Here is a 72,089-nt window from a genome sequence, read left to right on the forward strand (position 1 = left end):
TTCCGATGCAATTTCTGCTTTTCATCGTCAATAAGAAAGTCCACCGGATACAGTAAACCTGAAGTGAAGCATCGGAATCTTAAACCGGTCTCACAGGAAAGGTTCATACCATAGACAGTAAGAAGAGCCAGTCTTCTTGTATTTGTTCGGCGTTGTGCGTTTTGTATTTAATTCCGATGCAATTTCTGTGTTTCATTGTCAATAAGATTGTCAGCGGGATTCAGTAAACCTGAAGTGAAGAATCGGAATCTATAACTAGTGTCACAGGAATGGTTCAAAACATAGACAGTAAGAAGAGTCAGTCTTCTTGTACTTAAGTCGGCATTGTGCCTTTTGTATTTCATTCCGATGCAATTTCTGTGTTTCATCGTCAATAACAGGGTCAGAGGGATACAGTAAGCTCGAAGGGAAGGATCGGAATCTATAACTAGTGTCACAGGAATGATTCACAACGAAGACAGTAAGAAAAGTATGTTTTCTTGTACTTAAGTCGGCATTGTTCCTTTTGTATTTAATTCCGATGCAATTTCTGTGTTTCATCGTCATTAAGAAAGTCCGAGGGATACAGTAATCCTGAAGTGAAGCATCGGAATCTATAACTAGTGTCACAAGAATGGTTCAAAACGTAGACAGCTAGAAGAGTCAGTTTTCCTGTACTTATGACGACATTGTGCCTTTTGTATTTAATATCCGATGCAATTTCTACGTTTCATCGTCAATAAGAAGGTCAGACGGATACAGTAAATCTTAATTGAAGCATCAGAATCTATAACTAGTGTCACAGGAATGGTTTAAAACATAGACAGTAAGAAGAGCCATTCATCTTGTACTTGAGTCGGCATTGTGCTTTTGTATTTAGTTCCGATGCAATTTCTGTGTTTCATCGTCAATAAGAAGGTCAGATGGATGCAGTATACCAGAAGTGCAGCATCTGAATCTATAACGAGTGTCACAGGAATGGTTCAAACCATAGACAGTAAGAAAAGTCAGTCTTCTTGTACTTAAGTCAGCTTTGTGCCTTTTGTATTTAATTAAGATGCAATTTCTACGTTTCATCGTCAATAAGAAGGTCAGAGGGATTTAGTAAACCTGAAGAGAAGCATCGGAATCTATAACCAGTGTCATAGGAATGGTTCAAATCATAGACAGTAAGAAGAGTCAATTTTCTTCTAATTAAGTCGCCATTGTGCCTATTCTATTTAATTCCGATGCTATTTCTGTGTTTCATCGTCAATAAGAAGGTCAGAGGGATACAGTAAACCTGATGTAAAGCATCGGAATCTATAACTAGTGTCATAGAAATGATTCAAAACATAGAAGGTAAGAAGAGTCAGTTTTCTTGTACTTAAGTGGGCAATGTGCCTTTTGTATTTAATTACGATGCAATTTCTGTGTTTCATCGTCAATAAGGAGCTCAGAGGGATACAGTAAAACTGAAGTGAAGCATCGGAATCTATAACTAGTGTCACAGGAATGGTTCAGAACATAGACAGTGAGAAGAGCCAGTCTTTTTGTACTTGAGTTGGCATTGTGCCTTTTGCATTTAGTTCCGATGCAATTTCTGTGTTTCATCGTCAATAAGAAGGTCAGCTGGATGCAGTATACCAGAAGTGCAGCATCTGAATCTATAACTAGTGTCACAGGAATCGTTCAAACCATAGACAGTAAGAAAAGTCAGTCTTCTTGTACTTAAGTCAGCTTTGTGCCTTTTGTATTTAATTAAGATGCAATTTCTATATTTCATCGTCAATAAGAAGGTCAGAGGGATTCAGCAAACATGAAGTGAAGCATCGGAATCTATAACTAGTGTCACAGGAATGGTTCAAAACATAGACAGTAAGAAGAGTCAGTCTTCTTGTACTTATATCGGCATTGTGCCTTTTTTTAGAATTCCGATGCAATTTCTGTGTTTCATCGTCTATAAGAAAGTCAGAGGGATACAGTAAACCTGAAATGAAGCTTGGAATCTATAGCTAGTGTCACAGGAATGGTTCAAAGCATAGACAGTAAGAAGAGTCCGTCTTCTTGTACTAATGTTGGCACTGTGCCTTTTGTATTTAACTCCGATGCAATTTCTGTGCTTCATCATCAATAAGAAGGTCAGCTGGATACAGTATACCTGAAGTGCAGCATCTGAATCTATAACTAGTGTCACAGGAATGGTTCAAACCATAGACAGTAAGAGGAGTCAGTCTTCTTTACTTAAGTCGGCATTTTGCCTTTTGTATTTAATTAAGATGCAATTTCTGTGTCTCATCGTCAATAAGAAGGGCAGAGGGATACAGTAAACCTGAAGTTAAGCATCGGAATCTATAACTAGTGTCACAGGAGTGGTTCAAATCATAGACAGTAGGAAGTGTCTGTTTTCTTGTACTTAAGTCGGTATTGTGATTTTTGTATTTAATTCCGATGCAATTTCTGTGTTTCGTCGTAAATAAGAAGGTCCATGGGATGCAGTAATCCTGAAGTGCAGCAACGGAATCTAAAACCTGTCTCACAGGAATGGTTCAAAGCATAGACAGTAAGAAGAGCCAGTCTTTTTGTACTTGAGTCGGCATTGTGCGTTTTGTATTTAATTCCGATGAGATTTCTGTGTTTCATCGTCAATAACAAGGTGAGAGGGATACAGAAAACCTGAAGTGAAGCATCGGAATCTATAACTAGTGTCACAGGAATGCTTCAAAACATAGACAGTAAGAAGATTCCGTTTTCTTGTACTTAAGTCGGCATTGTGCATTTGTAGTTTAATTCCGATGCACTTTCTGTGTTTCATTGTCAGTAAGAAGGTCAGAGGGATACAGTAAACCTGAAGTGAAGCATCGGATTCTATAACTAGTGTCACAGGAATGGTTCAAAACATAGACAATAAGAAGAGTACGTTTTCTTGTACTTAATTCAGCATTGTGCCTTTTGTATTTAATTCCGATGCAATTTCTGTGTTTCATTGTCAATAAGGAGGTCAGAGGGATACAGTAAACCTGAAGTGAAGCATCGGAATCTATAACTAGTGTCACAGGAATGGTTCAAACATAGACAGTAAAAAGAGTCAGTTTTCTTGTACTTAAGGCGGCATTGTGCCTTTTGTATTTAATTCCGATGCAATTTCTGCGTTTCGTCGTCAATAAGAAAGTCCACCGGATACAGTAAACCTGAAGTGAAGCATCGGAGTCTATAACCGGTCTCACAGGAAAGGTTCAAAACATAGACAGTAAGAAGAGCCAGTCTTCTTATACTTGAGTGTTCATTGTGACTTTTGTATTTATTTCCGATGCAATATCTGTGTTTCATCGACAATAAGAAGGTCAGAGGGATACAGTAAACCTGAAGTGATGCCTCGGAATCTATAACTAGTGTCACAGGAATGGTTCAAAACATAGACTTTAAGAAGAGCCAGTCTTCTTGTACTTGAGTCGGCATTGTGCCTTTTGTATTTAATTCCGATGCAAATTCTGTGTTTCATCGTCAATAAGAAGGTCAGAGGGATACAGTAAACCTGAAGTGAAGCATCGGAATCTATAACTAGTGTCACACAAATGGTTCAAAACATAGACAGTAAGAAGAGTCCGTTTTCTTGTACTTAAGTCGGCATTGTGCCTTTTGAGTTTAATTCCTATGCACTTTGTGTTTCATCGTCAATAAGAAGGTCAGAGGGATACAGTAAACCTGAAGTGAAGCGTCGTTATCTCTAACTAGTGTCACAGGAAAGGTTCAAAACATAGACGGTAAGAAGAGTCCGTTTTCTTGTACTTAAGTCGGCATTGTGCCTTTTGTATTTTATCCGGATGCAATTTCTATGTCTCATCGTCATTAAGAGGGTCAGAGGGATACAGTAAACCTGAAGTGAAGCATCGGAATCTAAAACCGGTCTCACAGGAAAGGTTCAAAACATAGACAGTAAGAAGAGCCAGTCTTCTTGTACTTGAGTCGGCATTGTGCCTTTTGTATGAAATTCCGTTGCAATTTCTGTGCTTTATCATCAATAAGAAGGTCAGCTGGATACATTATACCTGAAGTGCAGCATCTGAATCTATAACTAGTGTCACAGGAATGGTTCAAACATAGACAGTAAGAAGAGTCAGTTTTGTTGTGGTTAAGAGGTCATTGTGCCTATTGTATTTAATTCCGATGCTATTTCTGTGTTTCGTTGACAATAAGAATGTCCAAGGGATACAGTAAACCTGAAGTGAAGCATCGGAATCTAAAACCGCTCTCACAGAAAACGTTCAAAACGTAGACAGTTAGAAGAGCCAGTCTTCTTGTACTTGAGTCGGCATTGTGCTTTTTGTATATAATTCCGATGCAATTTCTGTGTTTCATCGTCAATAAGAAGGTCAGAGGCAATACAGTAAACCTGAAATGAAGCAACGGAATCTATAACTAGTGTCACAGGAATGGTTCAAACCATAAACAGTAAGAAGAGTAAGTATTCTTGTACTTAAGCCGGCATTGAGCCTTTTGTATTTAATTCCGATGCAATTTCTGCGTTTTGTCGTCAATAAGAAGGTCCACCATACACAGTAAACCTGAAGTGAAGCATCGGAATCTAAATCCGGTCTTACAGGAAAGGTTCAAAACATAGACAGTAAGAAGAGCCAGTCTTCTTGTACTTGAGTCGGCATTGTGCCTTTTGTATTTAATTCCGATGCAATTTCTGTGTTTCATCGTCAGTAAGAAGGTCAGAGGGATACAGTAAACCTGAAGTGAAGCATCGGAATCTATAACTAGTGACACAGGAATGGTTCAAAACATAGACAGTAAGAAGAGTCAGTCTTCTTGTACTTAAGTCGGCATTGTGCCTTTTGTATTTAATTCCGATGCAAATTCTGTGTTTCATCGTCAATAAGAAGGTCAGAGGGATACAGTAAACCTGAAGTGAAGCATCGGAATCTATAACTAGTGTCACACAAATGGTTCAAAACATAGACAGTAAGAAGAGTCCGTTTTCTTGTACTTAAGTCGGCATTGTGCCTTTTGAGTTTAATTCCTATGCACTTTGTGTTTCATCGTCAATAAGAAGGTCAGAGGGATACAGTAAACCTGAAGTGAAGCGTCGTTATCTCTAACTAGTGTCACAGGAAAGGTTCAAAACATAGACGGTAAGAAGAGTCCGTTTTCTTGTACTTAAGTCGGCATTGTGCCTTTTGTATTTTATCCGGATGCAATTTCTATGTCTCATCGTCATTAAGAGGGTCAGAGGGATACAGTAAACCTGAAGTGAAGCATCGGAATCTAAAACCGGTCTCACAGGAAAGGTTCAAAACATAGACAGTAAGAAGAGCCAGTCTTCTTGTACTTGAGTGTTCATTGTGACTTTTGTATTTATTTCCGATGCAATATCTGTGTTTCATCGACAATAAGAAGGTCAGAGGGATACAGTAAACCTGAAGTGATGCCTCGGAATCTATAACTAGTGTCACAGGAATGGTTCAAAACATAGACTTTAAGAAGAGACAGTCTTCTTGTACTTGAGTCGGCATTGTGCCTTTTGTATTTAATTCCGATGCAAATTCTGTGTTTCATCGTCAATAAGAAGGTCAGAGGGATACAGTAAACCTGAAGTGAAGCATCGGAATCTATAACTAGTGTCACACAAATGGTTCAAAACATAGACAGTAAGAAGAGTCCGTTTTCTTGTACTTAAGTCGGCATTGTGCCTTTTGTGTTTAATTCCTATGCACTTTGTGTTTCATCGTCAATAAGAAGGTCAGAGGGATACAGTAAACCTGAAGTGAAGCGTCGTTATCTCTAACTAGTGTCACAGGAAAGGTTCAAAACATAGACGGTAAGAAGAGTCCGTTTTCTTGTACTTAAGTCGGCATTGTGCCTTTTGTATTTTATCCGGATGCAATTTCTATGTCTCATCGTCATTAAGAGGGTCAGAGGGATACAGTAAACCTGAAGTGAAGCATCGGAATCTAAAACCGGTCTCACACTAAAGGTTCAAAACATAGACAGTAAGAAGAGCCAGTCTTCTTGTACTTGAGTCGGCATTGTGCCTTTTGTATGAAATTCCGTTGCAATTTCTGTGCTTTATCATCAATAAGAAGGTCAGCTGGATACATTATACCTGAAGTGCAGCATCTGAATCTATAACTAGTGTCACAGGAATGGTTCAAACATAGACAGTAAGAAGAGTCAGTTTTGTTGTGGTTAAGAGGTCATTGTGCCTATCGTATTTAATTCCGATGCTATTTCTGTGTTTCGTTGACAATAAGAATGTCCAAGGGATACAGTAAACCTGAAGTGAAGCATCGGAATCTAAAACCGCTCTCACAGAAAACGTTCAAAACGTAGACAGTTAGAAGAGCCAGTCTTCTTGTACTTGAGTCGGCATTGTGCTTTTTGTATATAATTCCGATGCAATTTCTGTGTTTCATCGTCAATAAGAAGGTCAGAGGGAATACAGTAAACCTGAAATGAAGCAACAGAATCTATAACTAGTGTCACAGGAATGGTTCAAACCATAAACAGTAAGAAGAGTAAGTATTCTTGTACTTAAGCCGGCATTGAGCCTTTTGTATTTAATTCCGATGCAATTTCTGCGTTTTGTCGTCAATAAGAAGGTCCACCGGACACAGTAAACCTGAAGTGAAGCATCGGAATCTAAATCCGGTCTTACAGGAAAGGTTCAAAACATAGACAGTAAGAAGAGCCAGTCTTCTTGTACTTGAGTCGGCATTGTGCCTTTTGTATTTAATTCCGATGCAATTTCTGTGTTTCATCGTCAGTAAGAAGGCCAGAGGGATACAGTAAACCTGAAGTGAAGCATCGGAATCTATAACTAGTGACACAGGAATGGTTCAAAACATAGACAGTAAGAAGAGTCAGTCTTCTTGTACTTAAGTCGGCATTGTGCCTTTTGTATTTAATTCCGATGCAATTTCTGTGTTTCATCGTCATTAAGAAGGTCAGAGGGACACAGTAAGCTGGAAGTGAAGCATCGGAATATATAACTAGTGTCACAGGATTGGTTCAAAACATAGACAGTAAGGAGAGTCAGTTACCTTGTACTTATGTCGGCGTTGTGCCTTTTGTGTTTAATTCCGATGCAATTTCTGTGTTTCATCGTCAATAAGAAGATCAGAGGGATACAGTAAACCTGAAGTGAAGCATCGGAAACTGTAACTAGTGTCACAGGAATGGTTAAAACCATAGGCAGTAAGAAGAGTCAGTTTTCTTATACTTAAGTCGGCATTGTGCCTTTTGTATATAATTCCGATGCAATTTCTGTGTTTCATCGTCAATACGAAGGTCAGAGTGATACAGTAAACCTGAAGTGAAGCATTGGAATCCATAACTAGCGTCACAGGAATGGTTCAAAGCATAGACAGTAAGAAGAGTCAGTTTCCTTGTACTTAAGTCGGCATTGTGGCTTTTGTATTTAATTCCGATGCAATTTCTGTGTTTCATCGTCAATTAGAAGGTCAGAGGGATACAGTAAACCTGAAGTGAAGCATCGGAATCTATAACTAGTTTCACAGGAATGGTTCAAACATAGACAGTAAGAAGAGTCAGTTTTCTTGTACTTGAGGCAGCATTGTGCATTTTGTATTTAATTCCGATGCAATTTCTGTGTTTCATCGACAATAAGAAGGTCAGAGGGATACAGTAAACCTGAAGTGGAGCATCGGAATCTATAACTAGTGTTACAGGATTGGTTCAAAACACAGTCAGTAAGAAGAGACAGTTTTCTACTACTTAGGTCGGCATTGTGCCTTTTTTATTTAATTCCGATGCAATTTCTGTGTTTCATCATCAATAAGAATGTCAGAGGGATACAGTAAACCTGAAGTGAAGCATCGAAATCTATAACTAGTGTCACAGGAGTGGTTCAAAACATAGACAGTAGGAAGTGTCTGTTTTCTTGTACTTAAGTCGGTATTGTGCCTTTTGTATTTAATTCCGATGCAATTTCTGTGTTTCGTCGTAAATAAGAAGGTCCATGGGTTGCAGTAATCCTGAAGTGCAGCAACGGAATCTAAAACCTGTCTCACAGGAATGGTTCAAAGCATAGACAGTAAGAAGAGCCAGTCTTCTTGTACTTGAGTCGGCATTGTGCCTTTTGTATTTAATTTCGATGCAATTTCTGTGTTTCATCGTCAATAACAAGGTCAGAGGGATACAGAAAACCTGAAGTGAAGCTTCGGAATCAATAACTAGTGTCACAGGAATGGTTCAAAACATAGACAGTAAGAAGATTCCGTTATCTTGTACTTAAGACGGCATTGTGCATTTGTAGTTTAATTCCGATGCACTTTCTGTGTTTCATTGTCAATAAGAAGGTCAGAGGGATACAGTAAACCTGAAGTGAAGCATCGGAATCTATAACCGGTCTCACAGGAAAGGTTCAAAACATAGACAGTAAGAAGAGCCAGTCTTCTTATACTTGAGTCTTCATTGTGCCTTTTGTATTTAAATCCGATGCAATTTCTGTGTTTCATCGACAATAAGAATGTCAGAGGGATACAGTAAACCTGAAGTGAAGCTTCGGAATCTATAACTAGTGTCACAGGAATGGTTCAAAACATAGACAGTAAGAAGAGTCAGTCTTCTTGTACTTAAGTCGGCATTGTGCCTTTTGTATTTAATTCCGATGCAATTTCTGTCTTTCATCGTCAATAAGAAGGTCAGAGGGATACAGTAAACCTGAAGTGAAGCATCGGAATCTATAACTAGTGTCACAGGAATGGTTCAAAACATAGACAGTAAGAAGAGTCAGTTTTCTTGTACTTAAGTCGGCATTGTGCCTTTTGTATTTCATTCCGATGCAATTTCTGTGTTTCATCGTCAATAAGGAGGTCAGAGGGATACAGTAAACCCGAAGTGATGCATCGTAATCTATAAATAGTGTCACAGGAATCTTCAGACGTAGCCAGTAAGAAGAGACAGACTTCTTGTACTTAAGTTGGCATTGTGCCTTTTGTATATAATTCCGATGCAATATCTGTGTTTCTTCGTCAATAAGAAGGTCAGAGGGATATAGTAAACCTGAACTGAAGCATCGGAATCTATAACTAGTGTCACAGAAGTGGTTCAAAATATAGACAGTAAGAAGAGCCAGTCTTCTTGTACTTGAGTCGGCATTGTGCCTTTTGTATTTAATTCCGATGCAATTTCTGTGTTTCATCGTCAATAAGAAGGTCAGACGGATACAGTAAACCTGAAGTGAAGCATGGGAATGTATAACTAGTGTCACAGGAATGGCTCAAAACATAGACAGTAAGAAGAGTCAGTCTTCTTGTACTTAAGTCGGCATTGTGCCTTTTGTATTTAATTCCGACGCAAATTCTGTATTTCATCATCAATACGACGGTCAGAGGGATACAGTAAACCTGAAGTGAAGCTTCGGAATCTATAACTAGTGTCACAGGAATGGTTCAAAACATAGACAGTAAGAAGAGTCAGTCTTCTTGTACTTGAGTCATCATTGTGCCCTTTGTATTTAACTCCGATGCAATTTCTGTGTTTCATCGTCAATAAGAAGGTCAGAGGGATACAGTAAAACTGAAGTGAAGCATCGGAATCTATAACTAGTGTCACAGGAATGGTTCAAAACATAGAAAGTAAGAAGAGCCAGTCTTCTTGTACTTGAGTCGGCATTGTGCCTTTTGTATTTAATTCCGATGCAGATTCTCTGTTTCATCGTCAATACGAAGGTCAGAGAGATACAGTAAACTTGAAGTGAAGCATCGGAATCTATAACTTGTGTCACAGGAATGGTTCAAAACATAGACAGTAAGAAGAGTCAGTTTTCTTGTACTTAAGTCGGCATTGTTTCTTTTCTATGTAATTCCGATGCAATTTCTGTGTTTCATCGTCAATAAGGAGGTCAGATGGATACAGTAAACCTCAAGTGAAGCATCGGAATCGATCACTAGTGTCACAGGAATGGTTCAAAACATAGACAGTAAGAAGTGCTAGTCTTCTTGTACTTGATTCGGCATTGTGCCTTTTGTATTTAATTCCGATGCAATTTCTGTGTTTGATCGTCAATAAGAAGGTCAAAGGGATACAGTAAAATTGAAGTGAAGCATCGGAATCTGTAACTAGTGTCACAGAAATTGGTTTAAATCATAGAAAGTCGGAAGAGTCAGTCTTCTTGTATTTAAGTCGGCATTGTGCCTTTTGTATTTTATTCCGATGCAATTTCTGTGTTTCATCGTCAATAAGACGGTCAGAGTGATACAGTAAAACTGAAGTGAAGCTTCGGAATCTATATCTAGTGTCACAGGAATGGTTCAAAACATAGACAGTAAGAAGAGCCTGACTTCTTGAACCTGAGCCGGCATTGTGCCTTCTGTATTTAATTCCGACGCAATTTCTGTGTTTCATCGTCAATAAGACGGTCAGAGGGATACAGTAAACCTGAAGTGAACCATCGGAAACTATAACTAGTGTCACAAGAATGGTTCCAAACATAGACAGTAGGAAGAGTCAGTCTTCTTGTACTTGAGTCGGCATTGTGCCTTTTGTATTTAATTCCGATGCAAATTCTGTGTTTCATCGTCAATAAGAAGGTCAAAGGGAAACAGTAAACCTGAAGTGAAGCATCGGAATCTATAACTAGTTTCACAGGAATTGTTCAAAAATAGACAGTAAGAAGAGTCGGTTTTCTTGTACTTGAGTCAGCATTGTGCATTTTGTATTTAATTCCGATGCAATTTCTGTGTTTCATCGACAATAAGAAGGTCAGAGGGATACAGTAAACCTGAAGTGGAGCATCGGAATCTATAACTAGTGTTACAGGAAATGTTCAAAACACAGTCAATAAGAAGAGTCAGTTTTCTAGTACTTAGGTCGGCATTGTGCCTTTTTTATTTAATTCCGATGCAATTTCTGTGTTTCATCGTCAATAAGAATGTCAGAGGGATACAGTAAACCTGAAGTGAAGCATCGAAATCTATAACTAGTGTCACAGGAATGGTTCAAAACGTAGTCAGTAGGAAGTGTCAGTTTTCTAGTACTTAAGTCGGCATTGTGCCTTTTGTATTATATTTCGATACAATATCTGTGTTTCATCGTCAATAAGAAGGTCAGAGGGATACAGTAAACCTGAAGCTAAGCATCGGAATCTATATCTAGTGTCACAGGAATGGTTCAAAACATAGACAGTAAGAAGTGGTAGTCTTCTTGTACTTGAGTCGGCATTGTGCCTTTTGTATTTAATTCCGATGCAATTTCTGTGTTTCATCGAGAATAAGGAGGTCAGAGGGATACAGTAAACCTGAAGTGAAGCATCGGAATCTATAACCAGTGTCACAGGAATGGTTCAAAACATAGACAGTAAGAAGAGTCAGTCTTCTTGTACTTAAGTCGGCATTGTGCCTTTTGTATTTAATTCCGATGCAATTTCTGTCTTTCATCGTCAATAAGAAGGTCAGAGGGATACAGTAAACCTGAAGTGAAGCATCGGAATCTATAACTAGTGTCACAGGAATGGTTCAAAACATAGACAGTAAGAAGAGTCAGTTTTCTTGTACTTAAGTCGGCATTGTGCCTTTTGTATTTAATTCCGATGCAATTTCTGTGTTTCATCGTCAATAAGGAGGTCAGAGGGATACAGTAAACCCGAAGTGATGCATCGTAATCTATAAATAGTGTCACAGGAATCTTCAAACATAGCCAGTAAGAAGAGACAGTCTTCTTGTACTTAAGTTGGCATTGTGCTTTTTGTATATAATTCCGATGCAATATCTGTGTTTCATCGTCAATATGAAGGTCAGAGGGATACAGTAAACCTGAAGTGAAGCATCGGAATCTATAACTAGCGTCACAGAAATGGTTCAAAATATAGACAGTAAGAAGAGCCAGTCTTCTTGTACTTGAGTCGGCATTGTGCCTTTTGTATTTAATTCCGATGCAATTTCTGTGTTTCATCGTCAATAAGAAGGTCAGACGGATACAGTAAACCTGAAGTGAAGCATCGGAATGTATAACTAGTGTCACAGGAATGGCTCAAAGCATAGACAGTAAGAAGAGTCAGTCATCTTGTACTTAAGTCGGCATTGTGCCTTTTGTATTTAATTCCGACGCAAATTCTGTATTTCATCATCAATACGACGGTCAGAGGGATACAGTAAACCTGAAGTGAAGCTTCGGAATCTATAACTAGTGTCACAGGAATGGTTCAAAACACAGACAGTAAGAAGAGTCAGTCTTCTTGTACTTGTGTCATCATTGTGCCCTTTGTATTTAATTCCGATGCAATTTCTGTGTTTCATCGTCAATAAGAAGGTCAGAGGGATACAGTAAAACTGAAGTGAAGCATCGGAATCTATAACTAGTGTCACAGGAATGGTTCAAAACATAGAAAGTAAGAAGAGCCAGTCTTCTTGTACTTGAGTCGGCATTGTGCCTTTTGTATTTAATTCCGATGCAGATTCTCTGTTTCATCGTCAATACGAAGGTCAGAGAGATACAGTAAACTTGAAGTGAAGCATCGGAATCTATAACTTGTGTCACAGGAATGGTTCAAAACATAGACAGTAAGAAGAGTCAGTTTTCTTGTACTTAAGTCGGCATTGTTTCTTTTCTATGTAATTCCGATGCAATTTCTGTGTTTCATCGTCAAGAAGGAGGTCAGATGGATACAGTAAACCTCAAGTGAAGCATCGGAATCTATCACTAGTGTCACAGGAATGGTTCAAAACATAGACAGTAAGAAGTGCTAGTCTTCTTGTACTTAAGTCGGCATTGTGCCTTTTGTATTTAATTCCGACGCAAATTCTGTATTTCATCATCAATACGACTTTCAGAGGGATACAGTAAACCTGAAGTGAAGCTTCGGAATCTATAACTAGTGTCACAGGAATGGTTCAAAACATAGACAGTAAGAAGAGTCAGTCTTCTTGTACTTGAGTCATCATTGTGCTTTTGTATTTAATTCCGATGTAATTTCTGTGTTTCATCGTCAATAAGAAGGTCAGACGGATACAGTAAACCTCAAGTGAAGCATCGGAATCTATCACTAGTGTCAAAGGAATGGTTCAAAACATAGACAGTAAGAAGAGTCTGTTTTCTTGTACTTAAGTCGGCATTGTGACTTTTGTATTTAATTCCGATGCAATTTCTGTGTTTCATCGTCAATAAGGAGGTCAGAGGGATTCAGTAAACCCGAAGTGAAGCATCGGAATCTATAGTTAGTGTCACAGGAATGGTTCAAACATAGCCAGTAAGAGGAGTCAGATTTCATGTACTTAAGTCGGCATTGTGCTTTTGTATTTAATTCCGATGCATTTTCTGTGTTTGATCGTCAATAAGAAGGTCAAAGGGATACAGTAAAATTGAAGTGAAGCATCGGAATCTGTAACTAGTGTCACAGGAACGGTTCAAAACATAGACAATAGGAAGAGTAAGTCTTCTTGTACTTAAGTCGGCATTGTGCCTTTGTTACTTAAATCAGATGCAATTTCTGTGTTTCATTGTCAATAAGACGGTCAGAGGGATACAGTAAACCTGACGTGAAGCATCGGAATCTATAACTAGTGTCACAGAAATTGGTTCAAATCATAGAAAGTCGGAAGAGTCAGTCTTCTTGTACTTGTCGGCATTGTGCCTTTTGTATTTAATTCCGATGCAATTTCTGTGTTTCATCGTCAATAAGACGGTCAGAGTGATACAGTAAAACTGAAGTGAAGCTTCGGAATCTATATCTAGTGTCACAGGAATGGTTCAAAACATAGACAGTAAGAAGAGCCTGACTTCTTGAACCTGAGCCGGCATTGTGCCTTCTGTATTTAATTCCGATGCAATTTCTGTGTTTCATCGTCAATAAGACGGTCAGAGGGATACAGTAAACCTGAAGTGAACCATCGGAAACTATAACTAGTGTCACAGGAATGGTTCCAAACATAGACAGTAGGAAGAGTCAGTCTTCTTGTACTTAAGTCGGCATTGTGCCTTTCTTATTTAATTCCGTTGCAATGTCTGTGTTTCATCGTCAATAAGAAGGTCAGAGGGATACAGTAAAACTAAAGTGAAGCATCGGAACCTATAACTAGTGTCACAGAAGTGGTTCAAAATATAGACAGTAAGAAGAGCCAGTCTTCTTGTACTTGAGTCGGCATTGTGCCTTTTGTATTTAATTCCGATGCAATTTCTGTGTTTCATCGTCAATAAGAAGGTCAGACGGATACAGTAAACCTGAAGTGAAGCATCGGAATGTATAACTAGTGTCACAGGAATGGCTCAAAACATAGACAGTAAGAAGAGTCAGTCTTCTTGTACTTAAGTCGGCATTGTGCCTTTTGTATTTATTTCCGACGCAAATTCTGTATTTCATCATCAATACGACGGTCAGAGGGATACAGTAAACCTGAAGTGAAGCTTCGGAATCTATAACTAGTGTCACAGGAATGGTTCAAAACATAGACAGTAAGAAGAGTCAGTCTTCTTGTACTTGAGTCATCATTGTGACCTTTGTATTTATTTCCGATGCAATTTCTGTGTTTCATCGTCAATAAGAAGGTCAGAGGGATACAGTAAAACTGAAGTGAAGCATCGGAATCTATAACTAGTGTCACAGGAATGGTTCAAAACACAGAAAGTAAGAAGAGATAGTCTTCTTGTACTTGAGTCGGCATTGTGCCTTTTGTATTTAATTCCGATGCAGATTCTCTGTTTCATCGTCAATACGAAGGTCATAGAGATACAGTAAACTTGAAGTGAAGCATCGGAATCTATAACTTGTGTCACAGGAATGGTTCAAAACATAGACAGTAAGAAGAGTCAGTATTCTTGTACTTAAGTCGGCATTGTTTCTTTTCTATGTAATTCCGATGCAATTTCTGTGTTTCATCGTCACGAAGGAGGTCAGATGGATACAGTAAACCTCAAGTGAAGCATCGGAATCTATCACTAGTGTCACAGGAATGGTTCAAAACATAGACAGTAAGAATTGCTAGTCTTCTTGTACTTGACTCGGCATTGTGCCTTTTGTATTTAATTCCGATGCAATTTCTGTGTTTCATCGAGAATAAGGAGGTCAGAGGGATACAGTAAACCTGAAGTGAAGCATCGGAATCTATAACTAGTGTCACAGGAATGGTTCAAAACATAGACAGTAAGAAGAGTCAGTCTTCTTGTACTTAAGTCGGCATTGTGCCTTTTCTATTTAATTCCGATGCAATTTCTGTGTTTCATCGTCAATAAGAAGGTCAGACGGATACAGTAATCCTGAAGTGAAGCATCGGAATGTATAACTAGTGCCACAGGAATGGCTCAAAACATAGACAGTAAGAAGAGTCAGTCTTCTTGTACTTAAGTCGGCATTGTGCCTTTTGTATTTAATTCCGACGCAAATTCTGTATTTCATCATCAATACGACTGTCAGAGGGATACAGTAAACCTGAAGTGAAGCTTCGGAATCTATAACTAGTGTCACAGGAATGGTTCAAAACATAGACAGTAAGAAGAGTCAGTCTTCTTGTACTTGAGTCATCATTGTGCCCTTTGTATTTAATTCCGATGCAATTTCTGTGTTTCATCGTCAATAAGAAGGTCAGAGGGATACAGTAAAACTGAAGTGAAGCATCGGAATCTATAACTAGTGTCACAGGAATGGTTCAAACCATAGAAAGTAAGAAGAGCCAGTCTTCTTGTACTTGAGTCGGCATTGTGCCTTTTGTATTTAATTCCGATGCAGATTCTCTGTTTCATCGTCAATACGAAGGTCAGAGAGATACAGTAAACTTGAAGTGAAGCATCGGAATCTATAACTTGTGTCACAGGAATGGTTCAAAACATAGACTGTAAGAAGAGTCAGTTTTCTTGTACTTAAGTCGGCATTGTTTCTTTTCTATGTAATTCCGATGCAATTTCTGTGTTTCATCGTCAATAAGGAGGTCAGATGGATACAGTAAACCTCAAGTGAAGCATCGGAATCTATCACTAGTGTCAAAGGAATGGTTCAAAACATAGACAGTAAGAAGAGTCTGTTTTCTTGTACTTAAGTCGGCATTGTGCCTTTTGTATTTAATTCCGATGCAATTTCTGTGTTTCATCGTCAATAAGGAGGTCAGAGGGATTCAGTAAACCCGAAGTGAAGCATCGGAATCTATAATTAGTGTCACAGGAATGGTTCAAACATAGCCAGTAAGAGGAGTCAGATTTCATGTACTTAAGTCGGCATTGTGCTTTTGTATTTAATTCCGATGCATTTTCTGTGTTTCGTCGCCAATGAGATGGTCAGAGCGATACAGTAAACCTGAAGTGATGCATCGGAATCTGTAACTAGTGTCAAAGGAATGGTTCAAAAAATAGATATTAAGAAGAGTCTGTTTTCTTGTACTTAAGTCGGCATTGTTCCTTTTCTATTTATTTCCGATACAATTTCTGTGTTTCGTCGACAATAAGAAGGTCCAAGGGATACAGTAAACCTGAAGTGAAACATCGGAATCTAAAACCAGTCTCACAGGAAAGGTTCAAAACATAGACCGTAAGAAGACCCAGTCTTCTTGTACTTGAGTTGGCATTGTGCCTTTTGTATTTAATTCCAATGCACTTTCTGTGTATCATCGTCAATACGACTGTCAGAGGGATACAGTAAACCTGAAGTGAAGCATCGGAATCTATAACTAGTGTCACAGGAATGATTCAAAACATAGACAATAGGAAGAGTAAGTCTTCTTGTACTTAAGTCGGCATTGTGCATTTTGAATTTAGTTCCGATGAAGATCGTCAATGAGAAGGACAAGGGATACAGTAAACCTGAAGTGAAGCATCGGAATCTATATCAACTGTCACAGGAATGGTTCAAAACATAGACAGTAAGAAGAGCCAGTCTTCTTGTACTTGAGTCGGCATTGTGCCTTTTGTATTTAATTCCGATGCAATTTATGTGTTTGATCGTCAATAAGAGGGTCACAGGGATACAGTAAACCTGAAGTGAAGCATCGGAATCTATAACTAGTGTCACAGAAATTGGTTCAAATCATAGAAAGTCAGAAGAGTCAGTCTTCTTGTACTTGTCGGCATTGTGCCTTTTGTATTTAATTCCGATGCAATTTCTGTGTTTCATCGTCAATAAGACGGTCAGAGTGATACAGTAAAACTGAAGTGAAGCTTCGGAATCTATATCTAGTATCACAGGAATGGTTCAAAGCATAGACAGTAAGAAGAGCCTGACTTCTTGAACCTGAGCCGGCATTGTGCCTTCTGTATTTAATTCCGATGCAATTTCTATGTTTCATCGTCAATAAGACGGTCAGAGGGATACAGTAAACCTGAAGTGAAACATCGGAAACTATAACTAGTGTCACAGGAATGGTTCCAAACATAGACAGTAGGAAGAGTCAGTCTTCTTGTACTTAAGTCGGCATTGTGCCTTTCTTATTTAATTCCGTTGCAATGTCTGTGTTTCATCGTCAATAAGAAGGTCAGAGGGATACAGTAAACCTGAAGTGAAGCATCGGAAGCTATAACTAGTGTCACAGGAATGGTTCAAAACATAGACAGTAAGAAGAGTCAGTCTTCTTGTACTTAAGTCGGCATTGTGCATTTTGAATTTAGTTCCGATGAAGATCGTCAATGAGAAGGACAAGGGATACAGTAAACCTGAAGTGAAGCATCGGAATCTATATCAACTGTCACAGGAATGGTTCAAAACATAGACAGTAAGAAGAGCCAGTCTTCTTGTACTTGAGTCGGCATTGTGGCTTTTGTATTTAATTCCGATGCAATTTATGTGTTTGATCGTCAATAAGAGGGTCACAGGGATACAGTAAACCTGAAGTGAAGCATCGGAATCTATAACTAGTGTCACAGGAATGGTTCAAAACATAAACAGTGAGAAGAGTTTTCTTGTACCTAAGTCGGCATTGTGCTTTTTGTATTTAATTCCGAAGCAATTTCTGTGTTTCATCGTCAATAAGAGGGTCACAGGGATACACTAAACCTGAAGTGAAGCATGGGAATCTATAACTAGTGTCACAGGAATGGTTCAAACCATAGACAGTAAGAAGAGTCAGTCTTCTAGTACTTAAGTCGGTATTGTGCCATTTGTATATAATTCCGATGCATTTTCTGAGTTTCATTGTCAATAAGACGGTCAGAGGGATACAGTAAACCTGAAGTGAAGCATCGGAATCTATAACTAGTGTCACAGAAATTGGTTCAAATCATAGAAAGTCGGAAGAGTCAGTCTTCTTGTACTTAAGTCGGCATTGTGCGTTTTGTATTTAATTCCGATGCAATTTCTGTCTTTCATCGTCTATAAGAAAGGCATAGGGATACAGTAAGCCTGAAGTGAAGCATCGGAATCTACAACTAGTGACACAGGAATGGTTCAAAGCATAGACAGGAAAAAGAGTAAGTTATCTTGTACTGAAGTCGGCATTGTGCATTTTCTATTTAATTCCGATGCAATTTCTGTGTTCGTCGTCAATAAGAAGGTCCAAGGGATACAGTAAACCTGAAGTGAAGCAACGGAATCTGAAACCGGTCTTACAGGAAAGGTTCAAAACATAGACAGTAAGAAGAGCCAGACTACTTGTACTTGAGTCGGCATTGTGCCTTTTGTATTTAATTCCGATTCAATTTCTGTGTTTCATCGTCAATAAGACTTTCAGAGGGATACAGTAAAACTGAAGGGAAGCATCGGAATCTACAACTAGTGTCACAGGAATGGTTCAAAACATAGACAGTAGGATGAGACAGTCTCCTTGTACTTAAGTCGGCATTGTGCCTTTCTTATTTAATTCCGATGCAATTTCTGTGCTTCATCGTCAATAAGAAGGTCAGAGGTATACAGTAAACCAGAAGTGAAGCATCAGAATCTATAACTAGTGTCACAGGAATGGTTTAAAACATAGACAGCATGAAGAGTCTGTTTTCTTGTACTTAAGTCGGCATTGTGCCTTTTGTATTTAATTCCGATGCCATTCCTGTGTCACATCGTCAATAAGAAGGTCAGAGGGATACAGTAAAACTGAAGTGAAGCATCGGAATTTATAACTAGTGTCACAGGAATGGTTCAAAACATAGACAGTAAGAGGAGCCAGTCTTCTTGTACTTGAGTTGGCATTTGCCTTTTGTATTTAGTTCCGATGCAATTTCTGTGTTAATCGTCAATAAGAAGGTCAGCTGGATGCAGTATACCAGAAGTGCAGCATCTGAATCTATAACTAGTGTCACAGGAATGGTTCAAACCATAGACAGTAAGAAAAGTCAGTCTTCTTGTACTTAAGTCGGCATTGTGCCTTTTGTATTTAATTCCGATGCAATTTCTGTTTTCCATCGTCATTAAGAAACTCAGAGGGATACAGTAAACCTGAAGTGGAGCATCGGAATCTATAACTAGTGTCACAAGAATGGTTCAAAACGTAGACAGTAAGAAGAGTCAGTTTTCCTGTACTTAAGACGGCATTGTGCCTTTTGTATTTAATTCCGATGCAATTTCTATGTTTCATCGTCAATACGATGGTCAGAGGGATACAGTAAATCCGAATTGAAGCATCGGAATCTATAACTAGTGTCACAGGAATGGTTCAAAACATAGACAGTAAGAAGAGTCAGTCTTCTTGTACTTAAGTCGGCATTGTGCATTTTGAATTTAGTTCCGATGAAGATCGTCAATGAGAAGGACAAGGGATACAGTAAACCTGAAGTGAAGCATCGGAATCTATAACTTGTGTCACAGGAATGGTTCAAAACATAGACAGTAAGAAGAGTCAGTTTTCTTGTACTTAAGTCGGCATTGTTTCTTTTCTATGTAATTCCGATGCAATTTCTGTGTTTCATCGTCAATAAGGAGGTCAGATGGATACAGTAAACCTCAAGTGAAGCATCGGAATCTATAACTAGTGTCACAGGAATGGTTCAAAACATAAACAGTGAGAAGAGTTTTCTTGTACCTAAGTCGGCATTGTGCCTTTTGTATTTAATTCCGAAGCAATTTCTGTGTTTCATCGTCAATAAGAGGGTCACAGGGATACTGTAAACCTGAAGTGAAGCATCGGAATCTATAACTAGTGTCACAGGAATGGTTCAAACCATAGACAGTAAGAAGAGTCAGTCTTCTAGTACTTAAGTCGGCATTGTGCCTTTTGTATTTAATTCCGATGCCATTCCTGTGTCACATCGTCAATAAGAAGGTCAGAGGGATACAGTAAAACTGAAGTGAAGCATCGGAATCTATAACTAGTGTCACAGGAATGGTTCAAAACATATACAGTAAGAAGAGCCAGTCTTCTTGTACTTGAGTTGGCATTTGCCTTTTGTATTTAGTTCCGATGCAATTTCTGTGTTTATCGCCAATATGAAGGTCAGCTGGATGCAGTATACCAGAAGTGCAGCATCTGAATCTATAACTAGTGTCACAGGAATGGTTCAAACCATAGACAGTAAGATAAGTCAGTCTCCTTGTACTTAAGTCGGCTTTGTGCCTTTTGTATTCAATTAAGATGCAATTTCTATGTTTCATCGTCAATAAGAAGGTCAGAGGGATTCAGTAAACCTGAAGTGAAGCATCGGAATCTATAACTAGTGTCACAGGAATGGTTCAAAATATAGACAGTAAGATGCGTCAGTATTCTTGAACTTATATCGGCATTGTGCCTTTTGTACAAAATTCCTACGCAATTTCTGTGTTTCATCGTCTATAAGAAAGTCAGAGGGATACAGTAAACCTGAAATGAAGCATCGGAATCTATAGCTAGTGTCACAGGAATGGTTCGAAACATATACAGTAGGAAGAGCCAGTCTTCTTGTACTTGAGTTGGCATTGTGCCTTTTGTATTTAATTCCGATGCAATTTCTGTGTTTCATCGTCAATAAGAAGGTCAGAGGGATACAGTAAAACTGAAGTGAAGCATCGGAATCTATAACTAGTGTCACAGGAATGGTTCAAAACATAGACAGTAAGAAGAGCCAGTCTTCTTGTACTTGAGTTGGCATTGTGCTTTTGTATTTAATTCCGATGCAATTTCTGTGTTTCATCGTCAATAAGAAGGTCAGCTGGATGCAGTATACCAGAAGTGCAGCATCTGAATCTATAACTAGTGTCACAGGAATGGTTCAAACCATAGACAGTAAGAGAAGTCAGTCTTCTTGTACTTAAGTCGGCATTGTGCCTTTTGTATTTAATTCCGATGAAATTTCTGTTTTTCATCGTCATTAAGAAATTCAGAGGGATACAGTAAACCTGAAGTGGAGCATCGGAATCTATAACTAGTGTCACAAGAATGGTTCAAAACATAGACAGTAAGAAGAGTCAGTTTTCCTGTACTTAAGACGGCATTGTGCCTTTTGGATTTAATTCCGATGCAATTTCTATGTTTCATCGTCAATACGATGGTCAGAGGGATACAGTAAATCCGAATTGAAGCATCGGAATCTATAACTAGTGTCACAGGAATGTTTCAAAACATAGACAGTAAGAAGAGTCAGTCTTCTTGTACTTAAGTCGGCATTGTGCCTTTTGTATTTAATTCCGATGCAATTTCTGTTTTTCATCGTCATTAAGAAACTCAGAGGGATACAGTAAACCTGAAGTGGAGCATCGGAATCTATAACTAGTGTCACAAGAATGGTTCAAAACATAGACAGTAAGAAGAGTCAGTTTTCCTGTACTTAAGACGGCATTGTGCCTTTTGTATTTAATTCCGATGCAATTTCTGTGTTTCATCGTCAATAAGGAGGTCAGAGGGATACAGTAAACCCGAAGTGATGCATCGTAATCTATAAATAGTGTCACAGGAATCTTCAAACATAGCCAGTAAGAAGAGACAGTCTTCTTGTACTTAAGTTGGCATTGTGCCTTTTGTATATAATTCCGATGCAATATCTGTGTTTCTTCGTCAATAAGAAGGTCAGAGGGATACAGTCAACCTGAAGTGAAGCATCGGAATCTATAACTAGTGTCACAGAAGTGGTTCAAAATATAGACAGTAAGAAGAGCCAGTCTTCTTGTACTTGAGTCGGCATTGTGCCTTTTGTATTTAATTCCGATGCAATTTCTGTGTTTCATCGTCAATAAGAAGGTCAGACGGATACAGTAAACCTGAAGTGAAGCATCGGAATGTATAACTAGTGTCACAGGAATGGCTCAAAACATAGACAGTAAGAAGAGTCAGTCATCTTGTACTTAAGTCGGCATTGTGCCTTTTGTATTTAATTCCGACGCAAATTCTGTATTTCATCATCAATATGACGGTCAGAGGGATACAGTAAACCTGAAGTGAAGCTTCGGAATCTATAACTAGTGTCACAGGAATGGTTCAAAACATAGACAGTAAGAAGAGTCAGTCTTCTTGTACTTGAGTCATCATTGTGCCCTTTGTATTTAATTCCGATGCAATTTCTGTGTTTCATCGTCAATAAGAAGGTCAGAGGGATACAGTAAAACTGAAGTGAAGCATCGGAATCTATAACTAGTGTCACAGGAATGGTTCAAAACATAGAAAGTAAGAAAGGCCAGTCTTCTTGTACTTGAGTCGGCATTGTGCCTTTTGTATTTAATTCCGATGCAGATTCTCTGTTTCATCGTCAATACGAAGGTCAGAGAGATACAGTAAACTTGAAGTGAAGCATCGGAATCTATAACTTGTGTCACAGGAATGGTTCAAAACATAGACAGTAAGAAGAGTCAGTTTTCTTGTACTTAAGTCGGCATTGTTTCTTTTCTATGTAATTCCGATGCAATTTCTGTGTTTCATCGTCAAGAAGGAGGTCAGATGGATACAGTAAACCTCAAGTGAAGCATCGGAATCTATCACTAGTGTCACAGGAATGGTTCAAAACATAGACAGTAAGAAGTGCTAGTCTTCTTGTACTTGAGTCGGCATTGTGCCTTTTGTATTTAATTCCGATGCAATTTCTGTGTTTCATCGAGAATAAGGAGGTCAGAGGGATACAGTAAACCTGAAGTGAAGCATCGGAATCTATAACTAGTGTCACAGGAATGGTTCAAAACATAGACGGTAAGAAGAGTCAGTCTTCTTGTACTTAAGTCGGCATTGTGCCTTTTGTATTTAATTCCGATGCAATTTCTGTGTTTCATCGTCAATAAGAAGGTAAGACGGATACAGTAAACCTGAAGTGAAGCATCGGAATCTATAACTAGTGTCACAGGAATGGTTCAAAACATAGAAAGTAAGAAGAGCCAGTCTTCTTGTACTTGAGTCGGCATTGTGCCCTTTGTATTTAATTCCGATGCAGATTCTCTGTTTCATCGTCAATACGAAGGTCAGAGAGATACAGTAAACTTGAAGTGAAGCATCGGAATCTATAACTTGTGTCACAGGAATGGTTCAAAACATAGACAGTAAGAAGAGTCATTTTTCTTGTACTTAAGTCGGCATTGTTTCTTTTCTATGTAATTCCGATGCAATTTCTGTGTTTCATCGTCAATAAGGAGGTCAGATGGATACAGTAAACCTCAAGTGAAGCATCGGAATCTATCACTAGTGTCAAAGGAATGGTTCAAAACATAGACAGTAAGAAGAGTCTGTTTTCTTGTACTTAAGTCGGCATTGTGCCTTTTGTATTTAATTCCGATGCTATTTCTGTGTTTCATCGTCAATAAGGAAGTCAGAGGGATTCAGTAAACCCGAAGTGAAGCATCGGAATCTATAGTTAGTGTCACAGGAATGGTTCAAACATAGCCAGTAAGAGGAGTCAGATTTCATGTACTTAAGTCGGCATTGTGCTTTTGTATTTAATTCCGATGCATTTTCTGTGTTTCGTCGTCAATGAGATGGTCAGAGGGATACAGTAAACCTGAAGTGAAGCATCGGAATCTATAACTAGTTTCACAGGAATGATTCAAAACATAGACAGTAAGAAGAGTCCAGCTTCTAGTACTTGAGTCGGCTTTGTGCCTTTTGTATTTAATTCCGATGCAATTTCTGTGTTTGATCGTCAATAAGAAGGTCAAAGGGATACAGTAAAATTGAAGTGAAGCATCGGAATCTGTAACTAGTGTCACAGGAACGGTTCAAAACATAGACAATAGGAAGTGTAAGTCTTCTTGTACTTAAGTCGGCATTGTGCCTTTGTTACTTAAATCAGATGCAATTTCTGTGTTTCATTGGCAATAAGACGGTCAGAGGGATACAGTAAACCTGACGTGAAGCATCGGAATCTATAACTAGTGTCACAGAAATTGGTTCAAATCATAGAAAGTCGGAAGAGTCAGTCTTCTTGTACTTGTCGGCATTGTGCCTTTTGTATTTAATTCCGATGCAATTTCTGTGTTTCATCGTCAAAAAGACGGTCAGAGTGATACAGTAAAACTGAAGTGAAGCTTCGGAATCTATATCTAGTGTCACAGGAATGGTTCAAATCATAGACAGTAAGAAGAGCCTGACTTCTTGAACCTGAGCCGGCATTGTGCCTTCTGTATTTAATTCCGATGCAATTTCTGTGTTTCATCGTCAATAAGACGGTCAGAGGGATACAGTAAAGCTGAAGTGAACCATCGGAAACTATAACTAGTGTCACAGGAATGGTTCCAAACATAGACAGTTGGAAGAGTCAGTCTTCTTGTACTTAAGTCGGCATTGTGCCTTTCTTATTTAATTCCGTTGCAATGTCTGTGTTTCATCGTCAATAAGAAGGTCAGAGGGATACAGTAAAACTGAAGTGAAGCATCGGAATCTATAACTAGTGTCACAGAAGTGGTTCAAAATATAGACAGTAAGAAGAGCCAGTCTTCTTGTACTTGGGTCGGCATTGTGCCTTTTGTATTTAATTCCGACGCAATTTCTGTGTTTCATCGTCAATAAGAAGGTCAGACGGATACAGTAAACCTGAAGTGAAGCATCGGAATGTATAACTAGTGTCACAGGAATGGCTCAAAACATAGACAGTAAGAAGAGTCTGTCTTCTTGTACTTAAGTCGGCATTGTGCCTTTTGTATTTAATTCCGACGCAAATACTGTATTTCATCATCAATACGACGGTCAGAGGTATACAGTAAACCTGAAGTGAAGCATCGGAATCTATAACTAGTGTCACAGGAATGGTTCAAAACATAGACAGTAAGAAGAGTCAGTCTTCTTGTACTTGAGTCATCATTGTGCCTTTGTATTTAATTCCGATGCAATTTCTGTGTTTCATCGTCAATAAGAAGGTCAGAGGGATACAGTAAAACTGGAGTGAAGCATCGGAATCTATAACTAGTGTCACAGGAATGGTTCAAAACATAGAAAGTAAGAAGAGCCAGTCTTCTGGTACTTGAGTCGGCATTGTGCCTTTTGTATTCAATTCCGATGCAGATTCTCTGTTTCATCGTCAATACGAAGGTCAGAGAGATACAGTAAACTTGAAGTGAAGCATCGGAATCTATAACTTGTGTCACAGGAATGGTTCAAAACATAGACAGTAAGAAGAGTCAGTTTTCTTGTACTTAAGTCGGCATTGTTTCTTTTCTATGTAATTCCGATGCAATTTCTGTGTTTCATCGTCACGAAGGAGGTCAGATGGATAAAGTAAACCTCAAGTGAAGCATCGGAATCTATCACTAGTGTCACAGGAATGGTTCAAAACATAGACAGTAAGAATTGCTAGTCTTCTTGACTTGAGTCGGCATTGTGCCTTTTGTATTTAATTCCGATGCAATTTCTGTGTTTCATCGAGAATAAGGAGGTCAGAGGGATACAGTAAACCTGAAGTGAAGCATCGGAATCTATAACTAGTGTCACAGGAATGGTTCAAAACATAGACAGTAAGAAGAGTCAGTCTTCTTGTACTTAAGTCGGCATTGTGCCTTTTGTATTTAATTCCGATGCAATTTCTGTGTTTCATCGTCAATAAGAAGGTCAGACGGATACAGTAAACCTGAAGTGAAGCATCGGAATGTATAACTAGTGTCACAGGAATGGCTCAAAACATAGACAGTAAGAAGAGTCAGTCTTCTTGTACTTAAGTCGGCATTGTGCCTTTTGTATTTAATTCCGACGCAAATTCTGTATTTCATCATCAATACGACTGTCAGAGGGATACAGTAAACCTGAAGTGAAGCTTCGGAATCTATAACTAGTGTCACAGGAATGGTTCAAAACATAGACAGTAAGAAGAGTCAGTCTTCTTGTACTTGAGTCATCATTGTGCCCTTTGTATTTAATTCCGATGCAATTTCTGTGTTTCATCGTCAATAAGAAGGTCAGAGGGATACAGTAAAACTGAAGTGAAGCATCGGAATCTATAACTAGTGTCACAGGAATGGTTCAAAACATAGAAAGTAAGAAGAGCCAGTCTTCTTGTACTTGAGTCGGCATTGTGCCTTTTGTATTTAATTCCGATGCAGATTCTCTGTTTCATCGTCAATACGAAGGTCAGAGAGATACAGTAAACTTGAAGTGAAGCATCGGAATCAATAACTTGTGTCACAGAAATGGTTCAAAACATAGACAGTAAGAAGAGTCAGTTTTCTTGTACTTAAGTCGGCATTGTTTCTTTTCTATGTAATTCCGATGCAATTTCTGTGTTTCATCGTCAATAAGAAGGTCAGATGGATACAGTAAACCTCAAGTGAAGCATCGGAATCTATCACTAGTGTCAAAGGAATGGTTCAAAAGATAGACAGTAAGAAGAGTCTGTTTTCTTGTACTTAAGTCGGCATTGTGCCTTTTGTATTTAATTCCGATGCAATTTCTGTGTTTCATCGTCAATAAGGAGGTCAGAGGGATTCAGTAAACCCGAAGTGAAGCATCGGAATCTATAATTAGTGTCACAGGAATGGTTCAAACATAGCCAGTAAGAGGAGTCAGATTTCATGTACTTAAGTCGGCATTGTGCTTTTGTATTTAATTCCGATGCATTTTCTGTGTTTCGTCGTCAATGAGATGGTCAGAGGGATACAGTAAACCTGAAGTGATGCATCGGAATCTGTAACTAGTGTCACAGGAATGGTTCAAAAAATAGATATTAAGAAGAGTCTGTTTTCTTGTACTTAAGTCGGCATTGTTCCTTTTCTATTTATTTCCGATACAATTTCTGTGTTTCGTCGACAATAAGAAGGTCCAAGGGATACAGTAAACCTGAAGTGAAACATCGGAATCTAAAACCAGTCTCACAGGAAAGGTTCAAAACATAGACCGTAAGAAGACCCAGTTTTCTTGTACTTGAGTTGGCTTTGTGCAATTTGTATTTAATTCCAATGCACTTTCTGTGTTTCATCGTCAATACGACTGTCAGAGGGATACAGTAAACCTGAAGTGAAGCATCGGAATCTATAACTAGTGTCACAGGAATGATTCAAAACATAGACAGTAAGAAGAGTCGAGCTTCTTGTACTTGAGTCGGCATTGTGCCTTTTGTATTTAATTCCGATGCAATTTCTGTGTTTGATCGTCAATAAGGAGGTCGAAGGGATACAGTAAAATTGAAGTGAAGCATCGGAATCTGTAACTAGTGTCACAGGAACGGTTCAAAACATAGACAATAGGAAGAGTAAGTCTTCTTGTACTTAAGTCGGCATTGTGCCTTTGTTATTTAAATCAGATGTAATTTCTGTGTTTCATTGTCAATAAGACGGTCAGAGGGATACAGTAAACCTGACGTGAAGCATCCGAATCTATAACTAGTGTCACAGAAATTGGTTCAAATCATAGAAAGTCAGAAGAGTCAGTCTTCTTGTACTTGTCGGCATTGTGCCTTTTGTATTTAAGTCCGATGCAATTTCTGTGTTTCATCGTCAATAAGACGGTCAGAGTGATACAGTAAAACAGAAGTGAAGCTTCGGAATCTATATCTGGTGTCACAGGAATGGTTCAAAACATAGACATTAAGAAGAGCCTGACTTCTTGAACCTGAGCCGGCATTGTGCCTTCTGTATTTAATTCCGATGCAATTTCTGTGCTTCATCGTCAATAAGACGGTCAGAGGGATACAGTAAACCTGAAGTGAACCATCGGAAACTATAACTAGTGTCACAGGAATGGTTCCAAACATAGACAGTAGGAAGAGTCAGTCTTCTTGTACTTAAGTCGGCATTGTGCCTTTCTTATTTAATTCCGTTGCAATGTCTGTATTTCATCGTCAATAAGAAGGTCAGAGGGATACAGTAAACCTGAAGTGAAGCATCGGAAGCTATAACTAGTGTCACAGGAATGGTTCAAAACATAGACAGTAAGAAGAGTCAGTCTTCTTGTACTTAAGTCGGCATTGTGCATTTTGAATTTAGTTCCGATGAAGATCGTCAATGAGAAGGACAAGGGATACAGTAAACCTGAAGTCAAGCATCGGAATCTATATCAAATGTCACAGGAATGGTTCAAAACATAGACAGTAAGAAGAGCCAGTCTTCTTGTACTTGAGTCGGCATTGTGCCTTTTGTATTTAATTCCGATGCAATTTATGTGTTTGATCGTCAATAAGAGGGTCACAGGGATACAGTAAACCTGAAGTGAAGCATCGGAATCTATAACTAGTGTCACAGGAATGGTTCAAAACATAAACAGTGAGAAGAGTTTTCTTGTACCTAAGTCGGCATTGTGCCTTTTGTATTTAATTCCGAAGCAATTTCTGTGCTTCATCGTCAATAAGAGGGTCACAGGGATACAGTAAACCTGAAGTGAAGCATCGGAATCTATAACTAGTGTCACAGGAATGGTTCAAACCATAGACAGTAAGAAGAGTCAGTCTTCTAGTACTTAAGTCGGCATTGTGCCATTTGTATATAATTCCGATGCATTTTCTGTGTTTCATTGTCAATAAGACGGTCAGAGGGATACAGTAAACCTGACGTGAAGCATCCGAATCTATAACTAGTGTCACAGAAATTGGTTCAAATCATTGAAAGTCAGAAGAGTCAGTCTTCTTGTACTTGTCGGCATTGTGCCTTTTGTATTTAAGTAAGATGCAATTTCTGTGTTTCATCGTCAATAAGACGGTCAGAGTGATACAGTAAAACAGAAGTGAAGCTTCGGAATCTATATCTAGTGTCACAGGAATGGTTCAAAACATAGACAGTAAGAAGAGCCTGACTTCTTGAACCTGAGCCGGCATTGTGCCTTCTGTATTTAATTCCGATGCAATTTCTGTGTTTCATCGTCAATAAGACGGTCAGAGGGATACAGTAAACCTGAAGTGAACCATCGGAAACTATAACTAGTGTCACAGGAATGGTTCCAAACATAGACAGTAGGAAGAGTCAGTCTTCTTGTACTTAAGTCGGCATTGTGCCTTTCTTATTTAATTCCGTTGCAATGTCTGTGTTTCATCGTCAATAAGAAGGTCAGAGGGATACAGTAAACCTGAAGTGAAGCATCGGAAGCTATAACTAGTGTCACAGGAATGGTTCAAAACATAGACAGTAAGAAGAGTCAGTCTTCTTGTACTTAAGTCGGCATTGTGCATTTTGAATTTAGTTCCGATGAAGATCGTCAATGAGAAGGACAAGGGATACAGTAAACCTGAAGTGAAGCATCGGAATCTATATCAAATGTCACAGGAATGGTTCAAAACATAGACAGTAAGAAGAGCCAGTCTTCTTGTACTTGAGTCGGCATTGTGCCTTTTGTATTTAATTCCGATGCAATTTATGTGTTTGATCGTCAATAAGAGGGTCACAGGGATACAGTAAACCTGAAGTGAAGCATCGGAATCTATAACTAGTGTCACAGGAATGGTTCAAAACATAAACAGTGAGAAGAGTTTTCTTGTACCTAAGTCGGCATTGTGCCTTTTGTATTTAATTCCGAAGCAATTTCTGTGTTTCATCGTCAATAAGAGGGTCACAGGGATACAGTAAACCTGAAGTGAAGCATCGGAATCTATAACTAGTGTAACAGGAATGGTTGAAACCATAGACAGTAAGAAGAGTCAGTCTTCTAGTACTTAAGTCGGCATTGTGCCTTTTGTATTTAATTCCGATTCAATTTCTGTGTTTCATCGTCAATAAGACTTTCAGAGGGATACAGTAAAACTGAAGTGAAGCATCGTAATCTATAACTAGTATCACAGGAATGGTTCAAAACATAGACAGTAGGATGAGACAGTCTCCTTGTACTTAAGTCGGCATTGTGCCTTTCTTATTTAATTCCGATGCAATTTCTGTGCTTCATCGTCAATAAGAAGGTCAGAGGTATACAGTAAACCAGAAGTGAAGCATCAGAATCTATAACTAGTGTCACAGGAATGGTTTAAAACATAGACAGCATGAAGAGTCTGCTTTCTTGTACTTAAGTCGGCATTGTGCCTTTTGTATTTAATTCCGATGCCATTCCTGTGTCACATCGTCAATAAGAAGGTCAGAGGGATACAGTAAAACTGAAGTGAAGCATCGGAATCTATAACTAGTGTCACAGGAATGGTTCAAAACATAGACAGTAAGAAGAGCCAGTCTTCTTGTACTTGAGTTGGCATTTGCCTTTTGTATTTAGTTCCGATGCAATTTCTGTGTTTATCGTCAATAAGAAGGTCAGCTGGATGCAGTATACCAGATGTGCAGCATCTGAATCTATAACTAGTGTCACAGGAATGGTTCAAACCATAGACAGTAAGAAAAGTCAGTCTTCTTGTACTTAAGTCGGCATTGTGCCTTTTGTATTTAATTCCGATGCAATTTCTGTTTTTCATCGTCATTAAGAAACTCAGAGGGATACAGTAAACCTGAAGTGGAGCATCGGAATCTATAACTAGTGTCACAAGAATGGTTCAAAACATAGACAGTAAGAGGAGTCAGTTTTCCTGTACTTAAGACGGCATTGTGCCTTTTGTATTTAATTCCGATGCAATTTCTATGTTTCATCGTCAATACGATGGTCAGAGGGATACAGTAAATCCGAATTGAAGCATGGGAATCTATAACTAGTGTCACAGGAATGGTTCAAAACATAGACAGTAAGAAGAGTCATTCTTCTTGTACTTAAGTCGGCATTGTGCATTTTGAAATTAGTTCCGATGAAGATCGTCAATGAGAAGGACAAGGGATACAGTAAACCAGAAGTGAAGCATCGGAATCTATATCAACTGTCACAGGAATGGTTCAAAACATAGACAGTAAGAAGAGCCAGTCTTCTTGTACTTGAGTCGGCATTGTGCCTTTTGTATTTAATTCCGATGCAATTTATGTGTTTGATCGTCAATAAGAGGGTCACAGGGATACAGTAAACCTGAAGTGAAGCATCGGAATCTATAACTAGTGTCACAGGAATGGTTCAAAACATAAACAGTGAGAAGAGTTTTCTTGTACCTAAGTCGGCATTGTGCCTTTTGTATTTAATTCCGAAGCAATTTCTGTGTTTCATCGTCAATAAGAGGGTCACAGGGATACAGTAAACCTGAAGTGAAGCATCGGAATCTATAACTAGTGTCACAGGAATGGTTCAAAGCATAGACAGTAAGAAGTGTCAGTCTTCTAGTACTTAAGTCAGCATTGTGCCTTTTGTATATAATTCCGATGCATTTTCTGTGTTTCATTGTCAATAAGACGGTCAGAGGGATACAGTAAACCTGAAGTGAAGCATCGGAATCTATAACTAGTGTCACAGAAATTGGTTCAAATCATAGAAAGTCGGAAGAGTCAGTCTTCTTGTACTTAAGTCGGCATTGTGCGTTTTGTATTTAAGTCCGATGCAATTTCTGTGTTCGTCGTCAATAAGAAGGTCCAAGGGATACTGTAAACCTGAAGTGAAGCATCGGAATCTGAAACCGGTCTTACAGGAAAGGTTCAAAACATAGACAGTAAGAAGAGCCAGACTACTTGTACTTGACTCGGCATTGTGCCTTTTGTATTTAATTCCGATGCAATTTCTGTGTTTCATCGTCAATAAGACTTTCTGAGGGAAACAGTAAAACTGAAGTGAAGCATCGGAATCTATAACTAGTGTCACAGGAATGGTTCAAAACATAGGCAGTAGGATGAGACAGTCTCCTTGTACTTAAGTCGGCATTGTGCCTTTCTTATTTAATTCCGATGCAATTTCTGTGCTTCATCGTCAATAAGAAGGTCAGAGGTATACAGTAAACCAGAAGTGAAGCATCAGAATCTATAACTAGTGTCACAGGAATGGTTTAAAACATAGACAGCATGAAGAGTCTGTTTTCTTGTACTTAAGTCGGCATTGTGCCTTTTGTATTTAATTCCGATGCCATTCCTGTGTCACATCGTCAATAAGAAGGTCAGAGGGATACAGTAAAACTGAAGTGAAGCGTCGGAATCTATAACTAGTGTCACAGGAATGGTTCAAAACATATACAGTAAGAAGAGCCAGTCTTCTTGTACTTGAGTTGGCATTTGCCTTTTGTATTTAGTTCCGATGCAATTTCTGTGTTTATCGTCAATAAGAAGGTCAGCTGGATGCAGTATACCAGAAGTGCAGCATCTGAATCTATAACTAGTGTCACAGGAATGGTTCAAACCATAGACAGTAAGATAAGTCAGTCTTCTTGTACTTAAGTCGGCTTTGTGCCTTTTGTATTCAATTAAGATGCAATTTCTATGTTTCATCGTCAATAAGAAGGTCAGAGGGATTCAGTAAACCTGAAGTGAAGCATCGGAATCTATAACTAGTGTCACAGGAATGGTTCAAAACATAGACAGTAAGAAGAGTCAGTATTCTTGAACTTATATCGGCATTGTTCCTTTTGTATAAAATTCCTATGCAATTTCTGTGTTTCATCGTCTATAAGAAAGTGAGAGGGATACAGTAAACCTGAAATGAAGCATCGGAATCTATAGCTAGTGTCACAGGAATGGTTCGAAACATATACAGTAAGAAGAGCCAGTCTTCTTGTACTTGAGTTGGCATTGTGCCTTTTGTATTTAATTCCGATGCAATTTCTGTGTTTCATCGTCAATAAGAAGGCCAGAGGGATACAGTAAAACTGAAGTGAAGCATCGGAATCTATAACTAGTGTCACAGGAATGGTTCAAAACATAGACAGTAAGAAGAGCCAGTCTTCTTGTACTTGAGTTGGCATTGTGCTTTTGTATTTAATTCCGATGCAATTTCTGTGTTTCATCGTCAATAAGAAGGTCAGCTGGATGCAGTATACCAGAAGTGCAGCATCTGAATCTATAACTAGTGTCACAGGAATGGTTCAAACCATAGACAGTAAGAAAAGTCAGTCTTCTTGTACTGAAGTCGGCATTGTGCCTTTTGTATTTAATTCCGATGCAATTTCTGTTTTTCATCGTCATTAAGAAACTCAGAGGGATACAGTAAACCTGAAGTGGAGCATCACAATCTATAACTAGTGTCACAAGAATGGTTCAAAACATAGACAGTAAGAAGAGTCAGTTTTCCTGTACTTAAGACGGCATTGTGCATTTTGTATTTAATTCCGATGCTATTTCTATGTTTCATCGTCAATACGATGGTCAGAGGGATACAGTAAATCCGAATTGAAGCATCGGAATCTATAACTAGTGTCACAGGAATGGTTCAAAACATAGACAGTAAGAAGAGTCAGTCTTCTTGTACTTAAGTCGGCATTGTGCATTTTGAATTTAGTTCCGATGAAGATCGTCAATGAGAAGGACAAGGGATACAGTAAACCTGAAGTGAAGCATCGGAATCTATATCAACTGTCACAGGAATGGTTCAAAACATAGACAGTAAGAAGAGCCAGTCTTCTTGTACTTGAGTCGGCATTGTGCCTTTTGTATTTAATTCCGATGCAATTTATGTGTTTGATCGTCAATAAGAGGGTCACAGGGATACAGTGAAACTGAAGTGAAGCATCGGAATCTATAACTAGTGTCACAGGAATGGTTCAAAACATAAACAGTGAGAAGAGTTTTCTTGTACCTAAGTCGGCATTGTGCCTTTTGTATTTAATTCCGAAGCAATTTCTGTGTTTCATCGTCAATAAGAGGGTCACAGGGATACAGTAAGCCTGAAGTGAAGCATCGGAATCTACAACTAGTGACACAGGAATGGTTCAAAGCATAGACAGGAAAAAGAGTAAGTTATCTTGTACTGAAGTCGGCATTGTGCATTTTCTATTTAATTCCGATGCTATTTCTGTGTTCGTCGTCAATAAGAAGGTCCAAGGGATACAGTAAACCTGAAGTGAAGCATCGAAATCTGTAACCGGTCTTACAGGAAAGGTTCAAAACATAGACAGTAAGAAGAGCCAGACTACTTGTACTTGAGTCGGCATTGTGCCTTTTGTATTTAATTCCGATTCAATTTCTGTGTTTCATCGTCAATAAGACTTTCTGAGGGATACAGTAAAACTGAAGTGAAGCATCGGAATCTGTAACTAGTGTCACAGGAATGGTTCAAAACATAGACAGTAGGATGAGACAGTCTCCTTGTACTTAAGTCGGCATTGTGCCTTTCTTATTTAATTCCGATGCAATTTCTGTGCTTCATCGTCAATAAGAAGGTCAGAGGTATACAGTAAACCAGAAGTGAAGCATCAGAATCTATAACTAGTGTCACAGGAATGGTTTGAAACATAGACAGCATGAAGAGTCTGTTTTCTTGTACTTAAGTCGGCATTGTGCCTTTTGTATTTAATTCCGATGCCATTCCTGTGTCACATCGTCAATAAGAAGGTCAGAGGGATACAGTAAAACTGAAGTGAAGCATCGGAATCTATAACTAGTGTCACAGGAATGGTTCAAAACATAGACAGTAAGAAGAGCCAGTCTTCTTGTACTTGAGTTGGCATTTGCCTTTTGTATTTAGTTCCGATGCAATTTCTGTGTTTATCGTCAATGAGAAGGTCAGCTGGATGCAGTATACCAGAAGTGCAGCATCTGAATCTATAACTAGTGTCACAGGAATGGTTCAAACCATAGACAGTAAGATAAGTCAGTCTTCTTGTACTTAAGTCGGCTTTGTGCCTTTTGTATTCAATTAAGATGCAATTTCTATGTTTCATCGTCAATAAGAAGGTCAGAGGGATTCAGTAAACCTGAAGTGAAGCATCGGAATCTATAACTAGTGTCACAGGAATGGTTCAAAACATAGACAGTAAGAAGAGTCAGTATTCTTGAACTTATATCGGCATTGTACCTTTTGTATAAAATTCCTATGCAATTTCTGTGTTTCATCGTCTATAAGAAAGTCAGAGGGATACAGTAAACCTGAAATGAAGCATCGGAATCTATAGCTAGTGTCACAGGAATGGTTCGAAACATATACAGTAAGAAGAGCCAGTCTTCTTGTACTTGAGTTGGCATTGTGTCTTTTGTATTTAATTCCGATGCAATTTCTGTGTTTCATCGTCAATAAGAAGGTCAGCGGGATACAGTAAAACTGAAGTGAAGCATCGGAATCTATAACTAGTGTCACAGGAATGGTTCAAAACATAGACAGTAAGAAGAGCCAGTCTTCTTGTACTTGAGTTGGCATTGTGCTTTTGTATTTAATTCCGATGCAATTTCTGTGTTTCATCGTCAATAAGAAGGTCAGCTGGATGCAGTATACCAGAAGTGCAGCATCTGAATCTATAACTAGTGTCACAGGAATGGTTCAAAACATAGACAGTAAGAAGAGTCAGTTTTCATGTACTTAAGTCGGCATTGTGCATTTTTAGTTTAATCCCGATGCAATTTTTATGTTTCATCGTCAATAACAAGATCAGAGTAATACAGTAAACCTGAAGTTAAGAATCGGAATCTAATACCGGTCTCACAGGAAAGGTTCAAAACATAGACAGTAAGAAGAGCCAGTCTTCTTGTACTTGAGTCGCCATTGTGCCTTTTGTGTTTAATTCCGATGCTATTTCTGTTTTTTATCGTCAACAAGAAGGTCAGAGGGATACTGTAAACCTGAAGAGAAACATCGGAATCTAAAACTAGTGTCACAGGAATGGTTCAAAACACAGACAGTAAGAAGAGTCAGTTTTCTTGTACTTAATTCGGCATTGTGCATTTTGTATTTAATTCTGAAGCAATTTCTGTGTTACATCGTCAAGAAGGAGGTCAGAGGGATACAGTAAACCTGAAGAGAAGCATCGGAATCTATAACTGGTGTCACAGGAATGGTTCAAAACATAGACAGTAAGAAAAGTCAGTCTTCTTGTACTTAAGTCGGCATTGCGCATTTTGTATTAAATTCCGATGCAATTTCTGTGATTAATCGTCAATAAGAAATTCAAAGGGATACAGTAAAGCTGAAGTGAAGCATCGGAATCAATAACTAGTGTCACAGGAATGGTTCAAAACATAGACAGTAAGTAGAGTCAGTTTTCTTGTACTTCAGTCGGCATTGTGCGTTCTGTATTTAATTTCGATGCAATTTCTGTGTTTCATCGTCAATAAGAAATTCAAAGGGATACAGTAAAGCTGAAGTGAAGCATCGGAATCAATAACTAGTGTCACAGGAATGGTTCAAAACATAGACAGTAAGAAGAGTCAGTTATCTTGTACTTAAGTCGGCATTTTGCCTTTTGTCTTTAATTCCGATTCAATTTCAGTGTTTCATCGAGAATATGGAGGTCAGAAGGATACAGTAAACCTGAAGTGAAGCATCGGAATCTATAACTAGTGTCACAGGAATGGTTCAAAACATAGACAGTAAGAAGAGGCAGTCTTCTTGTTCTTGAATCGGAATTGTGCCTTTTATATTTAATTCCGATGCAATTTCCGTGTTACATAGTCAATAAGAAGGTCAGGGGGATATAGTAAAGCTGAAGTGAAGCATCGCAATCTATAACTAGTGTCACAGGAATGGTTCATAACATAGAGAGTAAGATGATACAGTCTTCTTGTACTTAAGTCGGCATTGTGCCTTTTGTATTCAATTCCGATGCAATTTCTGTGTTTCATCGTCAATAAGAAGGTCAGAGGGATACTGTAAACCTGAAGAGAAACATCGGAATCTAAAACTAGTGTCACAGGAATGGTTCAAAACACAGACAGTAAGAAGAGTCAGTTTTCTTGTACTTAATTCGGCATTGTGCATTTTGTATTTAATTCTGAAGCAATTTCTGTGTTACATCGTCAAGAAGGAGGTCAGAGGGATACAGTAAACCTGAAGAGAAGCATCGGAATCTATAACTGGTGTCACAGGAATGGTTCAAAACATAGACAGTAAGAAAAGTCAGTCTTCTTGTACTTAAGTCGGCATTGCGCATTTTGTATTAAATTCCGATGCAATTTCTGTGATTAATCGTCAATAAGAAATTCAAAGGGATACAGTAAAGCTGAAGTGAAGCATCGGAATCAATAACTAGTGTCACAGGAATGGTTCAAAACATAGACAGTAAGTAGAGTCAGTTTTCTTGTACTTCAGTCGGCATTGTGCGTTCTGTATTTAATTTCGATGCAATTTCTGTGTTTCATCGTCAATAAGAAATTCAAAGGGATACAGTAAAGCTGAAGTGAAGCATCGGAATCAATAACTAGTGTCACAGGAATGGTTCAAAACATAGACAGTAAGAAGAGTCAGTTATCTTGTACTTAAGTCGGCATTTTGCCTTTTGTCTTTAATTCCGATTCAATTTCAGTGTTTCATCGAGAATATGGAGGTCAGAAGGATACAGTAAACCTGAAGTGAAGCATCGGAATCTATAACTAGTGTCACAGGAATGGTTCAAAACATAGACAGTAAGAAGAGGCAGTCTTCTTGTTCTTGAATCGGAATTGTGCCTTTTATATTTAATTCCGATGCAATTTCCGTGTTACATAGTCAATAAGAAGGTCAGGGGGATATAGTAAAGCTGAAGTGAAGCATCGCAATCTATAACTAGTGTCACAGGAATGGTTCATAACATAGAGAGTAAGATGATACAGTCTTCTTGTACTTAAGTCGGCATTGTGCCTTTTGTATTCAATTCCGATGCAATTTCTGTGTTTCATCGTCAATAAGAAGGTCAGAGGGATACAGTAAATCTGAAGTGAAGCATCGGAATCTATAACTAGTGTCACAGGATTGGTTCAAAACATAGACAGAGAGAAGAGTCCGTTTTCTTGTACTTAAGTCGGCATTGTGCCTTTTGTATTTAATTCCGATGCAATTTCTGTGTTTCATCTTCAATAGGAAGGTCGGAGGGATACAGTAAACCTGAAGTCAAGCATCGGAATCTATAACTAGTGTCCAAGGAATGGTTCAAAACATAGACAGTAAGAAGAGTCACTTTTCTTGTACTTGAGTCAGCATTGTGCCTTTTGAATTTAATTCCGATGCAATTTCTGTGTTTCATCGACAATAAGAAGGTCAGAGGGATACAGTAAACCTGAAGTGGAGCAGCGGAATCTATAACTAGTTTCACAGGAATGGTTCAAACATAGACAGTAAGAAGAGTCAGTTTTCTTGTACTTGAGTCAGCATTGTGCCTTCTGAATTTAATTCCGATGCAATTTCTGTGTTTCATCGACAATAAGAAGGTCAGAGGGATACAGTAAACCTGAAGTGGAGCATCGGAATCTATAACTAGTGTTACAGGAAATGTTCAAAACATAGACAGTAAGAAGAGCCAGTCTTCTTGTACTTGTGTTGACATTGTGCCTTTTGTATTTAATTCCGTGCAATTTCTGTGTTTCATCGTCAATAAGAAGGTCAGAGGGATACAGTAAAACTGAAGTGAAGCATCGGAATCTATAACTAGTGTCACAGGAATGGTTCAAAACATAGACAGTAAGAGGAGCCAGTCTACTTGTACTTGAGTTGGCATTGTGCCTTTTGTATTTAGTTCCGTTGCAATTTCTGTGTTTCATCGTCAATAAGAAGGTCAGCTGGATGCAGTATACCAGAAGTGCAGCATCTGAATCTATAACTAGTGTCACAGGAATGGTTCAAACCATAGACAGTAAGAAAAGTCAGTCTTCTTGTACTTAAGTCGGCATTGTGCCTTTTGTATTTAATTCCGATGCAATTTCTGTGTTTCATCGTCATTAAGAAAGTCAGAGGGATACAGTAAACCTGAAGTGGAGCATCGGAATCCATAACTAGTGTCACAAGAATGGTTCAAAACATAGACAGTAAGAAGAGTCAGTTTTCCTGTACTTAAGACGGCATTGTGCCTTTTGTATATAATTCCGATGCAATTTCTATGTTTCATCGTCAATACGATGGTCAAAGGGATACAGTAAATCCGAATTGAAGCATCGGAATCTATAACTAGTGTCACAGGAATGGTTTAAAACATAGACAGTAAGAGGAGCCAGTCTTCTTGTACTTGAGTCGGCATTGTGCCTTTTGTATTTAATTCCGTTGCAATTTCTGTATTTCATCGTCTATAAGAAGGTCAGAGGGACACAGTAAACCTGAAGTGAAGCATCGGATTCTATAACTAGTGTCACAGGAATGGTTGAAGACATAGACAGTAAGAAGAGCCAGTCTTCTCGTACTTGAGTTGGCATTGTGCCTTTTGTATTTAATTCCGATGCAATTTCTGTGTTTCATCGTCAATAAGACGGTCAGAGGGATACAGTATAACTTATGTGAAGCATCGGAATCTATAACTAGTGTCACAGGAACGGTTCAAAACATACGCAGTAAGAAGAGTCTGTCTTCTTGTACTAATGTCGGCGTTGTGCCTTTTGTATTTAACTCCGATGCAATTTCTGTGCTTCATCATCAATAAGAAGGTAAGCTGGATACAGTATACCTGAAGTGCAGCATCTGAATCTATAACTAGTGTCACAGGAATGGTTCAAACCGTAGACAGTAAGAGGAGTCAGTCTTCTTGTACTTAAGTCAGCATTTTGCCTTTTGTATTTAATTAAGATGCAATTTCTGTGTTTCATCGTCAATAACAAGTCAGAGGGATACAGTAAACCTGAAGTGAAGCATCGGAATCTATGACTAGTGTCACAGGAGTGGTTCAAAACATAGACAGTAGGAAGAGTCAGTTTTCTTGTACTTAAGTCGGTATTGTGCCTTTTGTATTTAATTCCGATGCAATTTCTGTGTTTTTTCGTAAGTAAGAAGGTCCATGGGATGCAGTAATCCTGAAGTGCAGCAACGGAATCTAAAACCTGTCTCACAGGAATGGTTGAAAGCATAGACAGCAAGAAGAGCCAGTCTTCTTGTACTTGAGTCGGCATTGTGCCTTTTGTATTTAATTCCGATGCAATTTCTGTGTTTCATCGTCAATAAGAAGTCAGAGGGATACAGTAAACCTGAAGTGAAGCATCGGAATCTATAACTAGTGACACAGGAGTGGTTCAAAACATAGAGAGTAGGAAGAGTCAGTTTTCTTGTACTTAAGTCGGTATTGTGCCTTTTGTATTTAATTCCGATGCAATTTCTGTGTTTCGTCGTAAATAAGAAGGTCCATGGGATGCAGTAATCCTGAAGTGCAGCAACGGAATCTAAAACCTGTCTCACAGGAATGGATCAAAGCATAGACAGCAAGAAGAGCCAGTCTTCTTGTACTTGAGTCGGCATTGTGCATTTTGTATTTAATTCCGATGCAATTTCTGTGTTTCATCGTCAATAACAAGGTCAGAGGGATACAGTAAACCTGAAGTGAAGCATCGGAATCTATAACTAGTGTCACAGGAATGGTTCAAAACATAGACAGTAAGAAGAGTCCGTTTTCTTGTACTTAAGTCGGCATTGTGCATTTTTAGTTTAATCCCGATGCAATTTTTATGTTTCATAGTCAATAACAAGATCAGAGTAATACAGTAAACCTGAAGTTAAGCATCGGAATCTAATACCGGTCTCACAGGAAAGGTTCAAAACATAGACAGTAAGAAGAGCCAGTCTTCTCGTACTTGAGTCGCCATTGTGCCTTTTGTATTTAATTCCGATGCTATTTCTGTTTTTTATCGTCAACAAGAAGGTCAGAGGGATACAGTAAACCTGAAGAGAAACATCGGAATCTAAAACTAGTGTCACAGGAATGGTTCAAAACACAGACAGTAAGAAGAGTCAGTTTTCTTGTACTTAATTCGGCATTGTGCATTTTGTATTTAATTCTGAAGCAATTTCTGTGTTACATCGTCAAGAAGGAGGTCAGAGGGATACAGTAAACCTGAAGAGAAGCATCGGAATCTATAACTAGTGTCACAGGAATGGTTCAAACGTAGACAGTAAGAAGAGTCAGTTTTCTTGTACTTAAGTCGGCATTGTGCCTATTGTATTTAATTCCGATGCAATTTCAGCTTTTCGTCGTCAATAAGAAGGTCCACCGGAGACAGTAAACCTGAAGTGAAGCATCAGAATCTATAACCGGACTCACAGGAAAGGTTCAAAACATAGACAGTAAGAAGAGCCAGTCTCCTTGAACTTGAGTCGGCATTGTGTCTTTTGTATTTAATTCCGATGCAATTTCTGTGTTTCATCGTCAGTAAGAAGGTCAGAGGGATACAGTAAACCTGAAGTGAAGCATCGGAATCTATAACTAGTGACACAGGAATGGTTCAAAACATAGACAGTAAGAGGAGTCAGATCTCTTGTACTTAAGACGGCATTGTGCCTTTTGTATTCAATTCCGATGCAATTTCTGTGTTTCATCGTCAATAAGAAGGTCAGCGGGACTCAGTAAACCTGAAGTGAAGAATCGGAATCTATAACTAGTGTCACAGGAATGGTTCAAAGCATAGACAGTAAGAAGAGTCAGTCTTCTTGTACTTAAGTCGGTATTGTGCCTTTTGTATTTAATTCCGATGCAATTTCTGTGTTTCATCGTCAATAAGAAGGTCAGAGGGATACAGTAAGCTTAAAGTGAAGCATCGGAATATATAACTAGTGTCACAGGATTGGTTCAAAACATAGACAGTAAGGAGAGTCAGTTATCTTGTACTTACGTCGGCATTGTGCCTTTTGTATTTAATTCCGATGCAATTTCTGTGTTTCATCGTCAATAAGAAGGTCAGAGGGATACAGTAAACCTGAAGTGAAGCATCGGAATCTGTAACTAGTGTCACAGGAATGGTTAAAGCCATAGGCAGTAAGAAGAGTCAGTTTTCTTGTACTTAAGTCGGCATTGTGCCTTTTGTATATAATTCCGATGCAATTTCTGTGTTTCATCGTCAATACGAAGGTCAGAGTGATACAGTAAACCTGAAGTGAAGCATCGGAATCTATAACTAGTGTCACAGGAATGGTTGAAAACATAGACAGTAGGAAGAGCCAGCCTTCTTGTACTTGAGTCGGCAGTGTGCCATTTGTATTTAATTCCGATGCAATTTCTGTGTTTCATCGTCAATAACAAGGTCAGAGGGATACAGTAAACCTAAAGTGAAGCATCGGGATCCATAACTAGTGTCACAGGAATGGTTCAAAACATAGACAGTAAGAAAAGTCAGTCTTCTTGTACTTAAGTCGGCATTGTGCATTTTGTATTAAATTCCGATGCAATTTCTGTGATTAATCGTCAATAAGAAATTCAAAGGGATACAGTAAAGCTGAAGTGAAGCATCGGAATCAATAACTAGTGTCACAGGAATGGTTCAAAACATAGACAGTAAGTAGAGTCAGTTTTCTTGTACTTCAGTCGGCATTGTGCGTTCTGTATTTAATTTCGATGCAATTTCTGTGTTTCATCGTCAATAAGAAATTCAAAGGGATACAGTAAAGCTGAAGTGAAGCATCGGAATCAATAACTAGTGTCACAGGAATGGTTCAAAACATAGACAGTAAGAAGTGCTAGTCTTCTTGTACTTGAGATGGCATTGTCCCTTTTGTATTTAATTCCGATGCAATTTCTGTGTTTCATCGAGAATATGGAGGTCAGAGGGATACAGTAAACCTGAAGTGAAGCATCGGAATCTATAACTAGTGTCACAGGAATGGTTCAAAACATAGACAGTAAGAAGAGGCAGTCTTCTTGTTCATGAATCGGAATTGTGCCTTTTATATTTAATTCCGATGCAATTTCCGTGTTACATAGTCAATAAGAAGGTCAGAGGGATACAGTAAACCTGAAGTGAAGCATCGGAATCTGTAACTAGTGTCACAGGAATGGTTAAAGCCATAGGCAGTAAGAAGAGTCAGTTTTCTTGTACTTAAGTCGGCATTGTGCCTTTTGTATATAATTCCGATGCAATTTCTGTGTTTCATCGTCAATACGAAGGTCAGAGTGATACAGTAAACCTGAAGTGAAGCATCGGAATCTATAACTAGTGTCACAGGAATGGTTGAAAACATAGACAGTAGGAAGAGCCAGCCTTCTTGTACTTGAGTCGGCAGTGTGCCATTTGTATTTAATTCCGATGCAATTTCTGTGTTTCATCGTCAATAACAAGGTCAGAGGGATACAGTAAACCTAAAGTGAAGCATCGGGATCCATAACTAGTGTCACAGGAATGGTTCAAAACATAGACAGTAAGAAGAGTCAGTTATCTTGTACTTAAGTCGGCATTTTGCCTTTCGTCTTTAATTCCGATTCAATTTCAGTGTTTCATCGTCAATAAGAAGGTCAGAGGTATACAGTAAACCTGAAGTGAAGCATTGGAATCTATAACTAGCGTCACAGGAATGGTTCAAAACATAGTCAGTAAGAAGAGTCAGTTTTCTAGTACTTAAGTCGGCATTGTGCCTTTTGTATTTTATTTCGATGCAATATCTGTGTTTCATCGTCAATAAGAAGGTCAGAGGGATACAGTAAACCTGGAGGTAAGCATCGGAATCTATAACTAGTGTCACAGGAATGGTTCAAAACATAGACAGTAAGAAGTGCTAGTCTTCTTGTACTTGAGATGGCATTGTCCCTTTTGTATTTAATTCCGATGCAATTTCTGTGTTTCATCGAGAATATGGAGGTCAGAGGGATACAGTAAACCTGAAGTGAAGCATCGGAATCTATAACTAGTGTCACAGGAATGGTTCAAAACATAGACAGTAAGAAGAGGCAGTCTTCTTGTTCTTGAATCGGAATTGTGCCTTTTATATTTAATTCCGATGCAATTTCCGTGTTACATAGTCAATAAGAAGGTCAGGGGGATATAGTAAAGCTGAAGTGAAGCATCGCAATCTATAACTAGTGTCACAGGAATGGTTCATAACATAGAGAGTAAGATGATACAGTCTTCTTGTACTTAAGTCGGCATTGAGCCTTTTGTATTTAATTCCAATGCAATTTCTGTGTTTCATCGTCAAAACAAGGTCAGAGGTATACAATAAACCTGAACTGAAGCATCGGAATTTATAAGTAGTGTCACAGGAATGGTTCAAAACATAGACAGTAAGAAGAGTCAGTTTTCTTGTACATAAGTCGGCATTGTGCCTTTTGTATTCAATTCCGATGCAATTTCTGTGTTTCATCGTCAATAAGAAGGTCAGAGGGATACAGTAAACCTGAAGTGAAGCATCGGAATCTATAACTAGTATCACAGGATTGGTTCAAAACATAGACAGAGAGAAGAATCCGTTTTCTTGTACTTAAGTCGGCATTGTGCCTTTTGTATTTAATTCCGATGCAATTTCTGTGTTTCATTGTCGATAAGAAGGTCAGAGGGATACAGTAAACCTGAAGTGGAGCATCGGAATCTATAACTAGTGTTACAGGAAATGTTCAAAACATAGACAGTAAGAGGAGCCAGTCTTCTTGTACTTGAGTTGGCATTGTGCCTTTTGTATTTAATTCCGTGCAATTTCTGTGTTTCATCGTCAATAAGAAGGTCAGCTGGATGCAGTATACCAGAAGTGCAGCATCTGAATCTATAACTAGTGTCACAGGAATGGTTCAAACCATAGACAGTAAGAAAAGTCAGTCTTCTTGTACTTAAGTCGGCTTTGTGCCTTTTGTATTTAATTAAGATGCAATTTCTATGTTTCATCGTCAATAAGAAGGTCAGAGGGATTCAGTACACCTGAAGTGAAGCATCGGAATCTATAACTAGTGTCACAGGAATGGTTCAAACATAGACAGTAAGAAGAGTCAGTCTTCTAGTACTTATATCGGCATTGTGGCTTTTGTATATAATTCTGATGCAATTTCTGTGTTTCATCGTCAATAAGAAGGTCAGCTGGATGCAGTATACCAGAAGTGCAGCATCTGAATCTATAACTAGTGTCACAGGAATTGTTCAAACCATAGGCAGTAAGAAGAGTCAGTCTTCTTGTACTTATATCGGCATTGTGGCTTTTGTATATAATTCCGATGCAATTTCTGTATTTCATCGTCAATAAGAAAGTCAGAGGGATACAGTAAACCTGAAGTGAAGCATTGGAATCTATAACTAGTGTCATAGAAATGGTTGAAAGCATAGAAAGTAAGAAGTGTCAGTTTTCTTGTACTTAAGTCGGCAATGTGCCTTTTGTATTTATTTTCGATGCAATTTATGTGTTTCATCGTCAATAAGAAAGTCAGAGGCATACAGTAAGCTTGAAGTGAAGCATTGGAATATATAACTAGGGTCACAGGAATGGTTCAAAACATAGACAGAAAGAAGAGTCAGTTTTCTTGTACTTAAGTGGGCATTGTGTCTTTTGTATTTAATTCCGATGCAATTTCTGTGTTTCATCGTCAATAAGAAGGTCAGAGGAATACAGTAAACCTGAAGTGAAGCATCGGAATCTATAACTAGTGTCACAGGAATGGTTCAAACGTAGACAGTAAGAAGAGTCAGTCTTCTTGTACTTAAGTTGGCATTGTGCCTTTTGTGTATAATTCCGATGCAATTTCTGTATTTCATCGTCTATAAGAAGGTCAGAGGGACACAGTAAACCTGAAGTGAAGCATCGGATCTTATAACTAGTGTCACAGCAATGGTTCAAAACATAGACAGTAAGAAGAGCCAGTCTTCTCGTACTTGAGTTGGCATTGTGCCTTTTGTAATTAATTCCGATGCAATTTCTGTGTTTCATCGTCAATAAGAAGGTCAGAGGGATACAGTATAACTTAAGTGAAGCATCGGAATCTATAACTAGTGTCACAGGAACGGTTCAAAACATAGGCAGTAAGAAGAGTCCGTCTTCTTGTACTAATGTCGGCGTTGTGCCTTTTGTATTTAACTCCGATGCAATTTCTGTGCTTCATCATCAATAAGAAGGTACGCTGGGTACAGTATACCTGAAGTGCAGCATCTGAATCTATAACTAGTGTCACAGGAATGGTTCAAACCATAGACAGTAAGACGAATCAGTCTTCTTGTACTTAAGTCAGCATTTTGCCTTTTGTATTTAATTAAGATGCAATTTCTGTGTTTCATCGTCAATAAGATGTCAGAGGGATACAGTAAACCTGAAGTGAAGCATCGGAATCTATGACTAGTGTCACAGGAGTGGTTCAAAACATAGACAGTAGGAAGAGTCAGTTTTCTTGTACTTAAGTCGGTATTGTGCCTTTTGTATTTAATTCCGATGCAATTTCTGTGTTTCGTCGTAAGTAAGAAGGTCCATGGGATGCAGTAATCCTGAAGTGCAGCAACGGAATCTAAAACCTGTCTCACAGGAATGGTTGAAAGCATAGACAGCATGAAGAGCCAGTCTTCTTGTACTTGAGTCGGCATTGTGCCTTTTGTATTTAATTCCGATGCTATTTCTGTGTTTCATCGTCAATAACAAGGTCAGAGGGATACAGTAAACCTGATTTGAAGCATCGGAATCTATAACTAGTGTCACAGGAATGGTTCAAACATAGACAGTAAGAAGAGTCAGTTTTCTTGTACTTAAGTCGGCATTGTGCCTATTGTATTTAATTCCGATGCAATTTCTGCTTTTCGTCTTCAATAAGAAGGTCCACCGGATACAGTAAACCTGAAGTGAAGCATCGGAATCTATAACCGGTCTCACAGGAAAGGTTCAAAACATAGACAGTAAGGAGAGCCTGTGTTCTTATACTTGAGTCTTCATTGTGACTTTTGTATTTATTTCCGATGCAATATCTGTGTTTCATCGACAATAAGAAGGTCAGAGGGATACAGTAAACCTGAAGTGATGCCTCGGAATCTATAACTAGTGTCACAGGAATGGTTCAAAACATAGACAGTAAGAAGAGCCAGTCTTCTTGTACTTGAGTCGGCATTGTGCCTTTTGTATTTAATTCCGTTGCAATTTCTGTATTTTATCGTCAATAAGAAGGTCAGAGGGATACAGTAAACGTGAAGTGAAGCATCGGAATCTATAACTAGTGTCAAAGGAATGGTTCAAAACATAGACAGTAAGAAGAGTCAGTTTTCTTGAATTTAATTCGGCATTGTGCCGTTTGTATTTAATTCCGATGCAATTTCTGTGTTTCATCGTCAATAAGAATGTCAGAGGGATACAGTAAACCTGAAGTGAAGCATCGGAATCTATAACTAGTGTCACAGGAATGGTTCAAAACATAGTCAGTAAGAAGAGTCAGTTTTCTAGTACTTATGTCGGCATTGTGCCTTTTGTATTTTATTTCGATGCAATATCTGTGTTTCATCGTCAATACGAAGGTCAGAGGGATACAGCAAACCTGAAGGTAAGCATCGGAATCTATAACTAGTGTCACAGGAATGGGTCAAAACATAGACTGTAAGAAGTGCTAGTCTTCTTGTACTTGAGTCGGCATTGTGCCTTTTTTATTTAATTCCGATGCAATTTCTGTGTTTCATCGAGAATAAGGAGGTCAGAGGGATACAATAAACCTGAAGTGAAGCATCGGAATCTAAAACCGGTCTTACAGGAAAGGTTCAAAACATAGACAGTAAGAAGAGCCAGTCTTCGTGTACTTGAATCGGCATTGTGAATTTTGTATTTAATTCCGATGCAATTTCTGTGTTTCATCGTCAATAAGAAGGTCAGAGGGATACAGTAAACCTGAAGTGAAGCATCGGAACCTATAACTAGTGTCACAGGAATGGTTCAAAACATAGACAGTAAGAAGAGTCAGTTTTCTTGTACTTAAGTCGGCATTGTGCCTTTTGTATATAATTCTGATGCAATTTCTGTGTTTCATCGTCAATACGAAGGTCAGAGTGATACAGTAAACCTGAAGTGAAGCTACGGAATCTATAACTAGTGTCACAAGAATGGTTGAAAACATAGACAGTAGGAAGAGCCAGCCTTCTTGTACTTGAGTCGGCAGTGTGCCTTTTGTATTTAAATCCGATGCAATTTCTGTGTTTCATCGTCAATAACAAGGTCAGAGGGATACAGTAAACCTGAAGTGAAGAATCGGGATCCATAACTAGTGTCACAGGATTGGTTCAAAACATAGACAGTAAGAAAAGTCAGTCTTTTCGTACTTAAGTCGGCATTGTGCATTTTGTATTAAATTACGATGCAATTTCTGTGATTCATCGTCAATAAGAAATTCAAAGGGATACAGTAAAGCTGAAGTGAAGCATCGGAATCAATAACTAGTGTCACAGGAATGGTTCAAAACTTAGACAGTAAGAAGAGTCAGTTTTCTTCTACTTCAGTCGGCATTGTGCCTTTTGTATTTAATTCCGATGCAATTTCTGTGTTTCATCGTCAATACGAAATTCAAAGGGATACAGTAAAGCTGAAGTGAAGCATCGGAATCAATAACTAGTGACACGGGAATGGTTCAAAACATAGTCAGTAAGAAGAGTCAGTTTTCTAGTACTTATGTCGGCATTGTGCCTTTTGTATTTTATTTCGATGCAATATCTGTGTTTCATCGTCAATACGAAGGTCAGAGGGATACAGCAAACCTGAAGGTAAGCATCGGAATCTATAACTAGTGTCACAGGAATGGGTCAAAACATAGACTGTAAGAAGTGCTAGTCTTCTTGTACTTGAGTCGGCATTGTGCCTTTTTTATTTAATTCCGATGCAATTTCTGTGTTTCATCGAGAATAAGGAGGTCAGAGGGATACAATAAACCTGAAGTGAAGCATCGGAATCTAAAACCGGTCTTACAGGAAAGGTTCAAAACATAGACAGTAAGAAGAGCCAGTCTTCGTGTACTTGAATCGGCATTGTGAATTTTGTATTTAATTCCGATGCAATTTCTGTGTTTCATCGTCAATAAGAAGGTCAGAGGGATACAGTAAACCTGAAGTGAAGCATCGGAACCTATAACTAGTGTCACAGGAATGGTTCAAAACATAGACAGTAAGAAGAGTCAGTTTTCTTGTACTTAAGTCGGCATTGTGCCTTTTGTATATAATTCTGATGCAATTTCTGTGTTTCATCGTCAATACGAAGGTCAGAGTGATACAGTAAACCTGAAGTGAAGCATCGGAATCTATAACTAGTGTCACAAGAATGGTTGAAAACATAGACAGTAGGAAGAGCCAGGTTCTTGTACTAGAGTCGGCAGTGTGCCTTTTGTATTTAAATCCGATGCAATTTCTGTCTTTCATCGTCAATAACAAGGTCAGAGGGATACAGTAAACCTGAAGAGAAGAATCGGGATCCATAACTAGTGTCACAGGAATGGTTCCAAAAATAGACAGTAAGAGGAGTTAGTTTCCTTGTACGTAAGTGGGCATTGCGCTTTTTGTACTTAATTCCGATGCAATTTGTGTGTTTCATCGTCAATAAGAAGGTCAGAGGGATACAGTAAACCTGAAGTGAAGCATCGGAATCTATAACTAGTGTCACAGGAATGGTTCAAACATAGACAGTAAGAAGACTCAGTTTTCTTGTACTTGAGTCAGCATTGTGCCTTTTGTATTTAATTCCGATGCAATTTCTGTGTTTCATCGACAATAAGAAGGTCAGAGGGATACAGTAAACCTGAAGTGGAGCATCGGAATCTATAACTAGTGTCACAGGAAATGTTCAAAACATAGACAGTAAGAAGTGCCAGTCTTCTTGTACTTGAGTCGGCATTGTGCCTTTGTATTTTATTTCGATGCAATATCTGTGTTTCATCGACAATAAGGAGGTCAGGGGGATACAGTAAACCTGAAGTGAAGCATCGGAATCTATAACTAGTGTCACAGGAATTGTTCAAAACATAGACAGTAAGAAGAGTCAGTCTTCTTGTACTTAAGTCGGCATTTCCCTTTTTCTATTTAATTCCGATGCAATTTCTGTGTTTCATCTTCAATAGGAAGGTCGGAGGGATACAGTAAACGAGAACCCAAGCATCGGAATCTATAACTAGTGTCCCAGGAATGGTTCAAAACATAGACAGTAAGAAGAGCCAGTCTTCTTGTACTTGAGTCGGCATTGTGCCTTTTGTATTTAATTCCGATGCAATTTATGTGTTTCATCGTCAATAAGAAGGTCAGAGGTATACAGTATACCTGAAGTGAAGCATTGGAATCTATAACTAGTGTCACAGGAATGGTTTAAAACTTAGACAGTAAGAACAGTCAGTTTCCTTGTACTTAAGTCGGCATTGTGCCTTTTGTATTTAATTCCGATGCAATTTCTGTGTTTCATCGTCAATAAGAAGGTCAGAGGGATACAGTAAACCTGAAGTGAAGCATCGGAATCTATAACTAGTTTCACAGGAATGGTTCAAACATAGACAGTAAGAAGAGTCAGTTTCCTTGTACTTGAGTCAGCATTGTGCCTTTTGTATTTAATTCCGATGCAATTTCTGTGTTTATCCACAATAAGAAGGTCAGAGGCATACAGTAAACCTGAAGTGGAGCATCGGAATCTATAACTAGTGTTACAGGAAATGTTCAAAACATAGTCAGTAAGAAGAGTCAGTTTTCTAGTACTTAGGTCGGCATTGTGTCTTTTGTATTTAATTCCGATGCAATTTCTGTGTTTCATCGTCAATAAGAATGTCAGAGGGATACAGTAAACCTGAAGTGAAGCATCGGAATCTATAACTAGTTTCACAGGAATGGTTCAAACGTAGACAGTAAGAAGAGTCAGTTTTCTTGTACTTAAGTCGGCATTGTGCCTTTTGTATTCAATTCCGATGCAATTTCTGCGTTTCGTCGTCAATAAGAAGGTCCACCGTATACAGTAAACCTGAAGTGAAGCATCGGAATCTAAAACCGGTCTTACAGGAAAGGTTCAAAACATAGACAGTAAGAAGAGCCAGTCTTCTTGTACTTGAATCGGCATTGTGAATTTTGTATTTAATTCCGATGCAATTTCTGTGTTTCATCGTCAATAAGAAGGCCAGAGGGATACAGTAAACCTGAAGTGAAGCATCGGAATCAATAACTAGTGTCACAGGAATGGTTCAAAACATAGACAGTAAGAAGAGTCAGTGTTCTTGTACTTCAGTCGGCATTGTGCCTTTTGTATTTAATTCCGATGCAAATTCTGTGTTTCATCGTCAATACGAAATTCAAAGGGATACAGTAAAGCTGAAGTGAAGCATCGGAATCAATAACTAGTGTCACAGGAATGGTTCAAAACTTAGACAGTAAGAAGAGTCAGTTTTCTTGTACTTCAGTCGGCATTGTGCCTTTTGTATATAATTCTGATGCAATTTCTGTGTTTCATCGTCAATACGAAGGTCAGAGTGATACAGTAAACCTGAAGTGAAGCATCGGAAACTATAACTAGTGTCACAGGAATGGTTGAAAACATAGACAGTAGGAAGAGCCAGCCTTTTTGTACTTGAGTCGGCAGTGTGCCTTTTGTATTTAATTCCGATGCAATTTCTGTGTTTCATCGTCAATAACAAGGTCAGAGGGATACAGTAAACCTGAAGTGAAGAATCGGGATCCATAACTAGTGTCACAGGATTGGTTCAAAACATAGACTGTAAGAAAAGTCAGTCTTTTCGTACTTAAGTCGGCAATGTGCATTTTGTATTAAATTCCTATGCAATATCTGTGATTCATCGTCAATAAGAAATTCAAAGGGATACAGTAAAGCTGAAGTGAAGCATCGGAATCAATAACTAGTGTTACAGGAATGGTTCAAAACTTAGACAATAAGAAGAGTCAGTTTTCTTGTACTTCAGTCGGCATTGTGCCTTTTGTATTTAATTCCGATGCAATTTATGTGTTTATCCACAATAAGAAGGTCAGAGGCATACAGTAAACCTGAAGTGGAGCATCGGAATCTATAACTAGTGTTACAGGAAATGTTCAAAACATAGTCAGTAAGAAGAGTCAGTTTTCTAGTACTTAGGTCGGCATTGTACCTTTTGTATTTAATTCCGATGCAATTTCTGTGTTTCATCGTCAATAAGAATGTCAGAGGGATACAGTAAACCTGAAGTGAAGCATCGGAATCTATAACTAGTTTCACAGGAATGGTTCAAACGTAGACAGTAAGAAGAGTCAGTTTTCTTGCACTTAAGTCGGCATTGTGCCTTTTGTATTCAATTCCGATGCAATTTCTGCGTTTCGTCGTCAATAAGAAGGTCCACCGTATACAGTAAACCTGAAGTGAAGCATCGGAATCTAAAACCGGTCTTACAGGAAAGGTTAAAACATAGACAGTAAGAAGAGCCAGTCTTCTTGTACTTGAATCGGCATTGTGAATTTTGTATTTAATTCCGATGCAATTTCAGTGTTTCATCGTCAATAAGAAGGTCAGAGGTATACAGTAAACCTGAAGTGAAGCATTGGAATCTATAACTAGTGTCACAGGAATGGTTCAAAACATAGACAGTAAGAAGAGTCAGTTTCCTTGTACGTAAGTGGGCATTGTGCTTTTTGTACTTAATTCCGATGCAATTTGTGTGTTTCATCGTCAATAAGAAGGTCAGAGGGATACAGTAAACCTGAAGTGAAGCATCGGAATCTATAACTAGTGTCACAGGAATGGTTCAAACATAGACAGTAAGAAGACTCAGTTTTCTTGTACTTGAGTCAGCATTGTGCCTTTTGTATTTAATTCCGATGCAATTTCTGTGTTTCACCGACAATAAGCAGGTGAGAGGGATACAGTAAACCTGAAGTGGAGCATCGGAATCTATAACTAGTGTCACAGGAAATGTTCAAAACATAGACAGTAAGAAGTGCCAGTCTTCTTGTACTTGAGTCAGCATTGTGCCTTTTGTATTTAATTCCGAAGGAATTTCTGTGTTTCATCGACAATAAGGAGGTCAGGGGGATACAGTAAACCTGAAGTGAAGCATCGGAATCTATAACTAGTGTCACAGGAATGTTTCAAAACACAGATAGTAAGAAGAGTCAGTTTTCTAGTACTTAAGTCGAAATTGTGCCTTTTGTATTTAATTCCGATGCAATTTCTGTGTTTCATCGTCAATAAGAAGGTCACAGGGATATAGTAAACCTGAAGTGAAGCATCGGAATCTATAACTAGTGTCACATGAATGGTTCAAACATAGACAGTAAGTAGAGTCAATTATCTTGAACTTAAGTCGGCACTGTGGCTTTTGTATTTAATTCCGATGCTATTTCTGTGTTTGATCGTCAATAAGAAGGTCAGAGGGATACAGTAAACCTGAAGTGAAGCATCGTAATCTATAACTAGAGTCACATGAATGGTTCAAAACATAGACAGTAAGAAGAGTCAGTTATCTTGTACTTAAGTCGATATTGTGCCTTTTGTATATAATTCCGATGCAATTTCTGTGTTTCATCGTCAATAAGAAGGTCACAGGGATACAGTAAACCTGAAGTGAAGCATCGGAATCAATAACTAGTGTCACAGGAATAGTTCAAAACATAGACAGTAAGAAGAGTCAGTTTTCTTGTACTAAAGTCGGCATTGTTCCTTTACTATTTAATTCCGATGCAATTTCTATGTTTCATCGTCAATACGAAGGTCATAGTGATTCAGTAAACCTGAAGTGAAGCATCGGAATCTATAACTAGTGTTACAGGAATGGTTGAAACATAGACAAGTAGGAAGAGCCAGCCTTCTTGTACTTGAGTCGGCAGTGTGCCTTTTGTATTTAATTCCGATGCAATTTCTGTGTTTCATCGTCAATAACAAGGTCAGAGGGATACAGTAAACCTGAAGTGAAGAATCTGGATCCATAACTAGTGTCACAGGAATGGTTCAAAACATAGTCAGTAAGAAGAGTCAGTTTTCTAGTACTTAAGTCGGCATTGTGCCTTTTGTATTCTATTCCGATGCAATATCTGTGTTTCATCGTCAATAAGAAGTTCAGGGGGATACAGTAAACCTGAAGTGAAGCATCGGAATCTATAACTACTGTCACAGGAATGGTTCAAAACATAGACAGTAAGAAATGCCAGTCTTCTTGTACTTGAGTCGGCATTGTGCCTTTTGTTTTTAATTCCGATGGAATTTCTGTGTTTCATCGACAATAAGGAGGTCAGGGGGATACAGTAAACCTGAAGTGAAGCATCGGAATCTATAACTAGCGTCACATGAATGTTTCAGAACATTGATAGTAAGAAGAGTCAGTTTTCTAGTACTTAAGTCGAAATTGTTACCTTTGTATTTAATTCCGATGCAATTTCTGTGTTTCATCGTCAATAAGAAGGTCACAGGGATACAGTAAACCTGAAGTGAAGCATCGGAATCAGTAACTAGTGTCACATGAATGGATCAAAACTTAGACAGTAAGTAGAGTCAATTATCTTGAACTTAAGTCGGCATTGTGGCTTTTGTATTTAATTCCGATGCTATTTCTGGGTTTGATCGTCAACAAGAAGGTCAGAGGGATACAGTAAACCTGAAGTGAAGCATCGGAATCTATAACTAGTGTCACAGGAATGTCTCAAAACATAGACAGTAAGAAGAGTCAGTTTTCTTGTACTTAATTCGGCATTGTGCGTTTTGTATTTAATTCCGATGCAATTTCTGTGTTTCATCAACAATACGAAGTTCAGAGGGATACAGTAAACCTGAAGTGAAGCATCGGAATCTATAACTAGTCTCACAGGAATGGTTCAAAACTGAGACAGTAAGAAGAGTCAGTTTCCTTGTACTGAAGTCGGCTTGTGCCTTTTGTATTTAATTCCGATGTTATTTCTGTGTTTCATCGTCAATAAGAAGGTCAGAGGGATACATTGAACCTGAAGTGAAGCATCGGTGTCTATAACTAGTGTCACAGGAATGGTTCAAAACATAGACAGTAAGAAGAGTCAGTTTTCTTGTACTTAATTCGACATTGTGCCTTTTGTATTCAATTTCGATGCAATTTCTGCGTTTCGTCGTCAATAAGAAGGTCCACCGGATACAGTAAACCTGAAGTGAAGCATCGGAATGTAAAACCGGTCTTACAGGAAAGGTTCAAAACATAGACAGTAAGAAGAGCCAGTCTTCTTGTACTTGAGCCGGCATTGTGCCTTTTGTATTTAATTCCGATGCAATTTCTGTGTTTCATCGTCAATAAGAAGGTCAGAGGGATACAGTAAACCTGAAGTGAAGCATCGGAATGTATAACTAGTGTCACAGGAATGGTTCGAAACATAGACAGCAAGAAGTGCCAGTCTTCTTGTACTTGAGTCGGCATTGTGCATTTTGTATTTAATTCCGATGCAATTTCTGTGTTTCATCGACAATAAGGAGGTCAGAGGGATACAGTAAACCTGAAGTGAAGCATCGGAATCTATAACTAGTGTCACAGTAATGTTTCAAAACATAGATAGTAAGAAGAGTCAGTTTTCTAGTACTTAAGTCGAAATTGTGCCTTTTGTATTTAATTCCGATGCAATTGCTGTGTTTCATCGTCAATAAGAAGGTCACAGGGTTACAGTAAACCTGAAGTGAAGCATCGGAATCTATAACTAGTGTCACATGAATGGTTCAAAACATAGACAGTAAGTCGAGTCAATTATCTTGAACTTAAGTCGGCATTGTGGCTTTTGTATTTAATTCCGATGCTATATCTGTGTTTGATCGTCAATAAGAAGGTCAGAGGGATACAGTGAACCTGAAGTGAAGCATCGCAATCTATAACTAGTGTCACAGGAATGGTTCAAAACATGGACAGTAAGAAGAGTCAGTTTTCTTGTACTTAAGTCGGCATTGTGCCTTTTGTATTCAATTTCGATGCAATTTCGGCGTTTCGTCGTCAATAAGAAGGTCCACCAGATACAGTAAACCTGAAGTGAAGCATCGGAATCAAAAACCGGTCTTACAGGAAAGGTTTAAAACATAGACAGTAAGAAGAGCCAGTCTTCTTCTACTTGAGTCGGCATTGTACCTTTTGTATTTAATTCCGATGCAATGTCTATGTTTCATCGTCAATAAAAAGGTCAGAGGGTACAGTAAACCTGATGTGAAGCATCGGGATCCATAACTAGTGTTACAGGAATGGTTCAAAACATAGACAGTAAGAAAAGTCAGTCTTCTTGTACATAAGTCGGCATTGTGCATTTTGTATTAAATTCCGATGCAATTTCTGTGATTCATCGTCAATAACAAATCCAAAGGGATACAGTAAAGCTGAAGTGAAGCGTCGGAATCAATAACTAGTGTCACAGGAATGGTTCAAAACATAGACAGTAAGAAGAGTCAGTTTTCTTCTACTTCAGTCGGCATTGTGCCTTTTGTATTTAATTCCGATGCAATTTCTGTGTTTCATCGACCATAAGGAGGTCAGTGGGATACAGTAAACCTGAAGTGAAGCATCGGAATCTATAACTAGTGTCACAGGAATAGTTCAAAACATAGACAGTAAGAAGAGGCAGTCTTCTTGTTCTTGAATCGGAATTGGGCCTTTTATATTTAATTCCGATGCAGTTACCGTGTTTCATAGTCAATAAGAAGGTAAGGGAGATGCAGTAAAGCTGAAGTGAAGCATCGGAATCTATAACTAGTGTCACAGGAATGGTTCAAAACATAGAGAGTAAGATGATACAGTCTTCTTGTACTTAAGTCGGCATTGAGCCTTTTGTATTTAATTCCGATGCAATTTCTCTGTTTCATCGTCAATATAAGGTCAGAGGGATACAGTAAACCTAAACACAAGCATAGGAATCTATAACTAGTGTCACAGGAATTGTTCAAAACATAGACAGTAAGAAGAGTCAGTCTTCTTGTACTTAAGTCGGCATTGTGCCTTTTCCATTTAATTCCGATGCAATTTCTGTGTTTCATCTTCAATAGGAAGGTCGGAGGGATACAGTAAACCTGAAGTCAAGCATCGGAATCTATAACTAGTGTCTCAGGAATGGTTGAAAACATAGACAGTAAGAAGAGCCAGTCTTCTTGTACATGAGTCGGCATAGAGCCTTTTGTATTTAATTCCGATGCAATTTATGTGTTTCATCGTCAATAAGAAGGTCAGAGGGATACAGTAAGCATTAAGTGAAGCATCGGGATCCATAACTAGTGTCACAGGAATATTTCAAAACATAGACAGTAAGAGGAGTCAGTCTTCTGGTACTTAAGTCGGCATTGTGCATTTTGTATTAATTTCCAATGCAATTATATGTTTCATCTTCAATAAGAAGGTCAGATTGATACAGTAAACCTGAAGTGAAGCATCGGAGTCTATAACTAGTGTCACATGAATGGTTCAAAACATAGACAGTAAGTAGAGTCAGTTATCTTGAACTTAAGTCGGTATTGTGGCTTTTGTATTGAATTCCGATGCTATTTCTGTGTTTGATCGTCAATAAGAAGGTCAGAGGGATACAGTAAACCTGAAGTGAAGCATCGGAATCTATAACTAGTATCACAGGAATGGTTCAAAGCATAGACAGTAAGAAGAGTCAGTTTTCTTGTACTTAATTTTGCATTCTGCGTTTTGTATTTAATTCCGATGCAATTTCTGTGTTTCATCAACAATAAGAAGTTCAGAGGGATACAGCAAACCTGAAGTGAAGCATCGGAATCTATAACTAGTGTCACAGGAATGTTTCAAAACTTAGACACTAAGAAGAGTCAGTTTTCTTGTACTTAAGTCGGCATTGTGCCTTATGTATTTAATTCCGATGTTATTTCTGTGTTTCATCGTCAATAAGAAGGTCAGAGGGATACAGTAAACCTGAAGTGAACCATCGGAATCTATAACTAGTGTCACAGGAATGGATCAAAACATAGACAGTAAGAAGAGTCAGTTTTCTTGTACTTAAGTCGGCATTGTGCCTTTTGTATTTAATTCCGATCCAATTTCTGCGTTTGGTGGTCAATAAGAAGGTCCACCGGATACAGTAAACCTGAAGTGAAGCATCGGAATCTAAAACCGGTCTTACAGGAAATGTTCAAAACATAGACAGTAAGAAGAACCAGTCTTCTTGTACTTGAGTCGGCATTGTGCCTTTTGTATATAATTCCGATGCAATTTCTGTGTTTCATCGTCAATACGAAGGTCAGAGTGATACAGTAAACCTGAAGTGAAGCATCGGAATCTATAACTAGTGTCACAGGAATGGTTGAAAACATGGACACTAGGAAGAGCCAGCCTTCTTGTACTTGAGTCGGCAGTGTACCTTTTGTATTTAATTCCCATGCAATTTCTGTGTTTCATCGTCAATAACAAGGTCAGAGGGATACAGTAAACCTGAAGTGAAGCATCGGGATCCATAACTAGTGTAACAGGAATGGTTCAAAACATAGACAGTATGAAAAATCAGTCATCTTGTACTTAAGTCAGCATTGTGCATATTGTATTAAATTCCGATGCCATTTCTGTGATTCAACGTCAATAAGAAATTCAATGGGATACAGTAAGGGTGAAGTGAAGCATCGGAATCCATAACTAGTGTCACAGGAATGGTTCAAAACATAGACAGTAAGAAGAGTCAGTTTTCTTGTACTTCAGTCGGCAATGTGCCTTATGTATTTAATTCCGATGCAATTTCTGTGTTTCATCGTCAATAAGAAATTCAATGGGATACAGTAAAGCTGAAGTGAAGCATCGGAATCAATAACTAGTGTCACAGGAATGGTTCAAAACATAGACAGTAAGAAGAGTCAGTTATCTTGTACTTAAGTCGGCTTTTTTCCTTTTGTCTTTAATTCCGATGCAATTTCAGTGTTCCATCGTCAATAAGAAGGTCAGAGGTATACAGCAACCTGAAGTGAAGCATTGGAATCTATAACTAGAGTCACAGGAATGGTTCAAAACATAGACAGTAAGAAGAGTCAGTTTCCTTGTACTTAAGTCGGCATTGTGCCTTTTGTATTTAATTCCGATGCAATTTCTGAGTTTCATCGTCAATAAGAAGGTCAGAGGGATACAGTAAACCTGAAGTGAAGCATCGGAATCTATAACTAGTGTCACAGGAATGGTTCAAACATAGACAGTAAGAAGATTCAGTTGTCTAGTACTTGAGTCAGCATTGTGCCTTTTGTATTTAATTCCGATGCAATTTCTGTGTTTCATCGACAATAAGAAGGTCAGAGGGATACAGTAAACCTGAAGTGGAGCATCGGAATCTATAACTAGTGTCACAGGAAATGTTCAAAACATAGTCAGTAAGAAGAGTCAGTTTTCTAGTACTTAGGTCGGCATTGTGCCTTTTGTATTTAATTCCGATGCAATTTCTGTGTTTCGTCGTCAATAAGAAGGTCAGAGGGATACAGTAAACTTGAAGTGAAGCATCGGAATCTATAAATAGTGTCACAGGAATGGTTCAATTCATAGACAGTAAGAAGTGCCAGTCTTCTTGTACTTGAGTCATCATTGTGCCTTTTGTATTTAATTCCCATGCAATTTCTGTGTTTCATCGACAATAAGTAGGTCAGAGGGATACAGTAAACCTGAAATGCAGCATCGGAATCTATAACTAGTGTCACAGGAATGGTTCAAAACATTGACAGTAAGAAGAGGCAGTCTTCTTGTTCTTGAATCGGAATTGTGCCTTTTATATTTAATTCCGATGCAATTTCCGTGTTTCATAGTCAATAAGAAGGTCAGGGGGATACAGTAAAGCTGAAGTGAAGCATCTGAATCTATAACTAGTGTCACAGGAATGGTTCAAAACATAGAGAGTAAGATGATACAGTCTTCTTGTACGTAAGTCGGCATTGAGCCTTTTGTATTTAATTCCAATGCAATTTCTGTGTTTCATCGTCAATATTAGGTCAGAGGGATACAGTAAACCCGAACTGAAGCATCGGAATCTATAACTAGTGTCACAGGAATGGTTCAAAACATAGTCAGTAAGAAGAGTCTGTTTTCTTGTACATAAGTCGGCATTGTGCCTTTTGTATTTAATTCCGATGCAATTTTGTGTTTCATCGTCAATACGAAGGTCAGAGGGATACAGTAAACCTGAAGTGAAGCATCGGAATCTATAACTAGTGTCACAGGAATTGTTCAAAACATAGACAGTAAGAAGAGTCAGCCTTCTTGTACTTAAGTGCCTTTTCTATTTCATTCCGATGCAATTTCTGTGTTTCATCTTCAATAGGAAGGTCGGAGGGATACACTAAAACTGAAGTCAAGCATCGGAATCTATAACTAGTGTCACAGGAATGGTTCAAAACATAGATAGTAAGAAGAGCCAGTCTTCTGGTACTTAAGTCGGCATTGTGCCTTTTGTACTTAATTCCGATGCAATTTCTGTGTTTCATCGTCAATAAGAAGGTCAGAGGGATACAGAAAAGCTGAAGTGAAGCATCGGAATCAATAACTAGTGTCACAAGAGTGGTTCAAACCATAGACAGTAAGAAGAGTCAGTTTTCTTGTACTTAAGTAGGCATCGTGCCTTTTGCATTCAATTGCGATGCAATTTTTGTGTTTCATCGTCAATAAGAAGGTCGGAGAGATACAGTAAACCTGAAGTGAAGCATCGGAATCTATTACTAGTGTCAATTGAAAGGTTCAAACATAGACAGTAAGAAGAGTCAGTTTTCTTGTACTTAAGTCGGCATTGAGCCTTTTGTATTCAATTCCGATGCAAATTCTGTGTTTCATCGTCAATAAGAAGGTTAGAGGGATACAGTAAACCTCAAATGAAGCATCGGAATCTATAACTAGTGTCACAGGAATGGTTCAAAACATAGACAGTAAGGAGAGTCAGTTTACAGGTACTTAAGTCGGCATTGAGCCTTTTGTATCTAATTCCGATGCAATTTCTGTGTTTCATCGTCAATAAGATGGTCAGAGGCATACAGTAAACCTGAAGTGAAGCATCGGAATGTATAACTAGTGTCACAGGAATGGTTCAAAACATAGACAGTAAGAAGAGCCAGTCTTTTTGTACTTGAGTCGGCATTGTGCCTTTTGTATTTAATTCCGATGCAATTTCTGTGTTTCATCGACAATAAGAAGGTCAGAGGGATACAGTAAACCTGAAGTGAAGCATCGGAATCCATAACTAGTGTCACAGGAAATGTTAAAAACATAATCAGTAAGTTGAGTCATTTTTCTTGTACTTAAGTCGGCATTGTGCCTTTTGAATTTAATTCCGATGCAATTTCTGTGTTTCATCGTCAATAAGAAGGTCTGAGGGATACAGTAAACCTGAAGTGAAGCATCGGAATCAATAAGTAGTGTCACCGTAATGGTTCAAAACATAGACAGTAAGAAGAGTCAGTTTTCTTGTACTTAAGTCGGCATTGTGCCTTGTGTATTTACTTCCGATGCAATATCTGTGTTTCATCGTCAATAAGAAGGTCCGAGGGATACAGTAAACCTGAAGTGAAGCATCGGAATCAATAACTAGGGTCACAGGAAAAGGTTCAAAACATGGACAGTAAGAAGAGTCAGTTTTCTTATAGTTAAGTCGGCATTGTGCTTTTTCTATTTAATTCCGATGCAATTTCTATGTCTCATCGTCAATAAGAAGGTCAGAGGGATACAGTAAACCTGAAGTGAAGCATCCTAATCCATAACTAGTGTCACAGGAATGGTTCAAAACATAGGCAGTAAGAAGAGTCAGTTTTCTTGTACTTAAGTCGGCATTGTGCCTTTTGTATTTAATTCCGATGAAATTTCTGTCTTTCATCGTCAATAAAAAGGTCAGAGGGATACAGTAAACCTGAAGTGAACCATCGGAATTTTTAACTAGTGTCACAGGAATGGTTCAAAACATAGACATTAAGAAGAGTCAGTTTTCTTGTACTTAAGTCAGCATTGTGCCTTTTGTAATTACTTCCGATGCAATTTCTGTGTTTCATCGTCAATAAGAAGGTCAGATAGATACAGTAAACCTGAGGTGAAGCATCGGAATCTATAACTAGTGTCACAGGAATGGTTTAAAGCATAGATAGAAAGAAGAGTCCGTTTTCTAGTACTTAAGTCGGCATTGTGCCTTTTGTACTTAATTCCGATGTAATTTCTGTGTTTCATCGTCAATAAGAAGGTCACAGGGATACAGTAAACCTGAAGTGATGCATCGGAATCTATAACTAGTGTCACATGAATGGTTAAAAACGTAGACAGTAAGTAGAGTCAGTTATCTTGAACTTAAGTCGGCATTGTGGCTTTTGTATTTAATTCCGATGCTATTTCTGTGTTTCATCGTCAATAAGAAGGTCAGAGGGATACAGTAAACCTGAAGTGAAGCATCGGCATCTATAACTAGTCTCACATGAATGGTTCAAAAGATAGACAGTAGGAAGAGTCAGTTTTCTGGTACTTAAGTCGGCATTGTGCCTTTTGTATTTAATTCCGATGCAATTTCTGTGTTTCACCGTCAATAAGAAGGTCAGAGGGATACAGTAAACCTGAAGTGATGCATCGGAATTTATAACTAGTGTCCCAGGAATGGTTCAAATCATAGACAGTAAGAAGAGTTAGTTTTCTTGTACTTAAGTTGGCATTGTGCGTTTTGTATTTAATTCCGATGCAATATCTGTGTCTCATCGTCAATAAGAAGGTCAGATTGATACAGTAAACCTGAAATGAAGCATCGGAATCTATAACTAGTGTCACAGGAATGGTTCAAAACATGGACAGTAAGGAGAGTCAGTTTACAGGTACTTAAGTCGGCATTGTGCCTTTTGTATCTAATTCCGATGCAATTTATGTGTTTCATCGTCAATAAGAAGGTCAGAGGGATACAGTAAACATTAAGTGAAGCATCGGGATCCATAACTAGTGTCACAGGAATATTTCAAAACATAGACAGTAAGAGGAGTCAGTCTTCTGGTACTTAAGTCGGCATTGTGCATTTTGTATTAATTTCCAATGCAATTTCTATGTTTCATCTTCAATAAGAAGGTCAGAGGGATACAGTAAACCTGAAGTGAAGCATCGGAATCTATAACTAGTGTCACATGAATGGTTCAAAACATAGACAGTAAGTAGAGTCAGTTATCTTGAACTTAAGTCGGCATTGTGGCTTTTGTATTGAATTCCGATTCTATTTCTGTGTTTGATCGTCAATAAGAAGGTCAGAGGGATACAGTAAACCTGAAGTGAAGCATCGGAATCTATAACTAGTATCACAGGAATGGTTCAAAGCATAGACAGTAAGAAGAGTCAGTTTTCTTGTACTTAATTTTGCATTCTGCGTTTTGTATTTAATTCCGATGCAATTTCTGTGTTTCATCAACAATAAGAAGTTCAGAGGGATACAGCAAACCTAAAGTGAAGCATCGGAATCTATAACTAGTGTCACAGAAATGATTCAAAACTTAGGCACTAAGAAGAGTCAGTTTTCTTGTACTTAAGTCGGCATTGTGCCTTATGTATTTAATTCCGATGTTATTTCTGTGTTTCATCGTCAATAAGAAGGTCAGAGGGATACAGTAAACCTGAAGTGAACCATGGGAATCTATAACTAGTGTCACAGGAATGGATCAAAACATAGACAGTAAGAAGAGTCAGTTTTCTTGTACTTAAGTCGGCATTGTGCCTTTTGTATTTAATTCCGATCCAATTTCTGCGTTTGGTGGTCAATAAGAAGGTCCACCGGATACAGTAAACCTGAAGTGAAGCATCGGAGTCTAAAACCGGTCTTACAGGAAAGGTTCAAAACATAGACAGTAAGAAGAACCAGTCTTCTTGTACTTGAGTCGGCATTGTGCCTTTTGTATTTAATTCCGATGCAATCTCTGTGTTTCATCGTCAATAAGAAGGTCAGAGGGATACAGTAAACCTGAAATGAAGCATCGGAATCTATAACTAGTGTCACAGGAATGGTTCAAAACATAGACAGTAAGAAGAGTCAGTTTTCTTGTACTTAAGTCGGCATTGTGCCTTTTGTATATAATTCCGATGCAATTTCTGTGTTTCATCGTCAATACGAAGGTCAGAGTGATACAGTAAACCTGAAGTGAAGCATCGAAATCTATAACTAGTGTCACAGGAATGGTTCAAAACATAGACAGTAAGAAAAATCAGTCATCTTGTACTTAAGTCGGCATTGTGCATTTTGTATTAAATTCCGATGCCATTTCTGTGATTCAACGTCAATAAGAAATTCAAAGGGATACAGTAAAGCTGAAGTGAAGCATCGGAATCCATAACTAGTGTCACAGGAATGGTTCAAAACATAGACAGTAAGAAGAGTCAGTTTTCTTGTACTTCAGTCGGCAATGTGCCTTATGTATTTAATTCCGATGCAATTTCTGTGTTTCATCGTCAATAAGAAATTCAATGGGATACAGTAGAGCTGAAGTGAAGCATCGGAATCAATAACTAGTGTCACAGGAATGGTTCAAAACATAGAAAGTAAGAAGAGTCAGTTATCTTGTACTTAAGTCGGCTTTTTTCCTTTTGTCTTTAATTCCGATGCAATTTCAGTGTTCCATCGTCAATAAGAAGGTCAGAGGTATACAGCAAAATGAAGTGAAGCATTGGAATCTATAACTAGTGTCACAGGAATGGTTCAAAACATAGACAGTAAGAAGAGTCAGTTTCCTTGTACTTAAGTCGGCATTGTGCCTTTTGTATTTAATTCCGATGCAATTTCTGAGTTTCATCGTCAATAAGAAGGTCAGAGGGATACAGTAAACCTGAAGTGAAGCATCGGAATCTATAACTAGTGTCACAGGAATGGTTCAAACATAGACAGTAAGAAGAGTCAGTTGTCTAGTACTTGAGTCAGCATTGTGCCTTTTGTATTTAATTCCGATGCAATTTCTGTGTTTCATCGACAATAAGAAGGTCAGAGGGATACAGTAAACCTGAAGTGGAGCATCGGAATCTATAACTAGTGTCACAGGAAATGTTCAAAACATAGTCAGTAAGAAGAGTCAGTTTTCTAGTACTTAGGTCGGCATTGTGCCTTTTGTATTTAATTCCGATGCAATTTCTGTGTTTGATCGTCAATAAGAAGTTCAGAGGGATACAGTAAACTTGAAGTGAAGCATCGGAATCTATAAATAGTGTCACAGGAATGGTTCAATACATAGACAGTAAGAAGTGCCAGTCTTCTTGTACTTGAGTCATCATTGTGCCTTTTGTATTCAATTCCGATGCAATTTCTGTGTTTCATCGACAATAAGTAGGTCAGAGGGATACAGTAAACCTGAAATGAAGCATCGGAATCTATAACTAGTGTCACAGGAATGGTTCAAAACATAGACAGTAAGAAGAGGCAGTCTTCTTGTTCTTGAATCGGAATTGTGCCTTTTATATTTAATTCCGATGCAATTTCCGTGTTTCATAGTCACTAAGAAGGTCAGGGGGATACAGTACAGCTGAAGTGAAGCATCTGAATCTATAACTAGTGTCACAGGAATGGTTCAAAACATAGAGAGTAAGATGATACAGTCTTCTTGTACGTAAGTCGGCATTGAGCCTTTTGTATTTAATTCCGATGCAATTTCTGTGTTTCATCGTCAATATAAGGTCAGAGGGATACAGTAAACCTGAACTGAAGCATCGGAATCTATAACTAGTGTCACAGGAATGGTTCAAAACATAGTCAGTAAGAAGAGTCTGTTTTCTTGTACATAAGTCGGCATTGTGCCTTTTGTATTTAATTCCGATGCAATTTTGTGTTTCATCGTCAATAAGAAGGTCAGAGGGATACAGTAAACCTGAAGTGAAGCATCGGAATCTATAACTAGTGTCACAGGAATTGTTCAAAACATAGACAGTAAGAAGAGTCAGTCTTCTTGTACTTAAGTCGGCATTGTGCCTTTTCTATTTAATTCCGATGCAATTTCTGTGTTTCATCTTCAATAGGAAGGTCGGAGGGATACAGTAAAACTGAAGTCAAGCATCGGAATCTATAACTAGTGTCACAGGAATGGTTCAAAACATAGACAGTAAGAAGAGCCAGTCTTTTTGTACTTGAGTCGGCATTGGGCCTTTTGTATTTAATTCCGATGCAATTTATGTATTTCATCGTCAATAAGAAGGTCAGAGGGATACAGTAAACATGAAGTGAAGCATCGGAATCTATAACTAGTGTCACAGGAATGGTTCAAAACATAGACAGTAAGAGGAGTCAGTCTTCTGGTAATTAAGTCGGCATTGTGCCTTTTGTACTTAATTCCGATGCAATATCTGTGTTTCATCGTCAATAAGAAGGTCAGAGGGATACAGAAAAGCTGAAGTGAAGCATCGGAATCAATAACAAGTGTCACAAGAGTGGTTCAAACCATAGACAGTAAGAAGAGTCAGTTTTCTTGTACTTAAGTAGGCATCGTGCCTTTTGCATTTAATTGCGATTTAATTTTTGTGTTTCATCGTCAATAAGAAGGTCGGAGAGATACAGTAAACCTGCAGTGAAGCATCGGAATCTATTACTAGTGTCAATTGAAAGGTTCAAACATAGCCAGTAAGAAGAGTCAGTTTTCTTGTACTTAAGTCGGCATTGTGCCTTTTGTATTTAATTCCGATGCAAATTCTGTGTTTCATCGTCAATAAGAAGGTTAGAGGGATACAGTAAACCTGAAATGAAGCATCGGAATCTATAACTAGTGTCACAGGAATGGTTCAAAACATAGACAGTAAGGAGAGTCAGTTTACAGGTACTTAAGTCGGCATTGTGCCTTTTGTATGTAATTCCGATGCAATTTCTGTGTTTCATCGTCAATAAGATCGTCAGAGGCATACAGTAAACCTGAAGTGAGGCATCGGAATGTATAACTAGTGTCACAGGAATGGCTCAAAACATAGACAGTGAGAAGAGTCAGTTTTCTTGTTCTTAAGTCGGTATTGTGCCTTTTGTATTTAATTCCGATGCAATTACTGTGTTTCATCGTCAATAAGAAGGTCAGAGGGATACAGTAAACCTGAGGTGAAGCATTGGAATCTATAACAGGTGTCACAGGAATGGTTCAAAACATTGACTATAAGAAGAGTCAGTTTTCTTGTACATAAGTGGGCATTGTCCCTTTTGTATTTACTTCCGATGCAATTTCTGTGTTTCATCGTCAATAAGAAGGTCAGAGGGATACAGTAAACCTCAAGTGAAGCATCGGAATCTATAACTAGTGTCACAGGAGTGGTTCAAACATAGACAGTAAGAAGAGTCAGTTTTCTTGTACTTAAGTCGGCATTGTGCCCTTTGTATTTAATTCCGACGCAATTTCTGTGTTTCATCGTCAATAAGAAGGTCAGGAGGATACAGTAAAGCTGAAGTGAAGCATCGGAATCTATAACTAGTGTCACAGGAATGGTTCAAAACATAGAGAGTAAGATGATACAGTCTACTTGTAGTTAAGTCGGCATTGATCCTTTTGTATTTAATTCCGATGTAATTTCTGTGTTTCATCGTCAATATAAGGTCAGAGGGATACAGTAAACCTGAACTGAAGCATCGGAATCTATAACTAGTGTCACAGGAATGGTTCAAAACATAGACAGTAAGAAGAGTCAGTTTTCGTGTACATAAGTCGGCATTGTGCCTTTTGAATTTAATTCCGATGCAATTTCTGTGTTTCATCGTCAATACGAAGGTCAGAGGGATACAGTAAACCTGAAGTGAAGCATCGGAATCTATAACTAGTGTCACAGGATTGGTTCAAAACATAGACAGAAAGAAGAGTCCGTTTTCTTGTACTTAAGTCGGCATTGTGCCTTTTGTATTTAATTCCGAAGCAATTTCTGGGTTTCATCGTCGATAAGAAGGTCAGAGGGATACAGTAAACCTGAAGTGAAGTATCGGAATCTATAACTAGTGTCACAGGAATGGTTCAAAACATAGACAGTAAGAAGAGTCAGTTTTCTTGTACTTGAGTCGGCATTGTGCCTGTTGTATTTAATTCCGATGCAATTTATGTGTTTCATCGTCAATAAGAAGGTCAGAGGGATACAGTAAACATGAAGTGAAGCATCGGGATCCGTAACTAGTGTCACAGGAATGGTTCAAAACATAGACAGTAAGAGGAGTCAGTCTTCTGGTACTTAAGTCAGCATTGTGCATTTTGTATTAATTTCAGATGCAATTTCTATGTTTCATCTTCAATATGAAGGTCAGAAGGATACAGTAAACCTGAAGTGAAGCAACGGAAACTATAACTACTGTCACAGGAGAGGTTCAAAGCATAGGCAGTAAGAAGAGTCAGTTTTCTTGTACTTAAGACGGCATTGTGAGTTTGTATTTAATTGCGATGCAATTTCTGTGTTTCATCGACAATAAGATGGTCAGAGAGATACAGTAAACCCGAAGTGAAGCATCGGAATCTATAACTAGTGTAACAGGAATGGTTCAAAACATAGACAATCAGAAGAGTCAGTTTTTTGTACTTAAGTCTGCATTGCGCCTTTTGTATTTAATTCCGATGCAATTTCTATGTTTCATCGTCAATAAGAAGGTCAGAGGGATACAGTAAAGCTGATGTGAAGCATCGGAATCAATAACTAGTGTCACAGGAACGGTTCAAAGCATAGACAGTAAGAAGAGTCAGTTTTCTTGTACTTAAGTCAGCAATTTGCCTTTTGTCTTTAATTCCGATGCAATTGCAGTGATTCATCTTCAATAAGAAGGTCCGAGGTATACAGTAAACATGAAGTTAAGCATCGAAATCTATAACTAGTGTCACAGGAATGGTTCAAAAACTAGACAGTAAGAAGAGTCAGTTTTCTTGTACTTAAGTCGGCATTGTGCCTTTTGTATTTAATTCCGATGCAATTTCTGTGTTTCATCGACAATAAGAAGGTCAGAGGGATACAGTAAACCTGAAGTGAAGCATCGGAATTAATAACTAGTGTCACAGGATATGTTAAAAACATAATCAATAAGTTGAGTCATTTTTCTTGTACTTAAGTCGGCATTGTGCCTTTTGAATTTAATTCCGATGCAATTTCTGTGTTTCATCGTCAATAAGAAGGTCTGAGGGATACAGTAAACCTGAAGTGAAGCATCGGAATCAAGAAGTAGTGTCACAGTAATGGTTCAAAACATAGACAGTAAGAAGAGTCAGTTTTCTTGTACTTAAGTCGGCATTGTGCCTTTTGTATTTACTTCCGATGCAATATCTGTGTTTCATCGTCAATAAGAAGGTCAGAGGGATACAGTAAACCTGAAGTGAAGCATCGGAATCAATAACTAGGGTCACAGGAAAAGGTTCATAACATAGACAGTAAGAAGAGTCAGTTTTCTTATAGTTAAGTCGGCATTGTGCTTTTTCTATTTAATTCCGATGCAATTTCTATGTCTCATCGTCAATAAGAAGGTCAGAGGGATACAGTAAACCTGAAGTGAAGCATCCAAATCCATAACTAGTGTCACAGGAATGGTTCAAAACATAGGCAGTAAGAAGAGTCAGTTTTCTTGTACTTAAGTCGGCATTGTGCCTTTTGTATTTAATTCCGATGAAATTTCTGTCTTTCATCGTCAATAAGAAGGTCAGAGGGATACAGTAAACCTGAAGTGAACCATCGGAATTTTTAACTAGTGTCACAGGAATGGTTCAAAACATAGACATTAAGAAGAGTCAGTTTTCTTGTACTTAAGTCAGCATTGTGCCTTTTGTAATTACTTCCGATGCAATTTCTGTGTTTCATCGTCAATAAGAAGGTCAGATAGATACAGTAAACCTGAGGTGAAGCATCGGAATCTATAACTAGTGTCACATGAATGGTTAAAAACGTAGACAGTAAGTAGAGTCAGTTATCTTGAACTTAAGTCGGCATTGTGGCTTTTGTATTTAATTCCGATGCTATTTCTGTGTTTCATCGTCAATAAGTAGGTCAGAGGGATACAGTAAACCTGAAGTGAAGCATCGGCATTTATAACTAGTCTCACATGAATGGTTCAAAAGATAGACAGTAGGAAGAGTCAGTTTTCTTGTACTGAAGTCGGCATTGTGCCTTTTGTATTTAATTCCGATGCAATTTCTGTGTTTCACCGTCAATAAGAAGGTCAGAGGGATACAGTAAACCTGAAGTGAAGCATCGGAATTTATAACTAGTGTCCCAGGAATGGTTCAAATCATAGACAGTAAGAATAGTTAGTTTTCTTGTACTTAAGTTGGCATTGTGCGTTTTGTATTTAACTCCGATGCAATATCTGTGTCTCATCGTCAATAAGAATTTCAGAGGGATACAGTAAACCTGAAGTGAAGCATCGGAATCTATAACTAGTGTCACATGAATGGTTCAAAACGTAGACAATAAGTAGAGTCAGTTGTCTTGAACTTAAGTCGGCATTGTGGCTTTTGTATTTAATTCCGATGCTATTTCTGTGTTTCATCGTCAATAAGTAGGTCAGAGGGATACAGTAAACCTGAAGTGAAGCATCGGAATCTATAACTAGTTTCACAGGAATGGTTCAAAACATAGACAGTAAGAAGAGTCAGTTTTCTTGTACTTAATTCGGCATTGTGCGTTTTGTATTTAATTCCGATGCAATTTCTGTGTTTCATCAACAATAAGAAGTTCAGAGGGATACAGTAAACTTGAAGTGAAGCATCGGAAACTATAACTACTCTCACAGGAATGGTTCAAAACATAGACAGTAAGAAGAGTCAGTTTTCTTGTACTTAAGTCGGCATTGTGCCTATTGTATTTAATTCCGATGTTATTTGTGTGTTTCATCGTCAATAAGAAGGTCAGAGGGATACAGTAAACCTGAAGTGAAGCATCGGAATCTATAACTAGTGTTACAGGAATGGTTCAAAACTTAGATATGAAGAAGAGTCAGTTTCCTTGTACTTAAGTCAGCAATGAGCTTTTTGTATTTACGTCCGATGCAATTTATGTGTTTCATCGTCAATAAGAAGGTCAGAGGGATACAGAAAACCTGAAGTGAAGCATCGGAAACTATATTTAGTGTCACAGGAATGGTTCAAAGCATAGACAGTAAGAAGAGTCAGTTTTCTTGTACTTAAGTCGGAATTGTGCCTTTTCTATTTAATTCCGATGCAATTTCTGTAATTCATCTTCAATAAGAAGATCAGAGGATACAGTAAACCTGAAGTGAAGCATTGGATTCTATAACTAGTGTCACAGGAATGGTTCAAAACATAGACAGTAAGAAGAGTCAGTTTTCTTGTACTTAAGTCGGCATTGTGCCTTTTGTATGTAATTCCGATGCAATTTCAGTGTTTCATCGTCAATAAGAAGGTCAGGGGGATACAGTGAACCTGAAGTGAAGCATCGGAATCTATAACTAGTGCCACAGGAGTGCCTCAAAACATAGACAGTCAGAAGAGTCAGTTTACTTGTACTTAAGTCGGCATTGTGCCTTTTGTATTTAGTTCCGATGCAATTTCTGTGTTTCATCGTCAATAAGAAGGTCAGAGGGATACAGTAAACCTGAAGTGAAGCATCGGAATCTGTAACTAGTGTCCCAGGAATGGTTCAAATCATAGACAGTAAGAAGAATCAGTTTTCTTGTACTTAAGTCGGCATTGTGCCTTTTATTTAATTCCGATGCAATTTCTGTGTTTCATCGTAAATAAGAAGGTCAGAGGGGTACAGTAAACCTGAAGTGAAGCATCGGAAACTATAACAAGTGTCACAGGAATGGTTCAAAACATACACAGTAAGAAGAGTCAGTTTTCTGGTTCTTAAGTCGGCATTGTGCCTTTTGTATTTAATTCCGATGCAATATCTGTGTTTCATCCTCAATAAGTAGTTCAGAGGGATACAGTAAACCTGAAGTGAAGCATCGGAATCTATAACAGGTGTCACAGGAATGGTTCAATACATTGACTGTAAGAAGAGTCAGTTTTCTTGTATTTAAGTCGGTATTGTGCCTTTTGTATTTAACTCCGAGGCAATTTCTGTGTTTCATCGTCAATAAGAAGGTCAGAGGGATACAGTGAACCTGAAGTGAAGCATCGGAATCTGTAACTAGTGTCACAGGAATGGTTCAAAACATAGACAGTAAGAAGAGTCAGTTTTCTTGTACTTAGGACGGCATTGTGCCTTTGTATTTAACTCCGATGCAATTTCTGTGTTTCATCGTCAATAAGAAGGTCAGAAGGATACAGTAAACCTGAAGTGAAGCATCGGAATCTATAACTAGTGTCACAGGAATGGTTCAAACATAGACAGTAAGAAGAGTCAGTTTTCTTGTACTAAAGTAGGCATCGTGCCTTTTGCATTTAATTGCGATGCAATTTTTGTGTTTCATCGTCAATAAGAAGGTCGGAGAGATACAGTAAACCTGAAGTGAAGCATCGGAATCTATTACTAGTGTCACATGAAAGGTTCAAACATAGACAGTAAGAAGAGTCAGTTTTCTTGTACATAAGTCGGCATTGTGCCTTTTGTATTTACTTCCGATGCAATTTCTGTGTTTCATCGTCAATAAGGAGGTAAGAGGGATACAGTAAACCTGAAGT

Source organism: Schistocerca americana, chromosome 9 (genome assembly GCF_021461395.2).
Source record: "Schistocerca americana isolate TAMUIC-IGC-003095 chromosome 9, iqSchAmer2.1, whole genome shotgun sequence".
NCBI classification, from domain to species: domain Eukaryota; kingdom Metazoa; phylum Arthropoda; class Insecta; order Orthoptera; family Acrididae; genus Schistocerca; species Schistocerca americana.